At 45.5% G+C, this 72,089-nt stretch overlaps 1 protein-coding gene across 1 annotated transcript; it reads right to left on the bottom strand.

The window, feature by feature from the left end:
• Positions 1–22,545: 22,545 nt before the first annotated feature.
• STC2 (stanniocalcin 2) lies at positions 22,546–57,176 on the bottom strand. The gene is made up of 4 exons (XM_066591275.1): positions 56,923–57,176; positions 33,424–33,566; positions 29,868–30,079; positions 22,546–28,536 (listed from the first exon to the last, which is right to left on the bottom strand). The coding sequence occupies exons 1-4, from the start codon at positions 57,074–57,076 to the stop codon at positions 28,134–28,136; spliced, it is 912 nt and encodes a 303-aa protein (XP_066447372.1). The 5' UTR covers positions 57,077–57,176; the 3' UTR covers positions 22,546–28,133.
• Positions 57,177–72,089: the final 14,913 nt, after the last annotated feature.

Below are 72,089 nucleotides of genomic sequence, written 5' to 3'. Positions count from 1 at the left end.
TTTCATTGGAGAGCAAAAACTGCTGCTGCCACTGGGAACACCTACCTTCTGCTAACGTAAGTGTGGCCGGCCACAGTCACTACAGCCATTGAGGGATGTGTAGTTTTTAAGACTGGTGGACAGTTTTAGTGGCCCTGGGCACCTGAGGAACCTTGGACCCCAGAGAATGGCACAAAGTATCCATATGATAATCCATAATAGGCCTCAGAATGTCATTACAATTGCATTCAGGGGAACTGGATTGGGAATCCCTTCCCTCTCTGGTTCCCTCAACTGGCTATTGCTTTAGTAACTCTTTCGGGAGAAGCGGAGAGAACCAGACGGATCCCACTCCTGCCTATAGCTAATAAGCGAGGTGGAGCTTAAAGTATTTTTTTGGACCTCAGTACATATGTGATAGCAGAACTAATCATCTAATAGGCAGTATCTTTATAGTCCATTTTGATTACATCTTGCTATATACTGTAATCTCTATATACAATATATTATGAGGCTTTTTTATGGTGTGATATTTCTGCATAGCATCCCTTTGTATTTGTCATGGTGAATTGCCACCATATATTCAGGACCCCCAGAACGTCTTACCTATTAATTGGCAACCTTACAGCCACTATAGACAAACTGTTTTAGAATCTTTTGACAATGCCAAGCATCAAATTATTAACAGCACTTAAAAATGCGAATCCTCAGCATCAGTCCAAGGGTGAGCCTCAAATCTCATTGTGACCTCTGCAGAGCATTTTTACAACAGGGAATGCGATACCACTCCTGCGCCCGTGCTGCGGCGAGGTGCACTCAGCGGATGTAACAGTTTGGCTGGTAGACTGTTAAGCAGGTCTGCATTTGGGTTGTGCTCATTGTATTTCAGTAATGCTAATCTGCAGAAACAGTGAAAATAATGAACATGTTAGGATTTTAACTAGAGATGAGCGAACGTACTCGTCCGAGCTTAATACTCGTTCGAGTATTAGCGTGTTCGAGATGCTCATTACTAGAGGCGAGCACCACGCGATGTTCGAGTTACTTTCACTTTCATCTCTGAGACGTTAGCGCGCTTTTCTGGCCAATAGAAAGACAGGGAAGGCATTACAACTTCCCCCTGCGACGTTCAAGCCCTATACCACCCCCCTGCAGTGAGTGGCTGGCGAGATCAGGTGTCACCCGAGTATATAAATCGGCCCCTCCCGCGGCTTGCCACAGATGCATTCTGACATAGATCAGGGAAAGTGCTGCTGATGCTGGAGCTGCTATAGGGAGAACGTTAGGAGTTATTTTAGGCTTCAAGAACCCCAACGGTCCTTCTTAGGGCCACATCTGACCGTGTGCAGTACTGTTGAGGCTGCTTTTAGCAGTGTTGCACATTTTTTTTTTTTTTCGTATATCGGCCGTGTAGAGCATTGCGTCCTCAGTCTGCAGTAATTTTACATAGTATAGGGCCAGTAGTGGTGAGGCAGGGACAGTGGGAAAGGTGAAAGAGATATACTGTCTATATAGGCAGTGGGCTTTTTCAAAAAATTTGGGAAAATTTTTTTTTATTTGGGCTGCCTGTGACCGTCCTCAGTGTACTGCGTCTCTGCTGGGGGTAGTAGTCCTAATTAATACGCAGCTAAGTGTTACAGCAGGCTTGTGCAAAGTGTTTCCTGGCTCTGCGTTGCCCGTTACATCACCGCCGTCATCCTGTCCAGAGGGAAACAGTCTGCAGTAATTTTACATAGTATAGGGCCAGTAGTGGTGAGGCAGGGACAGTGGGAAAGGTGAAAGAGATATACTGTCTATATAGGCAGTGGGCTTTTTCAAAAAAATTTGGGAAAAAAAAAATATTTGGGCTGCCTGTGACCGTCCTCAGTGTACTGCGTGTCTGCTGGGGGTAGTAGTCCTAATTAATACGCAGCTAAGTGTTACAGCAGGCTTGCGCAAAAGTGTTTTTCTGGCTCTGCGTTGCCCGTTACATCACCGCCGTCATCCTGTCCAGAGGGAAACAGTCTGCAGTAATTTTACATAGTATAGGGCCAGTACTGGTGAGGCAGGGACAGTGGGAAAGGTGAAAAAGATATACTGTCTATATAGGCAGTGGGCTTTTTCAAAAAAATTTGGGAAAAATACTATCTTTGGGCTGCCTGTGACCGTCTTGAGTGTACTGAGTCTCTGCTGGGGGTAGTAGTCCTAATTAATACGCAGCTAAGTGTTACAGCAGGCTTGCGCAAAAGTGTTTCCTGGCTCTGCGTTGCCCGTTAAATCACCGCCGTCATCCCGTCCAGAGGGAAACAGTCTGCAGTAATTTTACATAGTACAGGGCCAGTAGTGGTGAGGCAGGGACAGTGGGAAAGGTGAAAGAGATATACTGTCTATATAGGCAGTGGGCTTTTTCAAAAAAATTTGGAGAAAAAAAATATATTTGGGATGCCTGTGACCGTCCTCAGTGCACTGCGTGTCTGCTGGGGGTAGTAGTCCTAATTAATACGCAGCTAAGTGTTACAGCAGGCTTGCGCAAAATTCTTTCCTGGCTCTGCGTTGCCCGTTACATCACCGCCGTCATCCCGTCCAGAGGGAAACAGTATACATATATACGCTGCCTACAGTATCTGTCTGCTGTCTCAGCTCAGCCTTTAAAAAAATAGAAGCAAAACACTTAAGGCCTACTAGTGGCCTTTGGACACTTGACTGCTTCTGCGCCGTGAATTCCACTAGCTCAGTCATACGCACCTACATCTCACTACAGGCTTGCGCAAAATTCTTTCCTGGCTCTGCTGTGCATTCCGTAAGTGAAGTCAGCCTCCAACCACAGGCCAATAAGCGGCACATTTAATTACAGCGTTCTGTTTCTGCACTACTGGTAATACACCATGCTGAGGGGTAGGGGTAGGCCCAGAGGACGTGGACGCAGGTGAGGACGCGGAGGCCCAAGTCAGGGTGTGGGCACAGGCCGAGCTCCTGACCCAGGTGTATCACAGCCGACTGCTGCGGGATTAGGAGAGAGGCACGTTTCTGGCGTCCCAAGATTAATCTCACAATTAATGGGTCCACGCGGTAGACCTTTATTAGAAAATGAGCAGTGTGAGCAGGTCCTGTCGTGGATGGCAGAAACTGCATCCAGCAATCTATCGACCACCCAGAGTTCTGCGCCGTCCACTGCTGCAACTCTGAATCCTCTGGCTGCTGCTCCTTCCTCCCAGCCTCCTCACTCCATTACAATGACACATTCTGAGGAGCAGGCAGACTCCCAGGAACTGTTCTCGGGCCCCTGCCCAGAATGGGCAGCAATGGTTCCTATCCCACCGGAGGAGTTTGTCGTGACCGATGCCCAACCTTTGGAAAGTTCCCGGGGTCTGGGGGATGAGGCTGGGGACTTCAGGCAACTGTCTCAAGAGCTTTCAGTGGGTGAGGAGGACGACGACGATGAAACACAGTTGTCTATCACTCAGGTAGTAGTAATTGCAGTAAGTCCGAGGGAGGAGCGCACAGAGGATTCGGAGGAAGAGCAGCAGGACGATGAGGTGACTGACCCCACCTGGTTTGCTAAGCCTACTGAGGACAGGTCTTCAGAGGGGGAGGCAAGTGCAGCAGCAGGGCAGGTTGGAAGAGGCAGTGCGGTGGCCAGGGGTAGAGGCAGGGCCAGACCGAATAATCCACCAACTGTTTCCCAAAGCGCCCCCTCGCGCCATGCCACCCTGCAGAGGCCGAGGTGCTCAAAGGTCTGGCAATTTTTCACTGAGAGTGCAGACGACCGACGAACAGTGGTGTGCAACCTTTGTCGCGCCAAGATCAGCCGGGGAGCCACCACCACCAGCCTCACCACCACCAGCAAGCGCAGACATATGATGGCCAAACACCCCACAAGGTGGGACGCAGGCCGTTCAGCACCTCCGGTTTGCACCACTGCCTCTCCCCCTGTGCCCTAACCTGCCACTGAGATCCAACACCCCTCTCAGGACACAGGCACTACCGTCTCCTGGCCTGCACCCACACCCTCACCTCCGCTGTCCTCTGCCCCATCCAGCAATGTCTCTCAGCGCACCGTCCAGCCGTCGCTAGCGCAAGTGTTTGAGCGCAAGTACGCCGCCACGCACCCGCACGCTCAAGCGTTAAACGTGCAAATAGCCAAATTGATCAGCCTGGAGATGCTGCCGTATAGGCTTGTGGAAACGGAGGCTTTCAAAAGCATGATGGCGGTGGCGGCCCCGCGCTACTCGGTTCCCAGTCGCCACTACTTTTCCCGATGTGCCGTCCCAGCCCTGCACGACCACGTCTCCCGCAACATTGTACGCGCCCTCACCAACGCGGTTACTGGCAAGGTCCACTTAACAACGGACACGTGGACAAGCACAGGCGGGCAGGGCCACTATATCTCCCTGACGGCACATTGGGTGAATTTAGTGGAGGCTGGGACCGAGTCAGAGCCTGGGACCGCTCACGTCCTACCCACCCCCAGAATTGCGGGCCCCAGCTCGGTGGTGGTATCTGCGGCGGTGTATGCTTCCTCCACTAAACCACCCTCCTCCTCCTTCTCCTACGCAACCTCTGTCTCGCAATCAAGATGTGTCAGCAGCAGCACGTCGCCAGCAGTCGGTGTCGTGCGGCGTGGCAGCACAGCGGTGGGCAAGCGTCAGCAGGCCGTGCTGAAACTACTCAGCTTAGGAGAGAAGAGGCACACGGCCCACGAACTGCTGCAGGGTCTGACAGAGCAGACCGATCGCTGGCTTGCGCCGCTGAGCCTCCAACCGGGCATGGTCGTGTGTAACAACGGCCGTAACCTGGTGGCGGTTCTGCAGCTCGGCAGCCTCACGCACGTGCCATGCCTGGCCCACGTCTTTAATTTGGTGGTTCAGCGCTTTCTGAAAAGCTACCCACGCTTGTCAGACCTGCTCGGAAAGGTGCGCCGGCTCAGCGCACATTTCCGCAAGTCCCACATGGATGCTGCCACCCTGCGCACCCTGGCGGGGGAAGACAGTATGTCGTTGGATAGTCAGAGCACCCTCATGTCTATATCTCAGCGCGTTGAGGAGGAAGAGGAGGAGGTGGAGGAGCATGAGGAGGAGGGGGAAGAGACAGCTTGGCCCACTGCTGAGGGTACCCATGCTGCTTGCCTGTCATCCTTTCAGCGTGTATGGCCTGAGGAGGAGGAGGAGGATCCTGAAAGTAATCTTCCTAGTGAGGACAGCCATGTGTTGCGTACAGGTACCCTGGCACACATGGCTGACTTCATGTTAGGATGCCTTTCTCGTGACCCTCGCGTTACACGCATTCTGGCCACTACGGATTACTGGGTGTACACACTGCTCGACCCACGGTATAAGGAGAACCTTTCCACTCTCATACCCGAAGAGGAAAGGGGTTAGAGAGTGATGCTATACTACAGGAACCTGGCGGACAAGTTGATGGTAAAATTCCCATCCGACAGCGCTAGTGGCAGAAGGCGCAGTTCTGAGGGCCAGGTAGCAGGGGAGGTGCGGAGATCAGGCAGCATGTACAGCACAGGCAGGGGAACACTCTCTAAGGCCTTTGACAGCTTTCTGGCTCCCCAGCAAGACTGTGTCACCGCTCCCCAGTCAAGGCTGAGTCGGTGGGAGCACTGTAAAAGGATGGTGAGGGAGTACGTAGCCGATCGCACGACCGTCCTCCGTGATGCCTCTGCCCCCTACAACTACTGGGTGTCGAAGCTGGACACGTGGCCTGAACTCGCGTTCTATGCCCTGGAGGTGCTTGCTTGTCCTGCGGCTAGCGTCTTGTCAGAGAGGGTGTTTAGTGCGGCTGGGGGAATCATCACGGATAAACGTACCCGCCTGTCAACCGACAGTGCCGACAGGCTTACACTCATAAAGATGAACAAAGCCTGGATTTCCCCAGACTTCTCTTCTCCACCAGCGGACAGCAGCGGTGCCTAAACAATACGTAGGCTGCACCCGCGGATGGAAGGATCGTTTCATCAATCTGTGTATTATATTCATCCTCCTCCGCCTGCTCCTCCTCCTGAAACCTCACGCAATCACGCCGAACGGGCAATTTTTCTTAGGCCCACAAGGCTCAGTCATATGACTTTTGTAAACAATGTTTATATGTTTCAATTCTCATTAAAGCGTTGAAACTTGCACCTGAACCAATTTTTATTTTAACTGGGCTGCCTAATGGCCTAGTTACAACTTAAGCCACATTAACCAAAGCGATTAATGGGTTTCACCTGCCCTCTTGGTTGGGCATGGGCAATTTTTCTGAGGTACATTAGTACTGTTGGTACACCAATTTTTTGGGGCCCTCGCCTACAGTGTAATCCAATTAATTTTTTGCCCACCTGCACTAAACCTGACATTACCTCAGCTGTGCTGGGCACTGCAATGGGATATATTTATGTACCGCCGGTGGCTTCCTGGCACCCACCCATGCTGTCGGTCCACACGGAGTTGTAACTGCATGTGTCCACTTTTAAAGAACCCCAGTCTGACTGCGGCATGCAGTGTGGGCCGAAGCCCACCTGCATTAAACATGACATTAGCTCAGCTGTGCTAGTCACTGCAATGGGATATATTTATGTACTGCCGGTGGCTTCCTGGCACCCACCCATGCTGTGGGTCCACAGGGACTTCACAATAGGGAGTTGTACCTGCCTGTGTCTATGAATTAAAAACCCCGGTCAGGTTGGGGCATGCAGTGTGGGCCGAAGCCCACCTGCATTTAATCTGACGTTAGCTCTGCTGTCCAAGGCACTGCAATGGGATACATTTATGTACAGCCGGTGGGTTCCAGGGAGCCACCCATGCTGTGGGTGCACACGGAATTCCCATTGCGGAGTTGTACCTGCCTGTGACTATTTATAAAAAACCGCAGTCTGACTGGGTCATGCAGACACCTTGACAGAATGAATAGTGTGTGGCACATAGGTTCCCCATTGCTATGCCCACGTGTGCAGCTCCTGATGGAGGTGGCACAAGTTTTATATTTCTCATTGCTTCTGTACAGCATTGTGGGCTATCGCCCCACCCCTTTTAAAGAGGGTCGCTGCCTAGCCGTGCCAACCCTCTGCAGTGTGTGCCTGCGGTTCCTCCTCATGGCAGACGCACTTATAAATAGACATGAGGGTGGTGTGGCATGAGGGCAGCTGAAGGCTGCGCAGGGACAATGTGGTGTGCGCTGTGGACACTGGGTCGTGCAGGGGGGGGGGGGGGGGTTGGGCAGCATGTAACCCAGGAGAAGTGGCAGCGGAGTGTCATGCAGGCAGTGATTGTGCTTTGTTGGAGGTAGTGTGGTGCTTAGCTAAGGTATGCCTTGCTAATGAGGGCTTTTTAGAAGTAAAAATTGTTGGGAGGGGGGTGCTCTTGCCGCTATTGTGGCTTAATAGTGGGACCTGGGAACTTGAGATGCAGCCCAACATGTAGCCCCTCGCCTGCCCTATCCATTTCTGTGTCGTTCTTATCACTTTCTTGAATTGCCCAGATTTTCACACAAGGAAACCTTAGCGAGCATCGGCGAGATACAAAAATGCTCGAGTCGCCCATTGACTTCAATGGGGTTCGTTACTCGAAACGAACCCTCGAGCATCGCAAAATTTTCGTCCCGAGTAACGAGCACCCGAGCATTTTGGTGCTCGCTCATCTCTAATTTTAACCCCTTAAGGACACGGCCTATTTTGGAGTTGAGGGCGCAACAATTTTTGGGATATTTTCATTGCCACTTTCCAAAGGCATGACTTTTTAAAAATTTTTTTGTTGACATGGCCAAATAAGGGCTTGTTTTTTTATGTAGCGAGCTGTAGTTTTTATTGGTTCCATTTTTTGGTACATATAACATATGGTAATTCATTTAGAAATTTTTTTTGGAGGGAAGGGGGAGAAAACACATTAATTCTTGCCATTGTTTTTATTTACAGCATTAGTCATGCAGCATAGATGACATGATAAGTTTTCTTCTGCCGGCTGGTACGATTACGACAATACCAAAATTATAATTATTATTTTAATTTTTTCCACTTTTGCACAATTAAACCCTTTTTATGGAAAATTATTTTTTTTCAGCATTGTTGCACTCAAAGTCCCATAACTTTTTACATTTCCATTAGTGGAGTTCTGTGAGGGCTTGTTTTTTGTGTTTCAAAAGGTTTTATTGAATTTAAACTTGCAGTTGGCAACGCTCTGCCTCGGAGTCCCCGCGCAGGGGGCTAAGGATATTTTGCAGTACAGAGCTCTCACAATTCAGACGAATGTGCATTATTAATATTGGGAAGGTGTTAGGGTGGAGAGGGGGGTGGGGGAAAGGTTGAGGTTTCTTGATAGTATAGCGATCTTGTCAGCAGGGGAGGGGGGGGGGGGGGTGGTAAGGCTGGGAAAGGGAGGAAGGGGAAACAATAAACATTAACAAAACGAAATATATACAGGGTACAGTTTTTAGGTATATGCTCATGTTTAGAGCCATCTCATTTTGCCTTGTTTTTAGAGAGGGGCGGGGGGAGCTGACCTCGATGTCATCCACCTATTGTTGTGTTGTGTCTTAATGGCTGAATAGGTGTGCGGGGTGGGACTGGGGTCTATTTTGTTGTTTTTGGGTTGCGACCTTTCCATTTTTCATTGACAATCTTACCACGTAGGTTAAGTTTGGTATGTTAATATGTGTTGAGGGCTTGTTTTTTGTGTGATGAGCTGTAGGTTTTTATTGGTACAATATTGGCGTACATATGGCTTTTCTGTTCACTTTTATTGCGGTTTTTGAGAGGCAAAAGGAACAAAATAAGCATTTTTCCTCTTTTTTATACGTTTTTTCCAATGCAGAATAAATAGTGTTTTCAATTTATTGTTCATGACGTTACAGATATGATGACACCAAATATGTAGGATTTTTAAAATGTTTACACTTTTTCTGGTTTTGTTTAAACTAATGGGAAAGTGCACAAAAAAGGCTTTGTTTTTTTTAACCTTTTTTTATACTATTTTTATATTTTATGTCTCCGTAGGAAACTTGAACTATAAAAGCTCTGATCACTATGAGGCCTCAGTCACACGGGCGCATCGGCACCCATACACTGGCGCCGATGCGCCCGTGTGACTGCAGGAAGGAGACGGACGTACCTGCAGACGGCCGTCTCTCTGCAGCGCCGGAGGAAAGAATACATGACCGGCAATGAAGCCGGTCACATGTTCTTTCCTCCAGCGCTGCAGAGAGACGGCCGTCTGCAGGTACGTCCGTCTGCTGGTGTCAGTCACACGGGCGCATCGGCAGCGGTGTACGGGTGTCGATGCGCCCGTGTGACTGAGGCCTGATAATGCATTGCAGTATTTCTGCCTTACCACTCACAATAGTGCTTATAGGCAATGGCAGGCCTGAACACCAGTATCTGACGTCCGATTGCAATGGCCACCCATTGGCCTTCCATGATTACAGTACGAAGGGCTGATGACATCACTGGCATATAGGGGGTTAACAACAATTCCCACTATTGCAGCAGGAGGCCGTCTGTCAGTCACAGCGGGTTCCTACAGCGTGATGGCGCAGACTCATTTCTGAGCCCCCACCATCTATAGGACGTAAGTTTACGTCCTGTCGTGTTAAGTGCGCTCCAACCAGGACGTAAATTTATGTCCTGTGGCATTAAAGGGTTAAAATGATTATTACACGTGGATTTTTCCCACAGCTGGGGACTGGAGCATAAAGTACCTTATTCTCATCTACTGCCAGCAGAATAGTAGCTGATCCTGGGCTACAGGGCGTCCTTAGCACTGGGCATCCAGGGTGTAAGCTGCAGATTTTTGGCCTAGTGCCCTGGAACATCCGAGTAAGTCCCACGCTCAAATGTATCTGCGTCCTCAAGAAGGGTCCAGAATCAAGAGTACATATACATTGAATCGTGACAGATTCATCAATGAGTGAACATGGCCAATAAGTAAAAGTAAAAAAATACAGATCCAGAAAATGGTCAGTTTTATATTTTCAATAAGAAAGGTGCATTTCTCATAAATCATATGCTTTCTTTATTGAACATGTTGATGAGATATAAGCTTCCATGATATATGCATCTATATATAGCTAAATACATCCCGTGTCCATGGATAGATGGCCACCAGACAATAACAACAGCATCATGATACATGAATGAGAACTGGTAGAAAAAGTGTCCTTAGTGTTCATAGAAACAAACGAAAAATTCTCTAGTTCTCCAAAGTGCCCCACTAAAATAATATATAGTTCTTGATTGGTTGCAAAGGGAAACAAGGCCATTCTTTTTCTGAGCTTTGATACACAATGCCTTTTGTTGTTCCTACAAAAACCACAAGATGGCAGTAGAGAACAAGTCCCTATTTATATAATCTATTCTAGAACACTGTTACAGGGAAACCAAGGGACATATATATCCTCCAGTGATTTCTTGTATGATGTGACTGTAATTAGGCTGGTTGTGGCAAAAAGCTGTATGATTTCTAAAGCACGCAGCCTTTAACCCCTTCTTGACATGCGCCATACATGTGTGGCGCCCATCAGATATCTGTGTATGGATTATAACCGGGAGCCGAGCTACATACATGGGAAGTCTCCACTATTTTTGACAGCTGATCCTTATCTGCAACAACCATGATCGGAGATGATCATGGCTGTTAACCCTTTAAATGTCACTGGCAATGAAAAGGCATTAAATTACATGGGTAAATTTAATAAGGGCTGTGCGCCATAGAGAAAATAAATTACGACACATGCCACAGATGTACAATATTTTGGGATATTTTTTTGCCCTTTTGGGTTTCTATTGCCACTTTTACAAAGCATTGAGAAAATTGGGCAGTCCTTAGCTGGCGATAGGTAAACCCCATGGTCCAATACATTTATGATAATCTACAAAAGGAACTGGTGTAAATTATACCGCAAATCCATGCTAGCTCATTGTTGGTGTAGATTTGCTTTTCTAGTGCGTGAACAGCGAAAGATATACCAAAGTTATTTTAGAGCTGTGACCAGTCTTTAGTAAATTTCCTCCAATATATCTGGCATTCTTGTGCCATTTCTCTTTTACTGATTTCCATAGGATCAAGTGCATCATTTGCAGATTCCAACAGGCGTAATTTTATGGAAATGCAAAACTAATGAATACAAAACATTAGGGTTTTGTCCAATATTTTTTGGATGCTGTGGGCAGGGGGGGCATTCTCTGCTACACTTGTATATTTGAAAATAGTCAGACGCTTTAATAGCTTCTTTTTTTTTACACACTTTTTGTCATTTGATTTATGAAGGATATGTTTAATTTTAATAATGTAGCTGTCTAATTTTCTCCAAGAGCAGTTTCACTTTTGTTAACCCTTTGCAATCCGATTTTGGATTCAGGGTTTCCTAGGGGGCTTTCACTTTCTGCTATTAAACAATGGCGCTATCTGCTGTCTAGAGCTAGTGCTGTGGTAGTGGACATGCTGGAGAGGCCCCCTAACAATAGAGCGGCCACTAATATACAGTACGAATACCCTGCCGGGCGTCTTCCGCCATTGGAGCTGTACAGCCTTCAATCAGAATGTCAGACAGTGGATTGGAAAGGGTTAATACAGCTCTGAACTACAGTAGACAAAAGCGGCCATATTATCCATAGCAATACTACATGATCCAGAGCCACAAACAAAGTAGATATCTGCAAACCACTAGGCAGCTAGGACAATAGAGTGAAAGGGATATTCCAGTTGTGACAAGCTATCCTCTATATATAAGTTATCCTCTTAGGATAGGAGATAGCTAGTTGATCGGTGGGAGTCCAATCACTGAGGCAACCACTGATCCAGAGAATGGGGGTCCTGTTTCTCCCATCCTCCTCACTACGGTATTGATGCTGCCCTTGCAGTGAGGAGAAGATTGAGTGGAGTGCCGGTCGCACAAGTACAATGCTGTTCCATCCATTTACTGTCATTAGAACTGCCGGAGATAGTCGAGTACAAAGTGCTGAGCTATTCCTGACAGCCCTATTGAAATGGATGTCTGGGGATATTTAGTGATCCTGCACTGAGCAGGGGGTTGGACCCGATGACCCTGGAGGTCCCTTCTAACTCTACCATTCTATGATTCTATGAATGGAGCAGGGGCCATGCAATCGTGACTTGCATTTAATTCAATAACATCCCTCCTAGTGGACAAGCCACGTGAGGAGGAATGGGGAAATGGGTCCCGCCGTTCTCGGGATCGGTGGGGGTCCTAGCTGTCAGCCCCCACTGATCTACCAGTTTTCATCCATCAAGTGAATAGCCTTTTAAGTACCAAGTTACAATTTAGTCTAAGTCAAAGTGATTTGCATTTTGGAGAATAGTTGGAAGAAACAATCTTGTAAAGAACTGATAGTGGCCAGTGCTATCTTCCTTTATTTTGCTGGGTGCTCATCCAATGAATGAAATCCCGACAGTAATAATACAGTAGAGCTTGAACCATGGATTTTTTTCTCCTTTATAGACTATCCACAATATAGAGGCTGGCTGATTGCTCATCAATGGAATGGATGGAATACTGGACACGCATTAGTGATGATACTATCTACAAAAGCATTTCCCAATGATTCCAAGCCAAGTATCTCTTACGCAAACAAATTACATCAAAGTACAAAAAGGCTAAGATCATACACTAAGCACAGCATGAGCTCAGTGTGAGTACTCCTTAGAAACATGGCATGTACCACGTAAGTACACATACCACAGGGCGAGAACGTAGGATCTAGAAGAATCAGAAGTTCATATTAACAGACATTTTTGTGAGTAGAGCTGTGGAGGATCTTGTAATTCTTATAAGATTCCTCAAGAAACTCTGGAAGCACGGTACTCCGTGTGCTTATCTTTACTTTAGGTCTAATAAGGGTAAGTTCTTGGTAACTGACATAACATTTTAAGTCCCTTTTCAAGCTACTTTTCAATGCTACTATGTAGTACTAATACTAAGCAAACGTTATGTCCAACATGTACTTCCACCTTCCTGCTATTATGCACTAGGGAAAATTATTTAAGTACCTGTCAGAACTGTAAAAAGGTCAATGATCTTGGTGCATTATAGGTAAACCTTATTGAAATATCACACTGGAGATTAAATGATACCACACAGGTGAAACCTGATCTTTGTTGCAATCAGTAATATCTGTTTGTATACTAAAATTTCAGAAAATTATGGTGAATAATGTACCCGTAAGGAATATCAGTGACGTTGTACAATAAAACTAAGCCACTACTTTGAAATGCTTCGAAAATTAATGACCTGTGAATGCGAGGTGTTTTTTATGAAAAAAACGCATCACAGCACTTCTGTGAAATTCACAGCCTGTGGCGCTTGTTTCACGCATGTCGGAGGATCTGCAAGTGTCTCCCATTGATTTCAATAGTTAACAACACATCACACTCGCGGGCTCATCACACAGCATGCAATGTGTTTGACTGTTCTGTTTAAAAGAATGGGAAATGCGTTCCGAGGGACGTGAAAAGAATAGGACATGCACCGATTTTTTTACCTTGTAACATTGCTGTGAGAGACAATATTGCCCATGTGTATGACTACATTCCACGTGAGATTCACGCTCGTGTGAATGTAGCCTCAGAAGACATTGTTCACACCAGGTGTCTGCACCTACAGATAAAGGTAAATCCCACCCAGAACCTCATGCATGCATACAAACACCAAAACAGACATAGTTTAAACATCAACACCCACACACGTAAGGGGCAGAGCGTCAAACATCCCCCAATCGACGGAGTAGGGACTATGGTGTCAGACCAGAGGCGTAACTTGAAGCTTCTGGGCCCCAATGCAAAACCTGTAACAGGGCCCCCAGCTATAATGCTTTATTCATAGTACTGGGCTCCTTATATGGAGAAGAGAGGCCTTATGGGCCCCCTAAGGCTCCTGGGCCCGGGTGCAACTGCATCCCCTGCATCCTCTATAGTTACGCCCCTGTGTCATACATCACCCATCTGACAGCGTAAAGGATATCCGATGCCTTGAATCACTCCTGACAGAAGGAAGCAGGGGCATGTAGAACATGCGAAGAGGGAAATCAGGTGTCCAGACCATCTTCAGGAGAGTGTGAGAGAACGACTCAAACTAGCCTTACAGCATGCATGACCCCAAACACCAAAGTTCTGAGGGAAGAATGAGATATGGATAATGAACAGCACCATTTCGTAAGAGGGGCTGGCATTTATATATATATATATATATATATATATATATATATATATATATATATATATATACACACAGGGGCGTAACTAAAGACTCAGGGGCCCTGATGCAAAAGGTGAGCTGGGGCCCCCCTCTATCTGTATCTGTACCCGTACCCATACCTAAACCATGCTGCACAGAGGCATAACTTGAAGCTTCTGGGCCCCAATGCAAAACCTGTAACAGGGCCCCCAACTATAATGCTTTATTCATAGTACTGGGCTCCCTATATGGAGAAGAGAGGCCTTATGGGCCCCCTAAGGCTCCTGGGCCCGGGTGCAACTGCATCCCCTGCACCCTCTATAGTTACGCCCCTGTATATACAAATAAGGGAGATGGAACAATACCTCTGCAGCACCACCTATTGGAAGGCAGCATTCCTGCAAGTCAATGTAGCATATTACCCAGAGGAGCATGAATGGCCTTATAAGTCCCCTCACTCACTCACTCTATAAATAGAGAAGTCCTGCAGCACCACTTTCAATACCCAAACATGGGGAAGAATTCTCTGCACAGCCGATCAATAAAGGTGAACCAACCTTTGTATATTGCAAACTTGATAAGTGAAGGAGATCCGCAGCAGACAAGGAGATGATGTAAAAAGATGTTCTTTTATTCCAGATCCATAAAAGCAAACGGTACAGACAGCGACGTTTCGACCATTGCTGGTCTTTCTCACTCACTCACTCTAGGTGCTCTCCCTAAGGAGAAAATATAGCGTTCCTGACCTATATATATGCATATACATGCATGGTAATCAGCTGGTTTCAGAACTCCACACCATCAGCCAAATCAACCCAACCTGCAGCAGTGTGATCCTGGTAACCCATAGAACTACAGATCCCAGGAGCACAACGTGACACCAGTGGTACTTATTGCAGCTCAGAAAACTCCAAATGTGTCTGAATACACCTTATAGTATCCTTCCTTTTATACAGCCTTCATCTCATCATTTGTAGACGGCCAGCATTACTGACCACAACAGCTATGCAAAACACTGACCGAATATTCTTCACCACCGTTTATTTGAGTAACAATTTTTGGATATAACGGTTCTCGTATTTGATGATAACATACATGTCAGGTGAATCTCTTCAGAGGTGCGACTCCTCTGAATCCAGATCATGGTCATCTGAATCTAGATTAGCATTCTATGGCAGGGGCGTAACTATAGAGGATGCAGTGGATGCGGTTGCACCCGGGCCCAGGAGCCTTGGGGGGCCCATAAGGCCTCTCTTCTTCATATAGGGAGCCCAGTACTATGAATAAGGAATTATAGTTGGGGGCCCCGTTCCAGTTTTTGCATTGGGGCCCAGGAGCTTCAAGTTACGCCTCTGTTTTACGGGTATGTCATAAGAGCGCCCTGACACGGGTGGATAAAATCGCACGATTTTCGGACTATATAAGAGTGAGTAAAAAAAAAGCAGAATTATGAAACCAATGATTTTCAATGGTTTCCTTCACATTAGCGATGTTTTCACTGATGCGATCTTGTGATAAAAAACGTTGTGACATGCTTTATCTATCAACAACGTGTGATTATTTTATCACCTATGTTTTGCTATGGAGCCTCCTTTTTATTGCATCGCAGTGCAAGAAATTGGCTATTTTCATGCGATACAATACGTTTTTAACATTAGAAAGTCCTATTGACTTTTGCAATAAAAAACCTGCGATTTTATTGCGGGTGACAGGAATGTGACGCGAGATTATTCTCAAGAAAAAGCATCGCTGACTCAAAAATCGCCGGAACACGGGACTTTGCAGCAGTTTTCTTGCGGCAAAATCGAGATCGCCCGTGTGAAACTAGCCTTACAAACAAATTGAAGATATTCCTCACATGTGCTGTTTTACCACAAGCGTGAGCGTAAGGAAGCTTGAGTGTGTTGGGAATTCCAAGTGGTGGATTTTCTCTCCGTCTTTCTTCTAAAGACTGTTAGTCAGCAGACACTTGTGATGATGGCAAATACAGAAAGAGGGCTCAGTCACACAGGCGCATCGGCACCCGTACACCGGCGCCGATGCGCCCGTGTGACTGAGCCGTTACTGCAGGTAGCAGGCGGCCGTACCTGAAGATGGCCGTCTCTCTGCAGCGCTGATGAAAGAACACATAACCGGCAATGAAGCCGGTCACATGTTCTTTCCTCCGGCGCTGCAGAGAGACGTCTGTCTTCAGGTACGGCCGCCTGCTACCTGCAGTAACACGGGTGCCGATGCGCCCGTGTGACTGAGCCCTGACTATGTTGGACATGCCTGAAGAGCAGTATCAAAGAACTCCCCGACATTATTTATTCTAACCTGTCCTCACAAGATTCTGCACATTTAATTGTCCTTCCAATGCCATCAATTATACCAACTGATGTTATTATGATTACTTCCATAGTAAGGCTACACCAAACATCAGCAGGATATGGCCATTGATAACAACAGTGTATTGTTTCAATGCAAGATCACTTGAATTTACAGACATCTCAAAAGTAACTGATTAAACAAGAGAAAGTGTTACATCACTTACCATGTCTGCGTTATGTCAGTTACAATATATACTTCTCAATTACTCGGTGTTGAACCGTTACAATCTGCTAAATATGTGTCTCAGTGTGTCAGAAGACATTTCTGAAGTAAACTATGGAAGTATAAATATGGCACAGCTGTGAATCAAGAAAGTTTGAAAAATTGGTAACCGATATAATAAAGGAAACATGTAGTTCAGTTGCCTCATTTTCTCAACTGCGGTAATTTTGGAGGAATTACTGTTACTGCATTTTAAAGTAGATAAGACTGGATCCAGGGTGGCGTCTCTACATCATACTGGTCCACATGACTGTGCCTTGAGTGCTGTTGAATGCCTGTCTCTGCAGAAGGTGTCATCTGTCAGCAATCCTTCTGGGTCTCCTGTCATTGCAGAGGTTCTCTTGAAAGTTGTCTATTGGAATCCCTCAGTGTTTTATATTCCCCTCTTCTATTCTTCGCTTCAATATCTACTGTGGTGTGTGTACTGATTGGCTGACAGAGAGGTGTTTCCCCTAGCTGACCAATCAAACATAACTGGTGTTTATTTATTCTGGTCCCGCCTTCACATATATGCCAGTTATTTTGGTGTAGTTTATGTTAGGTCTAAGCCCTGTCTTGTCTGTCTGAGCCACCAATCTGATGGTGATCGGATGTTTGAGTTCTAGTTCTGTTTCCTATTACTAATGGTGGTTGGATGTTTGAGTTACATTCCTTGTCTGAATCCCTTTTTTCCTTTGGTGTGTGGACATCTGAATCCCCTCTGTCCGTTGGTGTGTGAATGCCTAAACCATGTCCTGTATGCTGTGTCTGGTGTGGCTATGGTTTCCTGTCTGTTATGTGGCTTTTTCTAGCCCTGTTAGCACCTCCATCTGCTACATGTATATTATTTCCTATCTTCCATCCAGGGACAGGCTATGTTTCCTAGGCTCCTGACCTGGGGCCGTCCATATCAGGACGATCACCCTTTTAGGCAGGGACCTCCAAGCCAATGTTGGTTAGGGATCGCATTTCCATTCTTATCTTTTAGTGTTGTGATATATGTATATGTGGGTCTATTATGGACATTATTACGTCATTGTTTCATATGTTGGTAATGTTTGTGGACGATATTGCAGTTGTACCCTGCACAAACATAGTATTGTTAACCTAACAAATTGCAGATTGCTTTACTCTGTAAAATCTCCAAACAAAAGTATACTTATTTATCACGTGACAGCCACAAGCCACCATCTTGTTACCAGAGGCAGAGGTATAAAATGGAGCATTTATTTTATAAAATTAAACAATAATTGCATCATTTAGCATGCTTATTGTTTTAAATTAATGAAAAAAATCTATTTAGGAGTTTAGACGTGTTTTACACGAACCTGCACATAGAAAAAGTACCAAAGTAGCCGCATTGAAATTGGCAACAATCATCCCTGATTAAAGGTGAAAAAAAATTTAAAACATTGCATTCTGATTTTATGTGAATCTGCAACCTATAGAATTGATTCTTACATCTTACTTGGCGTCTTTCTGTCACTGTAGCTGGATGGATGATAGTTGGGTTGGTTTACAGATTTCTGGAACTTCCAAAGAAGAAAATGATGACAAACAGTTATGAGAGAGCAAAGGCACTTTGACACTAGGGCTACAACTTTATTTAGGTTATGTTTTATGCTTCGTTTTAGTATCAAACTTATTGGGTTTCTAGAGATTTTGATTTGCGGAATGTCATTTGTGCAGATGATACGTTAGTCTTAGTGGCTTTAATGAAAGCCAAAGACCTTTATAACAGGTCATACCCTTGAAGGAGCGCCGTCTGCGTTATAAACACTTCTGCTGGCTGTAGTTACAGTATGTACGAGATATCTTCCCTAAGGAGGAGAGGTTGCTTTCCAGCAATTTGTAACGTCATTCTCTTCTGACTTGCCAAATTGTGAATCATGTACTGAGGTATCTATTGCATCATGAGGATATGTTTCTCAAATGCTGTTCCAGGCATAGTTATTCCTTCTATAGTTCCAGCATTTCAGTTACAGTATGATGATACATTACTTAAAGGTTATCGATTGTTTAATTCACATTTATAATCATTAAACAATGAGGGAAATATGCATTAGTGTAGGCAGAAATGCAGTGATATAGGCATTCAAATATATTAAAGGGATTATCTGGTTTAGAAAACTAATTTACCATTTTTCAAATACACTATAAGGGAGTCCCATGTGTAGCGAGCGGGAGTTGGGTTTACGGTGGCGATTTATGGACTCTAGGTCCTCCCATGAGCATAGAGCTGAGGGGCTAGACAGGAGTCTAGTCTGGCCATTGGTTGGGACTTGATGGTTCCTCAAATCATGAACTCTATTCTTGCAAATGAATTATTAAAGTGACATGACCATATTAATAAACTATGTACATTATTAAAGGAAGCATAAAAATTTTAATAAACTATATACAGTAGTATTGTAGTGACAACTCTGGGTCACCACTACACATGTTGAAGACCCTAAATTAGTAGTTGGGGTAGAGAGTGACCACAAAGCAAATACAAAGAGTATCTCAATCTGGAGACCCCAAATGGCCAAAAATTACAGGGACAGCCCCCTAATTTAAATGAGAATCTGTCAGGATGCTGCAAACCAAATGTACTGTATATAATGCTGGCCATAGACGTTAGTTTTTCCACTCACCAATTGTGACAGAATCTACAAACAATCTAATGTCTATGGAAGCTTACTGGTGAATCCCTGATACGTTGGATTTTTATAAGTGCCATCCTATTGTTTTTGCCAAGACAAGCACTGACACAGATGTCTGGCAGCCACTTGCTTTCTTCTCCTAGTTACATAACAATACCTGTTAAGGTACCTTTACATGAGGTAACATAGTAAAATAGTATGTAAGGCTGCAAAAAGACATATGTCCATCCAGTTCAGCCTATTAACCCCCAATGTTGATCCAGAGGAAGGCAAAAAAACCCCCAATGAGGTAGAAGACAATTTTCCCCATTTAAGGGAAAAAATGTCTTTCCTGACTCCAATCTGGCAATCAGAATAATCCCTTGATCACCGCCCCTTCTGAAGTGATCAGTAATTATAACATGTAATATTGTATTGCTCAAGAAAGGCATCCAGACCCCTCTTGTACTCTTTTATTAAATTTGCCATCACCGTGTGCTCAGGTAGAGAGTTCCGTAGTTTCTATGTCGGTGTAGAAACCTTCTTTCCTCTAGATGTAGAGGGCGCCCCCTTGTTACAGTCACAGTCCTGGGTATTAATAGATGATGGGAGGGATCTCAATATTGTCCCCTGATATATTATACATAGTTATTAGGTCGCCCCTCATCCATCTTTTTTCTAAACTAAATAACCCCAATTTTGATAACCTCTCTGGGTATTGTAGTCCGTCCATTGCATTTAATACTTTAGTTTTTGTCTTTGAACCCGCCTGTTTGCAGTGAATGAGGTAGGCAACCAGAAGAAATTCCCCATGCACTCTGTTCCAATTCTCTGGACAACTATCTCTCCTCTGCGAAAGCACAAGATTCATATTGGCTTGTACAGCTTTCAGGCGCTTACGTGCCTGACAGTCGTCCTGTGTAAAGGTGCCTGCATGCGGAATGTGATTGAGGGAGAAGGGTTGATAGTCATTGCATGTTTAACATTCTTTTCACATTGCATTTTTAGTGTACATCTGAGGTTTAGTACGCAGTATGTGTATACTAAACATACTAAAGACACAATGTGAAAAGAGGCTAGCCCAGCAAAAAGCACATGGACTGGCATGCAAAGACTCTCAGTTTTTCATCAATTTCCCCTTTCCACCCTTTCACCGAGTTATCATAGACTAGATTAAAAATGGCCTCATACAGTGTATAAAAACTACTGCTGACAAGAACTAAGTTCTTATGAAAACTATCTAGATACTATCTTTATGATTTCCTTCGGAATTTGTTCGGTTTATGAACTACAGATAGAGCAGGTTTTGCTGTTAAGTCTTGCCCAATCTGATTACTGCTTTCACTTCATAGTTTGCATGCCACTTTAACTACTTGTCTTCTATGGCCTCTTCTAGAAGCCGTAACTGTATCGCGTACACTTAATTGGTCTCTTGGACCACATCAGATGGCTTCCAACTTACATTTTATAATTCATATTAGTGCTGTGAAATTTCCCAATACATGATGTGACCAACTGCCGAGAATCACCTTTAGACCTTGCTCACACGAGCGGTTTTCGCGCATTAGAAGCGCGTGAAAAGAGCGCGTCTACAAGAACCAATGGTTTCCGATAGAATCATTCACATGAAGGAATTTCAGATGCGCTAAATACTTGCACCAATCAAAGACAGGATATGTGACTGCAATACTCGCATCTAAAGTCCGTGGTCCAAGAAAAGATAGGACCTGACCTATCTCTGGTGTGTAATGTGCTGGAGTTTCCATAGATTCCTATGGGAGCAGGAGTCAATAGAAACTCCTGAGCAGGAAAAGGAAATTTCAAATCTCATTAGGAGGATTGGTTCTAAATTTATACTGCAGCAGGACAACGACCCCAAACATAAGAATTATCTTCAACGTAAAGAAGAACAAGGAGTCCTGGAAGTGATGATATGGCCCCTACACAGCCCTAATCTCAACATAATCAAATCTATCTGGGATTACATGAAGAAACAGAAGGATTTGGAGAGACCTACATTCACAGAAGATCTGTAGGTCGTTCCCCGAGATGTTTAGAACAATCTCTCTGCCCAGTTCCTTCTAAGGGTGCCTACCCACTTGCGTTGCCGATTTTCGCGCGTGAAAAACGTGGCGTTTTCGCGCGTTTTTTGCACGTTTTCTGCGCGTTTTTTGCAGCCCTCCATTGACAATCATGGGTGCATTAAAGGGGTTGTCTCGCGAAAGCAAGTGGGGTTCAGCACTTCTGTATGGCCATATTAATGCACTTTGTAATATACATCGTGCATTAAATATGAGCCATACAGAAGTTATTCACTTACCTTCCCTGCGCTGGCGTCCCCGTCTCCATGGCTCCGTCTAACTTCAGCGTCTAATCGCCCGATTAGACGCGCTTGCGCAGAAGGGTCTTCTGCTTTCGGGTCTGTCCGGCAGCAACGGCGTTCTGGCTCCGCCCCCTTCTACGCATCATAGCGTAGCTCCGCTGCGTCACGTATGCCGATTCCAGCCAATCAGGAGGCTGGAATCGGTACACGTAACGGGGCGGATCTACGCGATGACGCGTAGAAGGGGGTGGAGCCAGAACGCCGCTGCTGCCGGACAGACCCGAAGGCAGAAGACCCTTCTGCGCAAGCGCGTCTAATTGGGCGATTAGACGCTGAAGTTAGACAGAGCCATGGAGACGGGGACGCCAGCGCAGGGAAGGTAAGTGAATAACTTCTGTATGGCTCATATTTAATGCACGATGTATATTACAAAGTGCATTAATATGGCCATACAGAAGTGCTTAACTCCACTTGCTTTTGCGAGACAACCCCTTTATTAACAAACATGATGCATACCACTGTGCAGTTGCCTAAATCTGGTACCTATGCTTTGGAATTCTCATCAAAGGTGACTGTTAGAGATGAGCGAGCATACTCGCTAAGGCAAACTACTCGAGCGAGAAGTGCCTTATGCAAGTACCTGCCTGCTCGTCTCAAAATATTCGGGTGCCGACGGGGGGCGGCGGGGGAGAGCGGGGAGGAACGGGGGGAGAGCTCTCTCTCACTCTCTCCCCCCCGCTCCTCCATACTCACATAAGGCACTACTCGCTTGAGTAATTTGCCTTAGCGAGTACGCTCGCTCATCTCCAATGCCTGTCAAATATAATTCCTGAATGTGGAATGTACCAATTTCTGGACAGTGTCAAAAAATAAGCAAAACAGAAGGTACATACACACAAGTCGGATTAAACATAAAATGTTTATTAATAATAAAATAATTATAGCAATAAATAATGTGTTATGACATTAATAACATTACAGATCTGCATAAAATTATATTAAGTTGCTTAACAAAATATACTACTAGTGGCGTAAAATATGTACAACACAAGGTGGGAAAGATGTTGAAAGTTAAATTAGCTGATCCAGAGACAGTGGGGGAAAGTTATCAAAACTGTTGTGAAGGAAAACTGAAGCAGATGCCCATAACAATCAATCTGATTGATTCTTTCATCTTGCAAATGGTTTTGAAAAAGTGAGAGCCGTGATCTGATTGGTTGCTATGTACACGTTCAGCAAAGTTGAACAGTACGGTGATAACTTGCTGCAAAAAGTAATCGCAACACAAAAAAGCCATGAAAAAGATATTGAAAAGGTAAATAAACTACGGCACAGAACTTTTTCTTAACGCAATAAGTGTCAAGTTAACCCTTTCCAATCCAATTTGTATCGTGGTTTTCCTAGGGGGCTGATTCTTTTTCTGCCGTTATACAACAGCACTATCTGCTGGCTAAAGCCAGTACTGCATGAGGTGACACATTGGATAGGCTCCGACAGCAGAGAGGCTGGCAATATATAGTAAGAGAACCCCGACGGATGTCTTCCAACATCGGAGCTGTACAACTTTAAATCATAATGTCTTCAGAGGTCAGACAGTGGGTTGGAAAGAGGTAAAACTCCTCAGTTTTCCTTTGCATCAGTTTTAATACATTTCTCCCAGTGTACCTGTGTTTGTACATGTGTATAGTAAGAAATGTGTGTGCACAACGTCCATGTATATCGATATATGTATGCATTATTGTGTTCATAAAGAAAAACAATACAATAAATAGAAGCAAGAAATATATACAGTTTGAAAGACTGAACCAGTAGATATACATGTAAACAAACATTTAACTTCTTCCAAACCTTCATCCAATCCTAGTTATTCTAATGTGTGAGTTTAAAGACATATATAAGCTCACATTTACATATACATGTATACACACATACACACACAAACACACGCATACACATACCATGGCAGCAATATTCATTATATAAAGATAAGGAAATATATCCTTGTAATATGAAATAATAATTTTATATGATGCATGCTGAGGTGATCTGTTGAACAAGACATTCAATGCTTTGCATGGACTCTTGGATGTGTGATATGCCCATACCTTTCTAATTATACTGGAGATAATTACCCACTGACAACTGCTTATTAGACTCGTTACTCAAGGTATTTGGTTAAAAGGGTTATCCCAGATTAAAGGCCCATTTACACAGGATGAATGTCGGGCAAACGATGCCCCGTTCGTCCTGTGTAAATGGGCCTTTAGAAACTGATGATGTATCCTTAGAATAGGTCATTAATATCAGATTGGTGGGGGTCCGACTCCCGACACCCTTACTGAGTAGGTTGAAAGGGTGGCCTCTTCATTGTACAGTAGGCACAGCACTGTATTTTCCAGAGTGGTGGTGCTTGGTATTGCAGTTTAACCCCTTCAGGCTTCTTTCACATTGGCATTAAGGTTTTCGGCCGGCCACAGTGTGGCCAAAAATCGCGTGAACGGGCGTTAAAACACCCGTTTTAATGCCTTTCAGACGGCCAAGTGCGGCGATTATATGCCGCACCCAGAATACTGTCAGGCGGCAGGAGACAGTTGAGCTCTGCTAAACTGCCTCCCCATCTCCGCCCTCTCGCCGGCTGTCGGCAAGGGGAAGGGGCAGGACAGGGCAAGAGATAGTGTGCTAAACTCCCATAGACGGAGTTTAGTACGCTAGCTCCTGCCCCGTCCCACCAACTCCCATTGCACACAACCGGCAGGGGGTGGAGAGGAGGAAGAAAGGGGTTGGGAGTTTTGCAGACACGCTGCTAAGCTCCGTCCCACCTACCTTTTCCCCGGCAGCTCCCACAGGAGTCTATGGGATGACCTGCGTATTCTGGCTGGAAAGTTAGTTCCAGAACTATCTTTCCCAGCCGGCGTAAAAACGTTCAGCGGGAATGCGCACCGCATGCACTATCTTTGCTGGACAGCCGTTTTTACGCATCAGGAATAAGCCCATATGAACTGATGCCAATGCATCAGATGGGGAGTGTATATCAGACTTCCATGAAAACGCGGCCGATATACGTTCGTGTGAAAGAGCCCTCAGGATCACAGATTTTTTGCTTTTCAGTAATACAGTAAATGGCACCATATGCGGATGTAAATAGTGCAAAAAAGTTCTTTATTGCCCCATCATAAGCTTGAGGAAGGCCATCACGGCCGAAACGTCGGTTTTCATGTGATGGAGCAATAAAGGACTTTTTCGCACTATTTACATCCACATATGCTGCCATTTACTCTATTACTGGATTACGATTTTGGAGCCCTTCTGGTTTGGTCTCCTATTTTGGCGCTGCATCTCTCTAGCCTGACCCATAACTGGGGCGACCTCTGTGCTGCGGGTGAGAACCTTACTTTTCAAGATTTTTCGCTTTTTCATTTTGTTTTTTCATCCTGCCTTCTAAGAGATATCATTTTCTTATTTTCCACTGACTTAACCATATGAAGGCTTGCTTTTTCTGAGATGAGTTGTATGTTTTAATGTGGAGAAAACGTTGAAAAACATGCAATTGCACCACTTGGGGGGGGGGGAGGGGGTCGTTTTTACAGTGTACGCAGTACAATAAAAATGATTTCTGAACTTTGTTCTATGGTTCAGCACGATTACCATACCAAATGCATATAGTCTTTTTTATGTTTTTCTGTTCTTAAACAGCTTTAGGGCTTCAGTCCATGGACGATGATTTGCCGGCGATTCACGCTGTCTGAAGCTTTCCATAGCGTTGCTATGAAAAAAGCGCAGCGCCAGCATCCATGAGCGGAGAATCATAGCGATTCTCCGCTTGCAGGATTTAAATCACTGCATGCCGCGATTAACCGCTGTGAGCCTATCTATTAGATAGGCTCATCACAGAGACCTGACAGCTCTCCCCCCTGATCCCCCGCGGCGGAATATCGCTAGCGATATTCCGCCTCGGCCGTGAACAGGGGGCTTTATTCTTTTTTATTTTCTTTTGGGAAAAATACATCTCTGATCCATTTTCATTCAAATTTTTTGGGAGCCAGTATAATAAAAAAAACTTAATTCTAACATTTCATTTTTTTTTATGGCCTTACCCGTGGGGGATAAATATGATATTTTAATAGTTTGGACTTTTATGAACACAACAATACCAAGTATGTGGGATTTTAAATGTTTTCATATTTTTTGTGGGAAAAGAAGGGTGTATTGAAATTATTATTATTTTTTTTTTCTTACTGTTAAAAAAACTTTGTTAAACTTTTTTTTTTACACTTTTATTTAGTCCCCACAGGGCATTTGAATTTGCAATTATTGGATTACTTGAACTATGTACTGCAATACTGTAGTATTGTCGTATATAGTTATTTTGAATGTTGCCTATGAAGCCATGTTACGTCTACAGCTCAGTTCCATTCCCAGTGAATGGCATTAACCCCTTTCTAAACGCCCAACCCAGGGAGCCAAGCCCAGGAACCCTTCAGTAGGCGTCGGGCTAACATGATAACCCACTTGATCATGTCACGGGGCTGCCAATGAGGCATGTGAGACGTCACCCCTCATGCCGCTGACTGTTTAGACACACAGTCAGTTTACACTCTAAAGAGTTAACTGCCAAGATCATAGCGGCTGTCAGCTGTCAGAAACTCCTGAGTCTGCTCCATTCACCCCTCATGACTGCATGAACTAGAGTTACGTTGAGCACTTGGGAAGGGGTAAATTCCATTCACGGGGAATGGATCTGAGCTGCAGACTGAAAAAGAGAGGACTGTGGACCGTTCAGACAGCTAACCAGCAACAGTGTCAGAAATTGGACAGACAATCTGATACTGATGTTCTATCCTATGGACAGGTTCCTTTAACCTCTAGACCAAAACTGAAAATCCAACATTTTTAGGATATCACCTAATAACCCTCTGCCAAGATCTTAATTTCAAGGGAGCCAGCTTCAAGGGTACTGTAGTTAGAGAGAGAAGAGAGAAGGCTGGTCTGGTCCCTGCAGATAAGGCAATGGTCCCAGTGTTATGAGCAGGGCACAATAAACTGGGGGCCCATCTCTCATTGTGGATATAAGACAACTGGTAAAGAGTTGGGGTATAGTTGTAAGGGCGAATCGTCATAAAAAATGGAGCTTTCTGTTCACTACTATTGGTAAAATTACAGTATGTAATAGAATATAGTATGTAGTTGGCCACTAGGAATCATATTAATTATGACAATGAAGTAATGATTGGAACCTCTGCACACGGACATATTTGCACGGCGGACGTCTGCCTCTGGACTCCACAGCAAATACTGCCCTTGGCATTCAATGGCAAAACTCCATTTCATCTCCACGAGCCGAAATCGATTGCGATTTTCCCCTCGTGGAGAAAAAAATTACAGCATGCTGCAATTTTGTGCAGGCTACCTACGGCTGGCTTCCATTGAAGTCAATGGAAGCGCTCCGTCCTGCGGCACTTCCGCAGTAAGTCCTGTGGAAATATTGCGGAATATGCGTCACCCCCCCCCCCCAGCGCTATTGTGCATGTGCGATGAAGTTCCGGCGGGCACATCTGCGGCAGTCTCAGAAGACGCCAGACAGGTACGCAGGGGTCAGTGGCCGGGCACGGGGTCAAACTCTGCTGTGGGAATCCCACATGCACGGTCTGACCCGCCAGTGTGCAGGAGGCCTAAATTATATGGGCTAATGTCCGCGGACAGATTATCGCTGCGGAAATCGCGGTCAGACGCCCTCCGTAAATTCCGCAGAAATGTCCATCCATAGACAGGCGATGTGAAATGATTCTCCCCTGCACACGAGCGGAAATCAACTATGATTTTCCGCTTGCAGGGGAGAATCGCAGCATGTTTTATTCTGTGCGGAAAAATGCACGGACGGCTTCCATTGCAGTCAATGGAAACCGAACGTCCGGTGATGTTTCCGCTGTGGACACAGTGGAAGTATTGCGGGAATCTGGGTCACTCCAGCTCGCCGGACAAGACACCTGCGGCGGATCTGGAGAGGTGAGTATAGGGTCTCTGGGGGGCACTGGGTCTGATTCTGCTGCGATATTTTGCAGACTGAATATGACCCGGTCGTGGGCATGAGGCTTATGATATGTTTATTTATGAGCTATAACTCCAATAATAACCTTACTTTACGTCAAAGGGCTCTTAAAGGCAAAATTATTTAATGTAGCTTAAAAACTGAACATATTTCTATTACTGAGACCATAGCTGTAAATGACTATTTGAGCTGTTTGATGAATGGTACATATATTCTTATATAACACCATCAATCCCTGCAAGTGAAATGAGCTAAAGGAGGATACAGTTCTGAATGTCTGCTCCATCTTCTCCATAGGTGCTTGGAGTAATGCAGAATTTGAGAATGAAATGCAGGCAAAGCATTGCCCTCTTGTATTATAAATGCCTTGGAATGTCCGTAGTAGGAGATATGATAAACTTCTCAATGAAGGTGAATGGAGAAAGGTTGGAATAAGACAATTTCACCTCCGAACATCTGTTAAACCAAGCGGTTTATCGGAGCTCTCCGTGGCACTAAAGAGCATTTTGTTGAAGCTCGTCTTTCCACGATTGCTTGGTTGTAACTTGTTAACTTTTTCACTTTTGGCGGCTTTCGCATCTCTTTCCAGATCAGACTGAGAAGAAGAATCACTATGGCTGCGAGAGGATTTCCCTATGTCTCCTTTCACTAAATCTCCTTGTTTTCTGGCTGGGCTGGCACTGGACCCTACTGCAGCATCTCCTTGTATAGCAGTCGTGCAGAAGCTAAGAATATAACAAAGGCTTCCCCAATTCTGCGCACACTGGGCTTGCACACTACGGGTAATTGCTTCTTTAACCTCATCCCCACAGGTCAGTAGAATGTTGACCAAGTCAACATAGGGCCTGTAGGAAGAAAGATTTAATGTCAGTGAATGATTTATATGATCTAAAAAGATTATTATTGCACATCACATCACATCCCTTTGTTTTGCTAGAATTAAGGTTCAATATAACTGACTGTGCTAGAATTTGTGCTGGATTGGTTTAATGTGACAATGTCAACCTTAGACCAGAAAAAAAAAGTGCATTCCTGCTTTAAAGTATTCTAAAGGCATGCACTTCAAATATTTATCAAGATGAATAGCTCAGTTTTTCCTATTTCCAAAAGAAGTAGGAAAGAAAAGCATCTTGGAAAAGACTTGGAGCATCTCAAATGACTGTCCAAGCCCAGTGCATGGGCATGATGATAATTTAGATGGGTATTCTAGGCTTTTACTGTTGAATACTCAGAATAGATCATCAATAGTTGATGGTTGGGGATCCACCGCTTGGGATCCCCATTGATCAGCTGATCCTCTGGCCCACTGTCAGTGCAGCGGGGCAGAAAGACACCATTGGTGGTCAGGGCTGGAAGTGTAATAGATGGTCACTGCAGTCACAGTTGGACATGAAATAGGAGGCAGCGCTCCCATTGGATTCAATTGGAGTGAAGCCATCTATTACACTTCTGAACCTGACCACCGGTGACGACTGTCTGGCTCAGCTGCACTGACACTGGGCTGCAGGAATAGCTGATCGATGGGGTCCCAGGTGGCAGACCCCTGCCAATCAACTACTGATGATCTATCCTGAGGAAAGTTATCAATAGTAAAAGCCAAGAATACTGTTTAATACTCATTCTGGGGTTATATATCCCCAGGTGACAAAGCATTTTAAACACCAACTTCTTATATAAAGTACCAATTATTATTTTAATTGAAGATAGGCCAATCCTTATTAAATTAATGGGTTCAAGTGACTTTGCTCTAATGTTTATGTATATTATCTAAAATGCTATATGGAAATATGTACATAGACAAATTCTTCACAAAGCATTCTCCCCATTTCTAGCTCAGGGACTGAACTGCAGCTTACAGAACCCCTTAAAACTGTTTAGTGTTGCGAAATGTGTTGGAGTAAACCTAATGAAAACAATGCTAATCATACATTATGTTCAGCAAATGATGTGTGACTGGTTCAAGGTTCTTTGGTTTCAAGACAAAAAAAAAATAACCCAATATTCTTGACTATTCAACTATCATTAATAAAAGTGTCAGTTCTGTGTATAACTTGTATTACAAATTTCAGTGTTATGCTAACTACTAGCTACAATCTTTAAAAGAAGGAATTCCAGAACTAATGGACATAAAATGCCCCTGGCAGAGCTGCAATGTTTCCTGACCATCATCACTTACTCATGTAACAGGAGGTCTTTGAAGTGAATCATCTCTACAATCACTTGGACATTTTCCTTGGCAGCAGAGCAGAGGTCATGCTTGGCATAGCATTCCTTTTGGAGCTGGTACACCATCTCTTTAATGGCAGGGCACTTACGACTGATACAGCTGAATTTATGCCTCAGTCCATGAGCTTTGCATTTAAGGGCATCCTTGATAAATGATTTTCCCTGAAATGCAAATAAAACGGATTTGCAAATGTCTCATTTACAACTGTGTAATACAATATGAAATATCTGAATAGTTAGGGTTTGAAACTTATTTTCATCCAGTGCCATACTCTGCAAAATGAAAAATGGCCACATGCATCTTCTGAAGCAATGTCCTCTCGTCCCAAGGTGCTAATGCTGCAGTCATTACAGCTACAGCATTATCTGGTATTGATGTCCTTGCAGTCCTAGCCTAATAAAAATGCTTTGGCATTGACGCACTTTCTTCTACTGCGTAGAAATACCGAGAACTGCACAGATTAGAAGAAGGAAGGGAAATCCTAATACTGGTCATTTATTTTAATCAGCAGTTGTAACAGGCGGGTGGTACGTGCCCCTGTTCTGGGTTATAAGATGGCACAGGGGTGATAGAACAGAGGCAGCACATCTTTTTTTAATCAAATATAACTCCGGAACAATATAAATGACATTTTGCTTCTTACGAGGGTTTTGGTACTTAAACTTTGCCTAAAACGGCAAACAAAATTATACTACTATGGAATACTCAGGGAGCATCTCCATTATAGGCCTTTCCAGCCGGGCCGCAAAAAGTCACTTGACACTTTCAGACAACTACTGCACATGTCTGGCACCAGGAAAGATGTTGCAGTGCTTGAGGGGGTTCAAAGAAGGGCAACTAAACTAATACATGGAATGAAGGGACTGTAATACCCAGTGAGGCTATCCAAATTGGGATTACTTACTGTAGAAAAAAGACAGCTAAGGGGTGATCAAAAAACTATGTATAAATACGTGAGGGGACAATACAAGGATCTTTTCCATGATCTGTTTATACCCAGGACTGCGACGGTAACAAGAGGGCATCCGCTACGTCTAGAAGAAAGCAGGTTTCATCACCAACACAGCAAAAGGGTTCTTTACTGTAAGAGCAGTGAGACTGTGGAACTCTCTGCCTGAGGATGTGGTGATGGCAAAATCCATAGAGGAGTTTAAAAGGGGACTTGATGTCTTTCTAGAGCAGAAGGATATTACAGAATATAAATCTTAGGTTAATTGTTAATCCGGGTATACAGGCAGGTAGGAACTATTAGGGGTTGATCCAGGGATTAGTCTGATTGCCATTAGGGAGTCGGGAAGGAATTTTTCCCCCAAAAAGGCTAATTGGCTCCTGCCTCTTGGTTTTTTTTGCCTTCCTCTGGATCACCAACACAGGAGGATAAACAGGCTGGACTAGATGGACATTCTCTTCATTCGGCCTTACATGCTATCTTACTATGTTACCAACTTTTTTACCAGTAGACTAGACCTTTACCCCCCCCCCCCGATAGGGCTGCTTCTTCTCCACACAAGACACCTTGTCTTGTTACAATTTATCAATTTACATCAGGTCTCTCCCCAGTAGGTATACTTCCTCACACATATAACTATTAGCACATCAAATTCAGAAATTCCTTCACTTACAGTAGCTGCAAGACTTCTGTTCTTGGGCCTTTACAACCTGCACCCAGTATTTTCATCACTTTTGGTACTCGACCTCTTCCAGCATAATGACCTCTTACGCCTGGTAGCAGCCACATGCCTACACTAGGACGCACAATGTCATGGAACTAACACTACTGCTCAGGGTCTCACAAACTGTATTTTACTACTCTATCTTTTCATATCCAGTGTCTTGTTGCAACATAACATTTCTCATGCATCATTACCATAACTATAGTGCCTATATTCTCTATGCATTACACCACCGGCTATAAGGGGTTAAACATCGCTCATAAGGAACACTTTGCTCCCCACATTACAATATGTCTCAGCAGGCCTGCTAACTCAGTAGTGTCCCATTATGGTTTTTATCAAGGTTGAGCTTTACTCACACGTTATTGCGGCACGTGTGGCATCCCTCACAGGCCAACAAAAGTGCAGGTGAACATTACGTAATTGGGTCCACAACAATGCTCATCATTTCCTTTGGTCTCGGGTCATCAAGGCCCTTTCGCCTTTGGCCCCATGGTCATCAGGGCCCTTGCACTCTCTCTTCAACTCTAGGTCATCAGGTTCTCTCGCTGTCTGGGTGCAGCCCTGGTCAACAGGCCACTGTCTGTCTCTCCTCTTTTAACTTGTTCCCCAGCATGGGGACTGCAAGACACCTTGCATCCTCCTGCCTCTGCCATTTCATCAGTCTCTCCTGCTGGCTTCTCCTTTGAGCTGTATCACACTAAAAGACTGCAGATCTCTGCACAGACCTGGTAAACCAGACCTGCATCCCTGCCTACAAGGGCACACACTGTTCCACCCACTGCATAAAAATCTCTGACTTAGTCCCAAAAAGGCCGCTGACCCTTCCCCACAGTGTCACATGGGATCATACAACCAATTAGAGCCCTGTTTTGAAAGTTTCTAGTATATCTCAATTGAGTTTTATTAGCAGCCAGTTCTTTTAAGAGCTTTTGCCTCTCTCTTGTGGCCAGCTTTAAGGGTGCAGTTTGTATGACTGTAGCTTAGTCCTAGATGCCACAAAGTGGCTTATAGAGGTAGTGGATGGGACTTTGCTGTAGAGCTGCTGTACTCTGTAACAGCAGAACCAGGCACAGCTCACTCCTCCTCCACAGTTACCAACCTTTGTTCCTATAAGCAACTCTGGCATTAGTGTACAGAGGTCAGAAAGGTTTCCACAATATAGATGCAGAATTTCACCATGTGGAGAAGGTTTCAAAAATCTCTTTTACATGGAGTAGAAAATTTTATGCTACAGATTTTAACACTTGAAATACATAGTTCAAAATCCATGGAAAATCTGCATGTGAATCCATTTAGATGGGGATTTAGTCATTGGAGATTTGCGCCATATTTGCTGAAAATTTTCTGTTGTGGAAAGCCCACAATGAATACACAATATGTGAAGCCAGCCTTAAAGAGTGGTTTTGACACCTAGAACCAATGGGCCTGGAGTTGGTTTCCCCTTTCACACCCTTTCTATCAATTTTTAGGAATTTCAACTCCCACGCTTGACAAAAATGCAGTTCCTCCAGAAAAGGGAGTCCTGTCCACGTTCTAGTAGTAAAGAATGTGGAATGAACCAGACCTGTATCCCTGCCTACAAGGGTCCCATGGCAGTAGCATGGTCTGCCTCTATGGAATATGTGAATCTCTAGTGCATGTTTAATAGCACATCAGTAGAAATCAAATATCTCAGGACTAACTGCCTTGTCCCAAGAGTGGACATCTCATTGTATCCAGGAGCCCTCGTGAACATAAGACTATAAGCAGGTCTAACTAGAAATGACAGAAATATCAGCAAAATTGATCATGAAATAAAAGTGAGTAATTCAATAGATGTTTTACAATACCTGTGCATCAAATCTACCGGCATTGTGTAGGAAGGTCTTGCAGATTTCATGTAGACCTCGGATCTCACAGGAATTGTTCTCAAAGCATTCAAAGACTCCACATCCAACATCTCCAGCATTGACTAGACAATGTTGAATTTCAGCTGAAATCATATGGTAAAAAGTCAGATGGTATTGTTATACATTTGGATAAAACGGCATAAAGAAAGTGTCATACAAATCAGTTCAATGACCTGAAAACAAAGTGTTGTCTGGATACATTAGTTCATATGTCCCCAAACTTTTGTGCCTTGTGAGACAAATTCAACTTTTAGTCATGGCTGGGAACCATAAAAAATGGAGGGAAGGCATATTCAATTTGAAAAACTAGAAAATATGACAAGGGACATGTACTAAAGCTATATGAAGTAAGGTTTAACCATCCTCATGATTGATCCAGGGTTTATTCCGATTGCCAGAATAGAGTCAGGCAGGAATTTATTCCCTTAAATGAGGAAACTTGGTTTCTACCTCATTGTTTTTTTTGCCTTCCTTTTGATCAACATTGGGGGTTAATAGGCTGAACTAGATGGACATATGTCTTTTTTCGGCCTTACATACTATGTTACAATGCATGTTACTCATATATGGGGATTCTTTGCTGTAAGAGCAGTGAGACTATGAAATGCTTTGTCATACAAGGTAGTGAAGGTGGATTCACAGAAACAAATAGAGGAGCAGAAGTATTACAGGTAAGTGCTATATAAAGCAAACATGAGTGTGTGAGCTGAGTGTAGTTGTATTCTAAGTGTGTTGTATTCTAAAGTGTGCTGTTTCTTAAGTGTGTGACTTAGGATTAGTGACTTTAGATTCAGGGACTTTGGAAGATTCACTTGTATTTATTTATTGTTTATCTATTTGAATATATTACTTTTATTTAATTTTACTGTAGGCCCTCCTTTTGCTTGTATTGCAGTGACAACACGTCGAGGCAGACTTTCCACAAGTTCTCTGTAAGTCTGGGCAGGAATAGCTCGCCATTCCTCCTGCAAGGCTGTGAGAAGAGATTGTTGTGAAGATTGGCGTGGGTGATGGTGTCATACCCGTCGCTCCAGTTCGTCCCACAAGGGCTCGATTGGATGAATGAATAGTTATTACAAAATTAGCAGCTTTTTATTTTACCCATGCCCTTCCCAGCATATCGTTCATCAAACTCAGTATTTGCATATTTGCTGATTTTCTACCATGTCCAAATACTTTTGTCCATTTAGTGTAAATAATGTAGGAAAAATTGTAGAGGGTGATGAGGAGAAAGCAAGTCTATAAAATTGTTTTTTCTCCAGTGTTTTCACAGAAGAAAATGAAATGCCAGATGAGCTGCAGAGTTATAAAGTAAACTCTCCACCAAATGTCACCAGTTTAACCCAGGAAGAAGTGCAGAGCCACCTTGAAAAGATTAAAATAGACAAATGTCCCAATGGCATACACCCATGGGTTCTAATTGAATTAAGTAATGGGATAGACAGATTGTTGTTTCTTATATTTAAGGACTTAATAGTGATGGGGTCTATTTCACTGGATTGGCTCATAGCCAATATAGTGCCAATATTCAAAAAGGGATCTTAAAGTGAACCTGGAAACTACAGACCGGTAATTCTTACTTCCATTGTGGGTAAAATGTTTGAAGGGTTTCTAAGAGATGCTATTCTGGAGTACCTCAAGGAAAATAGCTGTGTAACTCCATATCAACATGGGTTTGTGAGAGATCACTCCTGTGAGCTTTTACGGGGAGTTAAGTTCTAGACTGGACCAAGGAGAGTCATTGGATCCTGTATATCCGGACTTTTCCAAAGTGTTTGATACTGTGCTGCATAAAAGGTTGGTATATAATATGTGAATGCTTGGTCTGGGTGAGAATGTGTGTAAGTGGGTAAGAAACTGGTCAGTGATAGAAAGCAGAGGGTGGTTTTAAATGGTACATCCTCTGATTGGGTCACCGTGGGTATCTCAGGGATCAGTATTAGACCCTATTCTTTTTAATATATTTATTAATGACCTGGTAGAGGGATTGCACAGTAAAATATCAATATTTGCAAATGATACAAAACTATGTAAAGTAATTAACACAAGAGAGGACAGAATGCAGTTGCAAATCTACATAGGTTGGGGGCTTGAGCAGAAAACTGGCAAATGAGGTTTAACACTGATAAATGTAAGGTTATGCATACATGTAGGGGAAGTACATACACCATTACACAGTAAATGGGAAACAATGGAGCAAAACTGAAAAAGGAATTAGGGATTTTATTTAATTAAACCTAACTGGAGTAACCAGTATCAGGCAGCTGCTGCCAAATACATTGATCAGACCACACATGGAATATTGTGGGGACTGGTACTCAAGAAGGACATATCAGAGCTTGAGTGGCTTCAAAGCTGGGCAACTAAAGTAATAAATGGAATGGGAGGACTACAATACCCAGAAGGGTTATCAAAATTGGGGTTACTTAATTTACAAAAAAGATGGCCGAGGGGCGACTTAATAACTATGTATAGATATGTCAGGGGTCAATACAGAAATCTCTCACACAATCTATTTATATCCAGACCTGCAACTGTAATAAGGGGGCATCATCTATGTCTAGAGGAAAGAAGGTTTCTACACCAACATAGAAGGGGGTTCTTTACTGTAAGAGGAGTGAGACAATGGAACTCTCTGGCCGAGGATGTGGTGATGGAGAATTCGATAAAAAAGTTTAAGAGGGGCCTGGATGCCTTTCTAGAGTGAAACAATATTAAAGGTTATAGCCACTAATTACTTCAAGAAGGGTCAGTGATTCAGGGATTATTCCAATTGCCAAACTTGGAGTGCACTCTTGCCCCGGGTTCTGTCATGTATAAAATCCCTGGCCCTCATGTGGGTCTTCAACCTACAAGGACTAACCGCAAGGGTTAAAGCTATTGTATGGTGTCAAATGTGGTGCCAGTTTAGTGCAAGAATTTGCCTAGTAAGGTAACAAGATGATGCAATATTTATTTGTTTATTGTGATTATTAGGATGCTACAAGGTACCAATTGTGCAACGAAAGTAAAGACTGTTAGTGAGCAGCAGTGCAGATGTTGAAATATACTCATTTTCTGAAGATGTTCTGACATTTGGTTCTGAGAAGTGTGGGCTGATTAAGTAAAGTGAAGAAAGTTGTGAGCAGCATATATTTTAGTGAAGGCTTCCATGCATTTATTGTGTGCTGACTGTGCGTAGTTAACCATCTTCCACACAACATGGGCAGAAGGAAGCTGGATGTAGAATCCCAGCAGCTGCCCGTGTAAGTAGAGTACCTGAATTTATAGTTACAGCCCTCTATGTATATTGATTGAAACTATTGAGAAGGATGTTACTAAATTCTAGCTAGATTGGGCATGTATGGGAAAGGCCTGAGTTAACATGTGCCAAGTTAGAGATACTGAAAAGTGTTGTATAGATTGATGTGTTACCCATTATAAATAACAGTTTGGATTTCAGTGAATGTTTAGTTGCTATCACTTAAAGATGATGCTATAGATATGTAATGTTATGATGCAACGTTCAAGTACTTTCACCCTCCTATGCAGTGTTATGTAAATAATATCTATGTTTCAGTGTTTATTGCTGCAACAACTCTCCAACTGTCATCTGCTCAATCCACCTGTTACAAATGTACAGTAGCATGCAAAAGATGTGAATGAGTCTCTTTTTGTCCTATTGCTTGATATTGTCATTTTTATGTGTATTGCTTGCCCTGTTAGCAGAATATACTGATACTATACAAATAACACGTAGTATTATTACTGTTATTCCAATATTTGGCTCCAGTTTCATGACTATAAATTATCTTTCCTCTTGCCTCTGGAGTCTTGTGACAACAAATTCCTCTGCCCTTGAAAGCCTGGAGTAACATGAAACACATTTACCTTCTCATATTCCACTTCTTCCCTCTCTCTCGGTCCAACTGCCTCACTAAACATCACAATGATGTCAGACATCAGGAGATATATTACTAAAGATGGCTGGAGGCTCAAGTGATCAGCGGTAGGACTCAAAATACAGTGTATTGTATAGAGCCTGAGTTGTGTGAATCAGAGCTTCACATCTCCAATAATCACCAAATCATAAAACTTAACAATTAGATTATGATACCTGCACTAATTCTTCTGAGGTGTGGCATATGCCGTAACGTACTGTAATCCCTTGATGCATTCATTCTTATAGATGAGGATTATAGATTGTACTACAGCAATGTATTCTACAGTACAAGCAATGTAGATGAAATTTTAAGAAATCTTATTCCCACACTGTGGAAGAAATGCACAGCATAAATTGACCTGCGGTGTGGATTTTAAGTCAGCAGCATTTTAATTAACCCTTTCCAATACACTGTCTGACCTCTGAAGACATTATGATTTAAAGGGGTTGTCTCGCGGCAGCAAGTGGGGTTATACACTTCTGTATGGCCATATTAATGCACTTTGTAATATACATCGTGCATTAAATATGAGCCATACAGAAGGTATTCACTTACCTGCTCCGTTGCTGGCGTCCCTGTCTCTATGGCTCCGTCTAATTCCGATGTCTTCTGGCGTTTTTAGACGCGCTTGCGCAGTCCGTGCATCTGGCTGGTGAATGGGGCCGCTCGTGCCGGAGAGCTGGTCACTGCGTCGTCATCGTAGCTCCGTCCCATCACGTGTGCCGATTCCAGCCAATCAGGAGGCTGGAATCGGCAATGGACCGCACAGAGCCCACGGTGCACCATGGGAGAAGACCCGCGGTGCACCATGGGAGAAAACCGCAGTGCATCCCTGGGAAAGGACCGGCGGCCATCTTGGGAGAAGAATTTTATATGTTCATATTTCATCACATCGGTGAGTAGCAAGCCGTTTAAAAACAGCTTTAAAATGCTATTTTATGCCGGGGGGGGGGGGGGGGGGGGTGACAGGGGAAATGGGCTAATGTAAAATTTTGATGTTTTGCCTCGGGACAACCCCTTTAAGGCTGTTCAGCTCCGATGTATAAAGACGCCCGTCGGGGCTCTCTTACAGTATATTGCCAGCCTCTCTACTGTCGGAGCCTATCCAAAGTGTCACCTCATCCAGTACTGGTAGAGATGAGCGAATGTGCTCGGCCACGCCCCTTTTTCGCCCGAATACCGCGATTTTCGAGTACTTCACTACTCGGGTGAAAAGTACTCGGGTGCGCCGGGGGGCGGGGAGAGGCGTGGCGGCGTGGGGGGTAGCAGCAGGGAACAGGGGGGAGCCCTCTCTCTCTCCCTCTCCCCCCCACTCCCTGCTGCAACCCCGCGCGCCGCCACGGCGACCCCCAAATTTTTTCGCCCGAGTACGGAAGTACTCGAAAATCGCGGTATTCGGGCGAAAAAGGGGCGTGGCCGAGCACGTTCGCTCATCTCTAAGTACTGGCTTTAGCCAGCAGATAGCGCTGTTGTATAACAGCAGAAAAAGAGTAAGCCCCCTAGGAAAACCAGGATACAAATTGGATTGGAAGGGGTTAAGGGAGTGAAATCCATGACGAATCCTCATGTAATCATGCTGATTTAGATGCGGATTTTGCACCAAAATCCACTCTCCCGAAATGACTTTATTCGTGGTCATACCCTAAGTATTAGGATACCTTCCCACACAGCATATTCGCTGCAGGCATTCCAGAATGGAACCCCCCCAGCAACTACGCTGCAAAACCATAGTAACGAAATAAACACCCAAAAGGTGTGGATTTGGCCATAGTTTTTGAAGCGGAATGTACCCTTTGCACTTCCAGAGTTGAATTTAGCAGCATAAGTTCTCAGCATACAAAGACATGCTGTGGAATTAGAATCGCTGGCCGTTTTCAAAAACACTGCGGATTTGTTGCAAAAATTTTGCAGCATTTTCGCTGCGCCTAATGATGGCGTTATGGAAATGGCTGCAGCGGGCATTAGTTTAGTTTTTTCAAGTATCCAGGACCCATCCTTGAGCCAAAAAGTCCTAGAATTAGATGAAAAAAATACATTCCAGCTTCATCTGCTACTAGAGGAGATTTTACTAATAAATTTATTTTTACAAATAGATTTACATGCTAATATTTAGTTCAAGTCAGGCTGTATCATTACAAATACAATGAGTGCTCCTAGTGCTAGCTGCTGTCAGACTGATTTTTATGATTTATGGCTATGGGAGGGAAGCCAAGGATTTTGAAATTATATGTATCCTTTAGTTCTTTACTGCCCTAAACCACAGAAATGGCTATTCCCATTTTGGCCAATCACGATCGAGATGAAATATATCCCTCTGTACGCCCCGGTAAGGATGGCTGGAATTATGGAACAGGTTGCCACAGGAGGGGGTGAGTTCTCCTTCAATGGAAGTGTTTAAACAAAGGCTGGAAAAAAATATCTGTCTGGGGTGTTTAGTGATCCTGCATTGAGCAGGGGGTTGGACCCAATGACCCTGGAGGTCGCGTCCAACTCTACCATTCTATGAATCTATGGAAGGAGCTGAGCGGACTATGCTACACTATTTCCATTACTCCCATAAGCTGCTTCGGTAACTCAGGAGCTATGGTAACAGTGCTATTCTGTTTCTGAAATTCCCAGGAATTACAGAAACAGCATAAAACAAGGTACTTGACTGTTTGCATAGTCCCCACCACTCTTGGCCACCATGTACAGGCAGGCTGGGGGATGTGGAAGACAGAACTTGAGATTGGTGCAGGTCCCATAGATGGGACACACATCTATACAATCCATCCAAAACTAGCAGAATTATTTGGTGTTAAAGGGGTTGTCTGGGTTTTAACTTTTTTTTAATACATCCAAATCTGTTAAAATAATAAAAGTACTTACCCGTCCTAACCTCCGGCGATCCAGCACTGCAGTCCTTCTAGTGTTTGTTTTCAAAAACATACAACTTGAACCTGAGGTGTAACTTGAAGCTTCTGGGCCCCAATGCAAAACCGGTAACAGGGCCCCCAACTAGGGTTGCCACCTTTGTCACGAAAAAATACCGGCCATGGTAAAAAGTGGTGTGGCTTGGGAAGGGGCTTGAGGCGTGGCTTATCGAAGCATTTTTTTTCTCCTTTATCTCCTGGATCCCGTCCAGCGGCTCTCCGCAGGCACGGGATCCAGGCTAGCGTGTTCTCGCGAGTAGATGACGTTTAGTTTGAATCACACTAAACGTCATGTACTCGCGAGAACCTGCTGCAGTCTGTAGACGCTCGCATCGCATACAATCTACATGCAGGCGCGTGTGACATGCCCCAGAGAGGCCCTAGTGGTAATAGTGACATCCCACAGCAGCCCCAGTGGTAATAGTGACATCTCACAGTGGCCCCCAGTAGTAACAGTGACACCCCACAAGAGAGCGGCCGCAGCGTTAATAGTGACATCCCACAGTGGCCCCCAGTAGTAATGGTGACATCCCACACAGGCTGGCCAAACACCAATACTCACTTACCGCAGGCATTCCGGGTCCCTGTCACTCCTGCAGGCTGCTGCGATGTCTTCGTTGCCGGCGGAGCATTTCTTTCTGGAAGCGGGGCTTGAATTCCCCGCCTCCAGCAAAGATAATGCTCTGATTGGCTAGCCAGCGCCGGCGTCAGTCAATGAAAGCCGGCGCTGGGTTAAACAATCAAAGCCATTCAATTACGTCATTGAATGGCTGTGATTGGTTAAGCCAGTGCCAGCCTCTAATTGGCTGAAGCCGGCGCTGGCTAGCTAATCAGAGCATTATCTTTGCTGGAGGTGGGGAATTCAAGCCCCGCTTCCAGAAAGAAATGCAAAAATACAGGCCTTTAATATGGCCGGTAAAAAAAATAAAAATACCGTCCAGGTCGGTGAATTACTGGCTGGGTGGCAACCCTACCCCCAACTAAGGTGCTTTATTCATAGTACTGTGTTCCTTATATGGAGAAGAGAGGTCTTATGGGCTGTTGGGCCCGGGTGCAACCGCATCCTCTGCATTCCCTATAGTTACGCCAGTGACTTGAACGCTGCAGCCAGTCAGAGACCGCAGCGGTCAGGTGCCATTCTTCGGGCATCATGGCTCCCTGGATCTGAGGGGTGATTCCAGGAAAATGGCAGCTGATCATTGCAGCTCCAATTTGGGGGTGAAGATGGGCAAGTACCGCTGCTTTTGTTATTTTTACAGATGTGGGTCTATTTTCAAGACAACCCCTTTAACATTCCAGACCTCCAGGAATATTAGGTATAAATGCCTAAGGCCGCCTTCTCACATGATGGAATTGCTGCAGGCATTTTGCAACAGAATGCTCGCAACAATTCCACAAGAATTCTGTGATGGCCAAATCTGCACTTAAAAGGTGAGGATTTGGCCACGTTTTCACTTGCAGAACAGCTATGGAATTCAACCCTTGTATTTCAAGGCCTGAATTCGTAACACTATTCTGCAGCTAGATAGACACTCTGCAGATTCGTCCCGGAAATTCTCTGTATCGTGTACTGTAAATGCTGCGGAATTCCCGCTACAATTCCGCTAGTGGAAATTCCGCAACAGATGCGGCTTGTTCATAGGCGGCCTATAGCCATATTCACATGGGCAAGTGTGATTGTGGTCAGTAATAAACTGGCCAATTTCACTACAAGTGTATGTGCAGCTTATATCAGTGTTTGTTCAGTGTTAGCAATTTTCAACATGCAAGCGTCATGCGAGTTTTATCCGATTTCACAAAAATGGAGGGTGGCCCAACTGATGTAATTTAAAACTCCCATTGAAGTCAATGGATGTGTTTAAAAAAAGGATCATGTACACGGGCCATGAGAGTGCAATGTTTTGGGTTTTTTTTGCACCCATTGACTTAACCCTTTCCAATCCACTGTCTGACCTCTGAAGACATTATGATTTAGGACTGTACAGCTCCGATGTTGGAAGACGTCCGTCGGGGTTCTCTTACTGTATATTGCCAGCCTCTCTGCTGTCGGAGCCTATCCAACGTGTCACCTCATGCAGTACTGGCTTTAGCCAGCATATAGTGCTGTTGTATAACGGCAGAAAAAGAGTAAGCCCCCTAGGAAAACAAGGATACAAATTGGATTGGAAAGGGTTAAATGAGTGAGGGCTTATTCAGACGACCATAGGCGCAATTGTGCAAGTTTCAGCACAATGCATTAGTGCTGTGAACAAGGTAGATCAGTGCACATATCGGCACATGATACTGTACTTTTTGCCCAAGCAGGGCCTGTTCACATGCGCACACGGCACAACTCCGCCTAATGAGGTCCAGATGTGCACTTTTTAAAAACACAATTGCACAGCATACTGCACATCTGCTTGCGTATTTTTCTAGGACCTTTGCTGCGCAAATATGCAGAAAGATAGAGCAGCTGCTATTTTTTTGTGCACGAACGAAATGCTTGCCCAAAAAAAGTTACTGAGAATGAACCCATTGACATCAATGAGAAATGCAAACCAGAAACAAGCTCCTCTGCAAACGCTCCCATGCAGGGGCGTAACTATAGAGGATGCAGGGGATGCGGTTGCACCCGGGCCCAGGAGCCTTAGGGGGCCCATAAGGCCTCTCTTCTCCATATAAGGAGCCCAGTACTATGAATAAAGCATTATAGTTGGGGGCCCTGTTATAAGTTTTGCATCGGGGCCCGGGAGCTTCAAGTTACGCCTCTGCTCCCACGCATGGACTGGCTGGCAACTTTTATTCTATCTTTCTGTGCATTGACATCAATGGGTTCTATTCTCTACTTATGGTGCTCGTATTTTTTGTGTGTGTAAAAACATATGCAAATACGTCAGTTTGAAGAAGCCCTAATTTTGGTCCAAGAATTGCACTAGAATAGGCGATTCATATGTGCGATTTTTCATGAGGCCATAAAAAAAAAAAAATCGCACATATGAATAGAAACATTGATTTTAATGGGTATGGGTTTCGTCAGTTTCAAACTCGGACATTAAAATTACCCGTGTGAATACACTAAAATACACTACAATGAGAGGTCATTTTCGATTTAGCTGTATGTTTCAGAATTTCTGCGAAACTTCTTCAATCCACATGCCTTAAATTGTTCCGGTTTCCAAAATATAAAAGTAAAAGCTGCAAAAGCAGAAGTAATATTTCCAGCGTTCTGGCTGAAAGTATGAGCCAACCAATGATCAGGAACATCTCGTATGATAACGATTCCATGGATATAGGAATAATAGACTTTTACTATGATACAATTATCAAAATAGTATACATTGACTTGAACCATTATGTTCATTCCTATGATTGGATTACAATAGTTATTTTTACGTATTGACCTAGTTTTCATTTGGTCTTGAATTGTCCATGCTGCTGAAGTGCGTGCCAGTTCATTCTTCATTCACATCACATGAATGAATGAACATCTCAGTAACTTGGTAACATAAATATTTCTGAAAACGTCCCTCTTACCCCCCCATGCATGGTTATTTAGCGCACTACGAGTTGTAAACTGAGGATATCAAATACTCCACGAAATGCTGACCCTATGACCTATGGGAGCAGTGTATGTTTTAAACATCTGCTGGAGCAGCCAGGAAGTGTGACCCTACTTGTACTTCACTTGGCTTTTATACTTAGCAAACATTTCTTTACTAAGAAAAACTATACTGCTGAGAATTGACTGTTCTCACAAGGTACTGGGCCATGTTCTACTATGCAAAATATGCTGCTTTGTCTGGACTGGGACGTAAGCCTCAGTCTGCTTCTGCAAGAGTGTAAGCCTAGAACTTTACAAAGGCGAAATGTTTTAGTCAATATTGCTCAATGGAATAAAAGTTTTTTTTAACCACCTGGTATTAACACAATGCATACTGCAAGGTGAACTTTGAAAAGACAGAGATCCAACAGGTAAGGAGCGACGACAGGAGTACAAACAGCAAACCAGCTGAATATTATATGGAGCTTTCAAAGTAAATGGAGTTGCATTTCAAGTGTGAGACCTGCATTGCGTTAGTATGTCTGTGTGGATGTCTTCCCAGCAGCTCCATAGATACCCCGTTTCCCTGAAAATAAGACCTACCCTGAAAGTAAGCCCTACCCCGATTTTCCAAGATTTTTCGGAGTCTTGAAATATAAGCCCTACCCTGAAAATAAGCCCTAGCTGCATTACATTAAAAAAAGGAATACATTACCTAGCAGGTTCAACTCAGGTCCCTCCCGCTGCTCTCAAGAGCTCCGACGCATTTCTTGCACTCCTCGGCGGCCCACAGAAGGTCACTTTCTAGTTACAGGATTCATAAATCCCGCCTCCAGGAGGAGATGGCTCTGATTGGTTCTCGAGCGCTGCTCAGCTAATCAATGCAGCACTTGATGAACCAATGCGATGGCTGTGATTCGTTCATCGAGCGCTGCATTGGTTGACTGAGCAGCGCTCGAAGAAACAATCACAGCCATTGCATTGCTTCATCGAGTGCTGCATTTCTTGGCTGAGCAGCGCTCGAGAACCAATCAGAGCCATCACTTCCTGGAGGTGGGATTTATGAATCCCTTAGCCAGGAAGTGATCTTCTGTGGGCGGCCGAGGACTGCAAGAAGCACGTCGGAGCTCTGGGGAGCAGCATGAAGGATCAGAACTTAGCCTGCTAGCTAAGTATAATAAGACATCCCCCGAAAATAAGACCTAGTGCCTCTTTGGGGGGTAAAAATTAATATAAGGCAGGGTCTTATTTTCAGGGAAACAGGGTATGCGTTATAAACTTGTCATTGGGAATCCAATAGCAAAGCCTAGTATGGGTGCTAGTAAACGTCCACATGCAAAGAAAAAAATAGACGAATTGGTGAAGGGTCCCCAGGAAACCCTTAGGGCGGCTTGAAACTGGAGTCTTTGTGTGCACAATACGTACAGAATAGAACTCATTGATCTCAATGAGTTTGTTCACATACACATATCGTGCGGGGAAAAAAACGCATCAAGCTCTACTTTTGTGGCATTTGCGCACCAAAGGTCCCCATAGACGTCCGGCAAAAAATCCAATCTCTGTTGAGCAGATAGAATCCTACAACAGAGAAGAATGGGATAACATTCCTCTCCCAAAACTCCAGAAATGGGTCTCCTCACTTCACAAACATTTACAGATTGTTGTAAGAAGAGAAGATGCTACACAATGGTAGACATGGCCCTGGCCCAACTTTTGAGATGTGTTGCTGCCATTAATTTCTAGATGAGTTGATTTTTTAAATAAAATGGAAAAATATCTCACTTTCACCTTCTGAAATGTGATCTATTGTCAATAAAATATGGTTATATGAGATTTCCAAAGCATTACATTCTTTTTTTTTTTTTACATTTATATACATTTTACACAGTGTCCTAACTTTTTTAGATTTAGGGTTGTATATGATCTTCTAAGTGTATTACTTCTGTCTCCAGATATTGTGGCAGGTTTGGGGGTTTATGAGGACTATTTCCAGTCAAACCAATCTGATTAGCTTCTATGAGGAGGTAAGCTCTAGACTGGACCGTGGAGAGTCATAGAATCTTGTGTATCTGGACTTTTCCAAAGTGTTTGATACTGTGCCGCATAAAAGGTTGGTATATAAGATGAGGATGCTTGGTCTAGGTGAGAATGTGTGGAAGTGGGTAAGTAACTGGTCAGTGATAGAAAGCAAAGGGTGGTTATAAATAGAGATGAGCGAGCACCAAAATGCTCGGGTGCTCGTTACTCAGGACGAAATTTTCGCGATGCTCGAGGGTTCGTTTCGAGTAACGAACCACATTGAAGTCAACGGGCGACCCGAGCATTTTTGTATATCGCCGATGCTCGCTAAGGTTTCCATTTGTGAAAATCTGGGCAATTTAAGAAAGTGATGGGAACGACACAGCAACGGATAGGGCAGGCGAGGGGCTACATGTTGGGCTGCATCTCAAGTTCCCAGGTCCCACTATTAAGCCCCAATAGCGGGAAGTGTGCCCCCCCCCCCTCCCAACAACTTTTACTTCTGAAACGCCCTCATTAGCATGGCATACCTTAGCTAAGCACCACACTACCTCCAACAAAGCACAATCACTGCCTGCATGACACTCTGCTGCCACTTCTCCAGGGTTACATGCTGCCCAACCCCCCCCCTGCACAACCCAGTGTCCAGAGCGCACACCAAATTGTCCCTGTGCAGCCTTCAGCTGCCCTCATGCCACACCACCCTCATGTCTATTTATAAGTGCGTCTGCCATGAGGAGGAACCGCAGGCACACACTGCAGAGGGTTGGCACGGCTAGGCAGCGACCCTCTTTAAAAGGGGCGAGGCGATAACCCACAATACTGTACAGAAGCAATGAGAAATATAATCCTGTGCCACCGCCATCAGGAGCTGCACACGTGGGCATAGCAATGGGGAACCTATGTGCCACACACTATTCATTCTGTCAAGGTGTCTGCATGCCCCAGTCAGACCGCGTTTTTTTATAAATAGTCACAGGCAGGTACAACTTCGCAATGGGAATTCCGTGTTCACCCACAGCATGGGTGGCTCCCTGGAACCCACCGGCGGTACATAAATGTATCCCATTGCAGTGCCCATCACAGCTGAGGTAACGTCCGATTTAATGCAGGTGGGCTTCGGCCCACACTGCATGCCCCAGTCAGACTGGGGTTCTTTAGAAGTGGACACATGCAGTTACAACTCCTTGTGGACCGACAGCATGGGTGGGTGCCAGGAAGCCACCGGCGGTACATAAATATATCCCATTGCATTGCCCATCACAGCTGAGGTAATGTCATGTTTGATGTAGGTGGGCTTCGGCCCACACTGCATGCCCCAGTCAGACTGGGGTTCTTTAGAAGTGGACACATGCAGTTACAACTCCGTGTGGACCGACAGCATGGGTGGCTCCCTGGAACCCACCGGCTGTACATAAATGTATCCCATTGCAGTGCCCATCACAGCTGAGGTAACGTCAGCTTTAATGCAGGTGGGCAAAAAATTAATTGGATTACACTGTAGGCGAGGGCCCCAAAAAATTGGTGTACCAACAGTACTAATGTACCTCAGAAAAATTGCCCATGCCCAACCAAGAGGGCAGGTGAAACCCATTAATCGCTTTGGTTAATGTGGCTTAATTTGTAACTAGGCCTGGAGGCAGCCCAGTTAAAATAAAAATTGGTTCAGGTGCAAGTTTCAACGCTTTAATGAGCATTGTAAAAATTGTTTACAAAAATTATATGACTGAGCCTTGTGGGCCTAAGAAAAATTGCCTGTTCGGCGTGATTACGTCAAGTTTCAGGAGGAGGAGCAGGAGGAGGAGGATGAATATAATACACAGATTGATGAAGCTAAAAGGTCCCTGTTTTTGATGGTGATAGAGAACAATGCTTCCATCCGCCGGTGCAGCCTACGTATTGTTTAGGTATCGCTGCTGTCCACTGGTGGAGAAGAGAAGTCTAGGGAAATCCAGGCTTTGTTCATCTTGATGAGTGTAAGCCTGTCGGCACTGTCGGTTGACAGGCGGGTACGCTTATCTGTGATGATTCCCCCAGCCGCACTAAACACCCTCTCTGACAAGACGCTAGCCGCAGGACAAGCAAGCACCTCCAGGGCATACAGCGCGAGTTCAGGCCACGTGTCCAGCTTCGACACCCAGTAGTTGTAGGGGGCAGAGGCGTCACGGAGGACGGTCGTGCGATCGGCTACATACTCCCTCACCATCCTTTTACAGTGCTCCCGCCGACTCAGCCTTGACTGGGGAGCGGTGACACAGTCTTGCTGGGGAGCCAGAAAGCTGTCAAAGGCCTTAGAGAGTGTTCCCCTGCCTGTGCTGTACATGCTGCCTGATCTCTGCGCCTCCCCTGCTACCTGGGCCTCGGAACTGCGCCTTCGGCCACTAGCGCTGTCGGATGGGAATTTTACCATCAGTTTGTCCGCCAGGGTCCTGTGGTATAGCATCACTCTCGAACCCCTTTCCTCTTCGGGTATGAGAGTGGAAAGGTTCTCCTTATACCGTGGGTCGAGCAGTGTGTACACCCAGTAATCCGTAGTGGCCGGAATGCGTGTAACGCGAGGGTCACGAGAAAGGCATCCTAACATGAAGTCAGCCATGTGTGCCAGGGTACCTGTACGCAACACATGGCTGTCCTCACTAGGAAGATCACTTTCAGGATCCTCCTCCTCCTCAGGCCATACACACTGAAAGGATGACAGGCAAGCAGCATGGGTACCCTCAGCAGTGGGCCAAGCTGTCTCTTCCCCCTCCTCCTCATCCTCCTCATGCTCCTCATGCTCCTCCTCCTCCTCCTCAACGCGCTGAGATATAGACAGGATGGTGCTCTGACTATCCAGCGACATACTGTCTTCCCCTGCCTCTGTTTCCGAGCGCAAAGCGTCTGCCTTTATGCTTTGCAGGGAACTTCTCAAGAGGCATAGCAGAGGAATGGTGACGCTAATGATTGCAGCATCGCCACTCACCATCTGGGTAAACTCTTCAAAGCTTCCAAAGACCTGGCAGATGTCTGCCAACGAGGCCCACTCTTCTGTAAAGAATTGAGGAGGCTGACTCCCACTGCGCCGCCCATGTTGGAGTTGGTATTCCACTATAGCTCTACGCTGCTCATAGAGCCTGGCCAACATGTGGAGCGTAGAGTTCCACCGTGTGGGCACGTCGCACAGCAGTCGGTGCACTGGCAGATGAAACCGATGTTGCAGGGTGGCAGCGTCCGTGTGGGACTTGTGGAAATGTGCGCAGAGCCGGCGCACCTTTCCGAGCAGGTCTGACAAGTGTGGGTAGCTTTTCAGAAAGCGCTGAACCACCAAATTAAAGACGTGGGCCAGGCATGGCACGTGCGTGAGGCTGCCGAGCTGCAGAGCCGCCACCAGGTTACGGCCGTTGTCACACACGACCATGCCCGGTTGGAGGCTCAGCGGCGCAAGCCAGCGGTCGGTCTGCTGTGTCAGACCCTGCAGCAGTTCGTGGGCCGTGTGCCTCTTCTCTCCTAAGCTGAGTAGTTTCAGCACGGCCTGCTGACGCTTGCCCACTGCTGTGCTGCCACGACGCGCGACACCGACTGCTGGCGATGTGCTGCTGCTGACACATCTTGATTGCGAGACAGAGGTTGCGTAGGAGGAGGAGGAGGAGGAGGGTGGTTTAGTGGAGGAAGCATACACCGCCGCAGATACCACCACCGAGCTGGGGCCCGCAATTCTGGGGGTGGGTAGGATGTGGGCGGTCCCAGGCTCTGACTCGGTCCCAGCCTCCACTAAATTCACCCAATGTGCCGTCAGGGAGATATAGTGGCCCTGCCCGCCTGTGCTTGTCCACGTGACCGTTGTTAAGTGGACCTTGCCAGTAACCGCGTTGGTGAGGGCGCGTACAATGTTGCGGGAGACGTGGTCGTGCAGGGCGGGGACGGCACATCGGGAAAAGTAGTGGAGACTGGGAACTGAGTAGCGCGGGGCCGCCGCCACCGCCATCATACCTTTGAAAGCCTCCGTTTCCACAACTCTATACGGCAGCATCTCCAGGCTGATAAATTTGGCTATGTGCACGTTTAACGCTTGAGCGTGCGGGTGCGTGGCGGCGTACTTGCGCTTGCGCTCCAACACTTGCGCTAGCGACGGCTGGACGGTGCGCTGAGAGACATTGGTGGATGGGGCCGAGCACAGCGGAGGTGAGGGTGTGGGTGCAGGCCAGGAGACGGTAGTGCCTGTGTCCTGAGAGGGGGGTTGGATCTCAGTGGCAGGTTGGGGCACAGGGGGAGAGGCAGCAGTGCAAACCGGAGGCGGTGAACGGCCTTTGTCCCACCTTGTGGGGTGCTTGGCCATCATATGTCTGCGCATGCTGGTGGTGGTGAGGCTGGTGGTGGTGGCTCCCCGGCTGATCTTGGCGCGACAAAGGTTGCACACCACTGTTCGTCGGTCGTCTGCACTCTCAGTGAAAAACTGCCAGACCTTTGAGCACCTCGGCCTCTGCAGGGTGGCATGGCGCGAGGGGGCTCTTTGGGAAACAGTTGGTGGATTATTCGGTCTGGCCCTGCCTCTACCCCTGGCCACCGCACTGCCTCTTCCAACCTGCCCTGCTGCTGCACTTGCCTCCCCCTCTGAAGACCTGTCCTCAGTAGGCGTAGCAAACCAGGTGGGGTCAGTCACCTCATCGTCCTGCTGCTCTTCCTCCGAATCCTCTGTGCCCTCCTCCCTCGGCCTTACTCCAATTACTACTACCTGAGTGATAGACAACTGTGTCTCATCGTCATCGTCCTCCTCACCCACTGAAAGCTCTTAAGACAGTTGCCGGAAGTCCCCAGCCTCATCCCCCGGACCCCGGGAACTTTCCAAAGGTTGGGCATCGGTCACGACAAACTCCTCCAGTGGGAGAGGATTCGGAACCATTGCTGCCCATTCTGGGCAGGGGCCCGAGAACAGTTCCTGGGAGTCTGCCTGCTCCTCAGAATGTGTCATTGTAATGGAGTGAGGAGGCTGGGAGGAAGGAGGAGCAGCAGCCAGAGGATTCAGAGTTCCAGCAGTGGACGGCGCAGAATTCTGGGTGGTCGATAGATTGCTGGATGCACTTTCTGCCATCCACGACAGGACCTGCTCACACTGCTCATTTTCTAATAAAGGTCTACTGCGTGGACCCATTAATTGTGAGATGAATGTGGGGATGCCAGAAACGTGCCTCTCTCCTAATCCCGCAGCAGTCGGCTGTGATACACCTGGATCAGGAGCTCGGCCTGTGCCCACACCCTGACTTGGGCCTCCGCGTCCTCGCCCGCGTCCTCTAGGCCTACCTCTACCCCTCAGCATGCTGTATTACCAGTAGTGCAGAAACAGAACGCTGTAATTAAATGTGCCGCTTATTGGCTTGTGGTTGGAGGCTGACTTCCCTTACGGAACGCACAGCAGATCCAGGAAACAATTTTGCGCCAGCCTGCTGTAACGCTTAGCTGCGTATTAATTAGGACTACTACCCCCAGCAGATAGATACTGTAGGCAGCGTATAATATTATGTATACTGTTTCCCTCTGGCGGGATGACGGCGCTGATGTAACAGAGACAGCAGATCCAGGAAACAATTTTGCGCCAGCCTGCTGTAACGCTTAGCTGCCTATTAATTAAGACTACTACCCCCAGCACATACATACTGTAGGCAGCGTATAATATTATGTATACTGTTTCCCTCTGGCGGGATGACGGCACTGATGTAACAGAGACAGCAGATCCAGGAAACAATTTTGCGCAAGCCTGCTGTAACGCTTAGCTGCGTATTAATTAGGACTACTACCCCCAGCAGATAGATACTGTAGGCAGCGTATAATATTATGTATACTGTTTCCCTCTGGCGGGATGACGGCGCTGATGTCACAGAGACAGCAGATCCAGGAAACAATTTTGCGCCAGCCTGCTGTTACGCTTAGCTGCGTGTTAATTAGGACTATTACCCCCAGCAGATAGATACTGTAGGCAGCGTATAATATTATGTATACTGTTTCCCTCTGGCGGGATGATGGCGCTGATGTCACAGAGACAGCAGATCCAGGAAACAATTTTGCGCAAGCCTGCTGTAACGCTTAGCTGCGTATTAATTAGGACTACTACTCCCAGCAGACACGCAGTAAACTGAAGACGGTCACAGGCAGCCCAAATATAGTATTTTTCCCCAATTTTTTGGAAAAAGCCCACTGCCTATATAGCCTGAATATCTCTTTCCCTGCCTCACCAGTACTGGCCCTATACTCTGTACAATGACTGCAGACTGAGGCTGCAATGCTCTGCACGGCCGATATAGAAAAAAAAAAAAAAAGTGCAACACTGCAAAAAGCAGCCTCAACAGTACTGCACACGGTCAGATGTGGCCCTAAGAAGGACCGTTGGGGTTCTTGAAGCCTAAAATCACTCCTAACGCTCTCCCTATAGCAGCTCTTTCCCTGATCTCTGTCAGAATGCATCTGTGGCGAGCCGCGGGAGGGGCCGATTTATATACTCGGGTGACACCTGATCTCGCCAGCCACTCACTGCAGGGGGGTGGTATAGGGCTTGAACGTCGCAGGGGGAAGTTGTAATGCCTTCCCCGTCTTTCTATTGGCCAGAAAAGCGCGCTAACGTCTCAGAGATGAAAGTGAAAGTAACTCGAACATCGCGTGGTGCTCGCCTCTAGTAACGAGCATCTCGAACACGCTAATACTCGAACGAGTATCAAGCTCGGACGAGTACGTTCGCTCATCTCTAGTTATAAATGATACATACTATGATTGGGTCACCGTTACTACTGGGGTACCACAGGGGGCGGTACTGGGTCCTATTCTTTTTAATATATTTATTAATGACCAGGTAGAAGGATTGTACAGTAAAATATCAATATTTGCAGATGATATAAAACTATGTAAAGTAATTAACACACGAGAGGACGGTATACAGCTGCAGGAGGAGATAGATAAGTTGAGGGCTTGAGCAAAATATACGCAAATGAGATTTAACAATGATAAATGTAAGGTTATGCATATGGGTAGGGAAAATACATGCCACCATTACATGCTAAATGGGAATATGCAAATGAGAAGATAGAACAATACCTCTGCAGCGGCACCTTTTGAAAGACAGCATACCTGAAAGTCAATGTCAGATTTTTTAAGCAAGCCTTATAACAATGATTGGGAATTGTAAGTCAAAGCCAGAATAACCATACACATACAGCTGTTTTGGGTTATTGTCCCTTATCAGTGTGCAGTAGGTTTCTGGCTTGGCTGGTGAGAGGCCTATAGATGTGGGCCAGGAAGGGTATCATTTCTCCTTAAGGAGAGCACCTTGAAAGTGTGTGAGGAGACTTATAAGGCCATCCATGCTCCTCTAGGAAATATGTAAATGGAAAGATGGAACAATACCTCTACAGCACCACCTATTGGAAGGCAGCATTCCTGCAAGTCAATGTCAGACTTTTTAAACAAGCCTTATCACTATGTTAGTCAGCTTCTGCCAAGGTAAATAGGATCATGAGGTACAACAAAAGAGGTCAATGGGCACATTTCCTCTTCACAAATCACTGGTCAGACCACACATAGAATATTGTGGACAGTTTGGGGCCACCGGTACTCAAGAAGGATATATCAGAGCTTGAGAGGGTATAAAGGTGGGCAACTAAATCAATAAATAGAATAGATGGGCTACAATAACCAGAGGGATTATCAAAATTGGGTTATTAAAAGATGACAAAGGGTGAACTAATAACTATGTATAACTATATCATGGGACAATACAGAGCTCTCTCCCATGATCTATTTATACCCAGGACTGTGACTGTAACAAGGGGGCGCCCTTTACTTCTAGAGGAAAGAAGGTTTTTACACCGACATAGAAGGGGGTTCTTTACTGTAAGAGCAGTGAGGCTATGGAACTTTCTGCCCAGGGGTGTGGTGATGGTGAACTCGCTAAAAGAGTTTGAGAGGCCTGGATGCCTTTCTTGATTGTAACAATATAATATGTTATATTCACTGATTACTTCAGAAGGGTCGGTGATCCGGGGATTATTCTGATTACCAGACTAGGAGTCAGGTTGGAATTTTTTATCTAAAATTAGGAAAATTGGCTTGTGCCTCATTGGGGTTATATTACCACCTTTCTCACTAAAGTGATCCTCCTATATGTACGTACAGGTAGGAGACTGGCTTGTAAGAGCAGTGACTTAATTTACATAATAATATAAGATAAGTAATATTATAGATCTTTGCAGTGCTATGTACAAATACTGCTTATCCTATATTCACTATGCCATAGCAACCTCCTAGACTGAGGTATGCCAAGTATAATTAATAGTTATCTAAGAGTTCTCTGACCACACTGAGATGATGTCCTGTTCTCTTCTTTAAAACAGATTATGCTTCTACCCAAGATTCCCACACTCCGATGAGGAAAGCACTAATCTGTCACATTTTTTCTTATAAACACACCGTTTTGTGTTTTATTCTAGGGAGACTGGAGCTCTGATGTCCCTCCTACAAATTCGACAAGTAATAACCCTGCATGCAGAGAAATCTTGTATCTACTGTAACTCTGGTGCGCAGTGTATAACCAATAAATGAACAAGTAGAGTTCACCTGTCAACTTTTTTGTATATGTTTTAATAAGTAAATTGGCCAGTAGTCCTTCTCACCACCCTAGATTAGAAATGATGCTTTGTTGATCTTGTGTTATATTTCTGTATGTACTGACTGGGAGAACACTAGAGAAGAAGTGAGCTAGATGTATAATAATACTTAAGAGCCTGTCCATTTGCAACTTATTAAAAAATAACGGTCAACAGTTGGATCGATGGAGAGAGAGAGAGAGAGAGAGAGAGAGAGAGAGAGAGAGATAGCTATACATCAGAGGTCCCCAACCTTTCATACCTTGTGAGCCACATTCAACGTTGAGTGATGGTTTGGAGCCACATTCAACTCAAATGATAGAAAGGAATTATTAGGCTAGAGCTACACAACATCTATGGGCACAATACTTGTCATGTGGCCAAAGATTGCACCATGGCCTTGCCACATTGCAACCTATGATCATGTCATGACTAGTAGTTTGCTGAGACCTGACAATTGCAAGACTTTCAAACCTGATGACCACATTCATTTACATTAAGATGCAATTTAGCAGGGCTTATAGTGCAATCTTTGGCCACGTGACACATCATGCCGAAAGTTGCCATATAGACTTAATGTACATGTCTAGAAAGTATTACATCTAGTACTATGCCATCCAAATAGACATTATTTAGTGGTTAGGATATGTCTGCAATAATGTCAATTGCCAGTGCATATGGTTTCAGCTCAAGACTCCCATGGCGAATCACACATCAAGGGGTTGTGAGCCACATGTGGCTGGTAGTGAACCACTATCTATAGATAGATAAGTGGACAGATACGTTTTGCGAAATATATAGATTAAAAACTATTATTACACTATCCTGTCATGGATTATTTGTAAATCATACTTGATTCTCCATTTGTTAACTATTTTGAAAGAAATGAGAAATGATTGTCAGCTCTGTGGAGAAGGAACAGGAACTTTCGCACTCAGTGCTATCCACTTGGCACAGTGTAAGCCAATGGCTTGTAAACAGAATAAATCATTATCAAGCCCAGCTTGCTAGGAATGTAACTATGCCTGACAGAGGCACAATCAGGCTTGGTTTTATAGACCACAGAGGTAATGCAATGTTCCCCTAAGGGAAAACTGCAAAGAAATGCATAGTGTAAAGCGAGAATGAAAAGCACATTACATGTTTAAAGCCGTGTTTTTAATCCTTAAAAAATGGGTTATGTAAATATGCAAATTATAATTCTGAAAATCAGCACATACCATTACACTCAGAATAGTCTTTACAGTACAAGCTTTCTGTGTAGAATGGTTTCTTGGGCATCTCCCAATCACCTCAAAGTACTAGTGTTACCCAAATTGGCAAACTGGATTTCTCTGACATGTTTGCTAAGCATCAGACAGGGCATTTCTTGTAAAAGATCTCAGCCTTCGTCTTTTCAGACAAAACACCCAGCTATTTACTACTGCAGCCTGTCTGGGGATGTGTGTTTTTTCATCCTCTGGGTTGAAGACATTAACTCTGCAATCCCCATGTGACTGGAGTAACATTCCAGCTCTGCTATGCACTCTTAGCACGTGGTTTTACACAAGCATTGAAGAGAGTATCTGGTGCTGGCACACTACAAATCACAGTACTTGTCATCAGCCCCATTTTATTACTATAAATGTCTTATTCAAACTGCACTTCTTTTACAGGATTCCTGAAATATGTGCTATATCCCATTAAACTGACAAAGTGCTCTCTATGCTGTCTCCTAGGGACAACATACAACTGTGGGACTCATGATAATAAGATATCTTGTTGGAAGATGATACAGAGCTGTTCCTTGTATACATAATGACAATTCACATCATGACACTTGGCAATATCTGGGCACTTATTGCAAATGACAAACTCAGCATAGTTACATTCGAAACCCCAGCCCTGCTACATTTGTATATTCTAGGGGATCCAGCAAATATACAAAAATGACAAATATGGCAAATTTAGTCTCCTGTAACTCAGATGTCCAACATGCTTGTCCCAGCTGTGTGATGCTCTCATAGACTGGGACAACCCATATTCTACACAGTCCTGGCTTCAACATTGCAGCCAAGTTGTAGTTAACTGTAACTTGCCCTGTGACACAGTCAGATAAAGTCTGATACATTCTGCATCTCAATGTATTTTCATGAATTACACCATTGACATGTGATGGCAGCTCTGTATCTCTAAGCCTTGCAGCATGTAACCTAAAGGATATAATTTGTTTCTAGAATTTCATGAAAAGTTCATAAAAAAGAATGCATCCTATCAAAATCCCTTTAGAGAGTGGAGTTTGTCATTTGGCACAAATTATTAATGTGATGGCAGTGGTTTCACATAGGACTGCAGGTAAAGCAGCTGCTTTGTTTTATCTGAGTTATCAAAATATGTAAAGAAAAGTAACTGCAAGAAGTTAATTGACACATTTGTGTAATTTAGCTCTGCTACAGTATATCTGCAAGTGCCATAAATACCTGTGTTCTGCAAGGAGAGCCTTCCTTTCTGATTACCCGGCGTTTCTCTATCCAGGTTTCTTTCAGGCAGGTCAGTAGCATCTGTCCCATAAACTGCATCAAGGCTTGCAAACACCAGCCCCAGTGTAACTAGCCTGCTGAGTTCTCTGCACATGGTCCTGTCTTACTGAAGTGAGAGGCTGAGAAGAGAGATCAGCCTACTGTGCTCTATCCTTAGCCAGCCCCTTCCACTGTCAGTACAACTGGAGCTGGGAATGATGAGGATCTGGGAGAGATGGTGCCTCAAATATCCCCTGGAAGCTCTGGTGTCACTTGAATGAAGGAGTCAAGCAGGTGTTGTCTTCAGTGGGAACCAATAGCTGCATGCAGGCACTTTGACAACACACTCAGTGGGAGGGAGATCCAGCCCACATACTACTACTGAGGGGAACATGCATGTAGTGTCAACTTGTCCCATCACTCACTACTTGCTTCACTGCTCTCAACAGGCTCAAGGTCTTATTCATCCAGTTTTTTTAATAAACTGCTTCAGGTCTACATTCATCCATTATCTCTCTATCTATCTATCTATCTATCTATCTATCTATCTATCTATCTATCTATCTTTCTGTATCTGTACATCTATCTACCTATATCTATCTGTCTACATCTATCTACCTATATCTATCTGCCCGTATCTATCTATCTATCTATCTATCTATCTATCTATCTATCTATCTCATATCTATCTATCTATCTATCTATCTATCTATCTATCTATCTATCTATCTATCTATCTATCTATCTATCTATCTATCTATCTATCCCTACTCATATCTTTCTTTCTTTCCTTCTTTCTTTTTCTTTCTTACTTTCTTTTCTTTCCTTATATCTTTATCTATCTATCTATCTATCTATCTATCTATCTATCTATCTATCTATCTATCTATCTATCTATCTATAACATATTTGTCTATCTATCAATGAAACAGAGAGAAAGTGAAATTGAGTTGTTAGTAAAGTTTTGAACACCCCAGCTGGGTGTAGAGGATGCACAAAAATAGTTTTCTTTTACATGAAAACAACTAACTGATATTCAGTAAATACACAAGATAAAAATGTAACTGTCATTTTTTCTTCAATGTAAAGAATAGGCGATTCTAAGCATTTTTGCTATATGTTTTATCAGCATTTTCTGTACATTTCTCCTTCTGCTATGCAATCAGGTAAAAAGCTGTTGCTAGGACATTGGTAGAGAAATCCGTATTCACCTAACTACACCAGAAGAGGGTGCTTTGGCTGCGCTTGCACTGTTCTCTCTAATGCAGCTGTAGACATAGCTGTTCCCACTATAACACTATAGCCTGCTTCCTATATTTTATTCAGTTGTACAAACATAATACTTTCTTCCTTGCCCCACATCATTCCCCACACTGTTTTTAGTAATTAACTTATGTCTCCTTTTCTCTGGCAGCAAGCTGTGTAGGGAGAAGCTGTTCTATGCTGCAGAAGGCTTCTCTCCTTCACAGCACCTGCTTCCCGCCAGTCCAATGCGCAGTCTGTGTCTAACTGCATCGGCTGTACAGTATTTTACGTCACCACCTGAGAGATACTTCACATGGCTGGAAAAAGATCAATGTTCATCATGTTTCAACCAGGGTTTCAGCAATGGCACAATGAATAACATGCATTTATTCCTTCATCTGTAACCACTTCATTACACTGGTCTGAACCCACTTTTGACACAGAAGAAAACAATTACACCTTAGAACAACAATAAGATGTTATTTACGCTGTGAAATAGATTTTTATAACTTTTACTCATTATTGAGATTGAATATTTAATGTGAAGTCACAGACCTTAAAATCCTGCTTCTTCATCTGACCAACTTCTCATGTCTCCCAGCACCCAGCTACCCCATGAATGCTCATTCCTTTGCAGACTGTATGGGTGTGAATTTATGATGTTAAATGCACCAGTTTTCCAAATTTTGCCACAACCCATATTTGTTCAAGAATTTGCAATTATTCAATTTTTTTTGTCACCCTCGCCATTTTTGTAAAGAGGGGTGGTACTGCCAGCCGCCCAACAGATTTACTAAAATTTACACCAATTTGTGGTACATGGCTGGCCCAAGATGCGCCAAATGTATTGAGAGATTTGTGACTCTTTGGTACATCTTCCTGCAGATTAGCATCACTGGAGGTTTATACAGTGTTGCACTGTGTTTGTTGTTTCCACACCCTGTATAGTATATTGTACCTTTAACAAGGGGTGGGAACGGAGGAGCAGGTTTGAGCATGAAAGCAAATAGGAAGTGAGTCAGAGAGAGAGAGGAAGAGACAGGTGTGGCAGAAAGGAGTCTCTCCTACAAGCAAAGCTTTGTGCTGCTGAGCAGTTGGTCCTGTGGATCAGAGCCCCATCGCAAAGGAAGCGGCAAGCCAAAACTGTGTGAATGGTATTTCCCGGTGAAATCAAAGGGTAGCATGACAACCGGACCCTCCGTTCCCCTCCTCTTTTGATACTACCTGTACACACAGGCATAAAGGTAGAGACTGTATCTTTCTTGTCGTTAAAAATGAAGCCAGTTCAACATTTTCCTGCAATGGCATCACATCCTGGTTATGTGAGTTATCCCCGGACCGTCCACTGTACCCCGAGTAGCTGGGCATATTTCCTGACACAGTGACCATTAGAACCAGTATAGCCAGAACCTGAGCCCGAGTTGCATTTGGCCCCCTTGCTCATCAAGCAGACACCTCCGATTGCTGAAGGTAAAAACGAAATTGAGACTACTAGCCGTACTGTCCCTGGGAGTTTGTTTCTAGCACCCACTTTCCTTGGCCCTCTAACTAAAAGCTTCCCTAAATTCTGACACCTGTATGCATTGCATGTGAGATACAGAAACTTTTAGAGGAGGAATCTGCCACTGTGTATGTTACAAATGGAATTCATAGCCACTTGTCACACAAAGTGTAGGCTCCTTATAAGATTGAGGGTGCTGTCACATGTGCTGATGCAATTCAGGTTTTTTTAATGCAGTTTTTGAAGCCAAACCAGGAGTAGATCCAAAAAAGAGAAGTGATATCTGTTCTTTATACCTTCTTTTGTTTTAGGAACCATACATGATTGGGGATTGAAAATCGGCACCAAAAACTCTGAACAAAACCTATGAGCAGGTGTAGTATGTTATGTTTTTTGTTTTTTTGTATCTAACTATGAGGCTGTATACACATAGCCTCCTCACCCAGCTTCTAAGTGCTCTCCTCAATGAGAGACAATACCCTCCTGACTTACTGTTACAATGGGTACAGGTTACAATGTCTTTTTAAGGTAAATAACTTTGCAGTTACAGTCTCTAATGGGCACATTCAGCTTCATAGCCACAGGGCAACTTACTTAAAGAGAACTCAAACAGGTCAACTATTTTACAACCAAAAAGTCTCAGGTCACTTAGCAGTGTTTTCAGGGCTTGCTAAGCCCACAGTACTGCATCTCCAAGTAACAGGACTTTAACCACCAAATTATCCAGAAAGGTTTCAGATAGGAGTTTATCTCGGGACAAGCAGTTTCAAGCAAGTTTACGGTCAAGTTGGTTGTGTTTCAATCACAGGATTCCAGAATATATGGCTTTAAGCAAGATTCACTTGTTAAGGCCAATTTAGACACAACGATTATCGCTCAAAATTCGCTCAAAAGCCATCTTTTGAGTGATTTCAGTTCGGCTTGAAATCTGTCCTTCAGCAGAACAGCTGATAAGAAGGACTGCACACTGTGTTCTGATAGTGCTGATAACAGCTGATTACATTGTCTCAGCTGTAATCAGCGCGGCAGAACAAAGAGAATTTATTCAGAAAACAGTGGTGGTCCTCTGAATAAATAAGTAGCTGCTAACAAGCTACTAATTGGTACTAATAGGCATTAGTACCAATTAGTAGATTATGCAAAATGATCGCTCAAAAGTAGAAATGAGCGAGCCTACTTGGTAAGGCAGTTACCCGAGCGAGCGTCACTCTTCTCGAGTAACTGCTTAGTGATCCAAGCAAGCTCGGGTGGGCTGCGGTGGGTAGCGGAGCGGGAGGAATAGTGAGAGAGATCTCTCTCTATATTACCCCCACTTTGCTCCACCCCGCTCACCCCCGCAGCCCATCTGAACCTGCTTGGATCACTAAGCAGTTACTTGAGAAGAGCGATGCTTGCTCGGGTAACTGCCTTACCGAGTTGGCTCGCTCATCTCTACTCAAAAGCCATTTTTGAGCAATTGTCTTTGTGTCTAAATGCACCTTAAGACCTAATGCTCCTTTTTGACAGCAAGATTGTCATTTGCACAAGCTGGTGATAACTAGCTTTTTCGCTCTGGTGCTGTCTGCTTAGACAGGCAGATTCAGCGTTGACTAATTGTAAGAGAATCGCTCACTTGTCATTCAGTGTTTCACATTCACTGTGTGATAGATACATTGAATGATGAGTGTTTAAACATTGAATGACAAGTGAACCAGCCAGGTATGAGTTTTATGCCTGGAGAAGCTGAACAACGAACTAGAAGCGAACAATTCTCGTTCATCATTCAGTTGTTGGCCTGTGCTCTGAATGATTTGTCCTGCAATATACAAGAGACATACTTTTCCTCTGCTGGACTCAGCTGATAAAGCACGTTTGCTTTACTGGTTTCACTAAAAAGAGGTGCCCCTAAAATAGATCACCCAGATTTAGGCCTCCTTCCCACGGACGGATTTCCGCCGTGTAATACGCGGCGAAAATCCGCCGCGTTGCCCGCAGCTATTAGGTTCTATTAAACCTAATAGCTCAATGCTCACGGTGCAGAATTCCATCGCGGAATTCCGCTCCGTGAAATCTCCCATCCTCACCTGCGGCATGCTCTACTTGCCGTAGGTATACGCGCGGCCGGCTTCCATTGCAGTCAATGGAAGCCGTCCGTTCATGCTATCTTCCGCTGTAGCACAGCGGAAGATAGCGTGAAATTGCCTCTCCGCCTACCGCCGCCGCATCATATGACGCGGCTGGCGCGTCATATGACACGGCCGGCCGCATCATGTGATGCTGTGGGCGTGTCTTGTGACATGGCCGGCGTGTCACATGACTCTGCGGCGTTTCACGCCGAAGCGTCATGCGGGACCCAGGACGCTGGATCCGCTGGTAAGTATGGGGTCTCTGGGGGGCGCCATGACGGGCTTTGCCGCGGAATAATTTTACTTCTAAACATTAACAATTTCTAGAATTGTAGTCTAGTCAGCTGTATGCGATACACATGAATGTGATTTCAAAGTGGTTCTGTGGGACTTTTACTATTGATGATCAATTCTCAGGATAGGTCATCAGTAGTTGATCAGCAGGGGTCTACACTCAGGATCCCCATCGATCAGCTGATCCCAGGTCCTCTGACAGTACTGACAATGCTGGAAATAGATAGCACTGTCTGTATGACAACTGCCAGTTTGGTACTGCAGGCACAGTTCCCATTGAATTCAATGGTAGCTTACCTGTAGTACCAAACCGGGACACTGAAAGTTGACAGCACTCTGCTTCCAGTACTGTCCACACTGACAGCAGACCTGGGCTTCATAAGAATGGTAGGTGGTAGTGTTTGGACCTTGCTGATCAACTATTAATGATTAGAGATGAGCGAACGCGTTCGTCCGAGCTTGATATTCGTGCGAATATTAGGGTGTTCGGGATGTTCGTTATTCGTAACGAACACCATGCGGTGTTCTGGTTACTTTCACTTCCTTCCCTGAGACGTTAGCGCGCTTTTCTGGCCAATTGAAAGACAGGGAAGGCATTACAACTTCCCCCTGCAACGTTTAAGCCCTATACCACCCCCCTGCTGTGAGTGGCTGGCGAGATCAGGTGTTCGCCTAATATAAAAGTCGGCCCCTCCCGCGGCTCGCCTCAGATGCCTGGTGAGTTAGATGAGGGACAGTGCTGTTTGTACCGGAGCTGCTGTAGGGAAAGAATTGGTAGTTAGTGTAGGCTTCAAGACCCCCCAAAGGTCCTTATTAGGGCCACTGATAGCTGTGTGTTGGCTGCTGTTAGCAGTGGCAATTATTTTTTCCTCAAAATCGGCTCTGCAGAGCGTTGCACCTGGCATTAGGGACAGAAGTGCTGCATAGGCAGGGAGAGTGTTAGGAGTGAGTGTAGCCTTCAAGAACCTCAACGGTCCTTTCTAGGGCCATATTTATCCGTGTGCAGTACTGTCCAGGCTGCTGTTAGCTGTGCTGCATTTTTTTTGGGCTTCTCAAAATCGCCTCTGCAGAGCATTCCACCCTCCATTGATACTGCAGGGAAAGAATTGTATAGGCAGGGCCACAACACAGTTATTATTCATAGAATATACGCAGTGCTGCCTTTTGGTGGAAAAACAAGTGAAAACAAATCTATTTGTCCAGCCTCTGTCCGTCCTTACGGGCGGTGGACACGTGTGAGCTGCGTGAAAAACATTGCTAAATCATACGCACCCAGCTACGCTTTACTGCTGGCTTCGCCATTTGCTTTCCTTAATTGGGAAAAAAAATACCTGCTCTGCCAGAGTTATAATAACTCTGCTACCCTCACGTTCTGTGACACATTAGCAGGGACACAGCACAGTTATTAAACTTCTCATGTTCATTGAATATACGCAGTGCTGCCTTTTGGTGGAAAAACAAGTGAAAACAAATCTATTTGTCCAGCCTCTGTCCGTCCTTACGGGCGGTGGACACGTGTGAGCTGCGTGAAAAACATTGCTAAATCATACGCACCCAGCTACGCTTTACTGCTGGCTTCGCCATTTGCTTTCCTTAATTGGGAAAAAAAATACCTGCTCTGCCAGAGTTATAATAACTCTGCTACCCTCACGTTCTGTGACACATTAGCAGGGACACAGCACAGTTATTAAACTTCTCATGTTCATTGAATATACGCAGTGCTGCCTTTTGGTGGAAAAACAAGTGAAAACAAATCTATTTGTCCAGCCTCTGTCCGTCCTTACGGGCGGTGGACACGTGTGAGCTGCGTGAAAAACATTGCTAAATCATACGCACCCAGCTACGCTTTACTGCTGGCTTCGCCATTTGCTTTCCTTAATTGGGAAAAAAAATACCTGCTCTGCCAGAGTTATAATAACTCTGCTACCCTCACGTTCTGTGACACATTAGCAGGGACACAGCACAGTTATTAAACTTAGATTATTCATTCACTAGAGGCAGTGGGGCCTTTCGTTTTCCAAAAAGGGAAAAAATTATATTTGGCCTGCAGTCTTGCGCCAATTTATTTCCTGCCTGTGAAATCAAATCACTGGTAATACAGCATGCTGAGGGGTAGGGGTAGGCCTAGAGGACGTGGACGCGGCCGAGGACGCGGAGGGCCAAGTCAGGGTGTGGGCACAGGCCGAGCTCCTGATCCCGGTGTGTCGCAGCCGACTGCTGCGCGATTAGGAGAGAGGCACGTTTCTGGCGTCCCCACATTCATCGCCCAATTAATGGGTCCACGCGGGAGACGGTTATTAGAAAATGAGCAGTGTGAGCAGGTCCTGTCGTGGATGGCAGAAAGTGCTTCAAGCAACCTATCGTCAACACGCAGTTCTGCGCCGTCCACTGCTGCAAATCCGAATCCTCTGTCTGCTGCTCCTCCTTCCTCCCAGCCTCCTCACTCCACTACAATGACACCTGCTCAGGAGCGGGAACACTCCCAGGAACTGTTCTCGGGCCCCTGCTTAGATTGGGCAGCAGCGGTTCCTCTCCCACCAGAGGAGTTTATCGTCACTGATGCCCAACCATTCGAAAGTTCCCGGGGTCCGAGGGAAGAGGCTGGGGACTTCCGCCAACTGTCTCAACAACTTTCTGTGGGTGAGGAGGACGATGACGATCAGACACAGTTGTCTTGCAGTGAGGTAGTAGTAAGGGCAGTAAGTCCAAGGGAGCAGCGCACAGAGGATTCGGAGGAAGAGCAGCAGGACGATGAGGTGACTGACCCCACCTGGTGTGCAACGCTTATTCAGGAGGACAGGTCTTCAGAGGGGGAGTCAAGGGCATCAGCAGGGCAGGTTGCAAGAGGCAGTGCGGGGGCCAGGGCCAGGGGTAGAGGCAGGGCCAGACCGAATAATCCACCAAGTGTTTCCCAAAGCGCCCCCTCGCGCCATGCCACCCTGCAGAGGCCGAGGTGCTCTAAGGTCTGGCAGTTTTTCACAGAGACGCCTGACGACCGACGAACAGTCGTGTGCAACCTTTGTTGCGCAAAGCTCAGCCGGGGAGCCAACACCAACAGCCTCACCACCACCACCATGCGCAGACATATGATGGCCAAGCACCCCACAAGGTGGGACGAAGGCCGTTCACCGCCTCCGGTTTGCACCCCTGCCTCTCCCCCTGTGCCCCAACCTGCCACTGAGATGCAACCCCCCTCTCAGGACACAGGCACTACCGCCTCATGGCCTGCACCCACACCCTCATCTCCGCTGTCCTCGGCCCCATCCAGCAGTGTAGTTCAGCGCACCGTTCAGCCGTCGCTTGCGCAAGTGTTCGAGCGCAAGCGCAAGTACGCCGCCACGCACCCGCACGCTCAAACGTTAACCGCCCGCATAGCAAAATTCATCAGCCTTGAGATGCTGCCGTATAGGGTTGTGGAAACTGAGTCCTTCAAAAGTATCATGGAGGCGGTGGCCCCGCGCTACTCAGTTCCCAGTCGCCACTACTTTTCCCGATGTGCCGTCCCAGCCCTGCACGACCACGTCTCCCGCAACATTGTGCGCGCCCTCACCAACGCGGTTACTGCCACGGTCCACTTAACTACGGACACGTGGACAAGCACAGGCGGGCAGGGCCACTACATCTCCCTGACGGCACATTGGGTGAATTTAGTGGAGGCTGGGACAGAGTCAGAGCCTGGGACCGCTCACGTCCTACCCACCCCCAGAATTGCGGGCCCCAGCTCGGTGCTGGTATCTGCGGAGGTGTATGCTTCCTCCACTAAAGCACCCTCCTCCTCCTCCTCCTCCTCTGTCTCGCAATCAAGATGTGTTAGCAGCAGCATGTCGCCAGCAGTCGGTGTCGCGCGGTGTGGCAGCACAGCGGTGGGCAAGCGTCAGCAGGCCGTGCTGAAACTACTCAGCTTAGGCGATAAGAGGCACACGGCCCACGAACTGCTGCAGGGTCTGACAGAGCAGACCGACCGCTGGCTTGCGCCGCTGAGCCTCCAACCGGGCATGGTCGTGTGTGACAACGGGCGTAACCTGGTGGCGGCTCTGCAGCTTGGCAGCCTCACGCACGTGCCATGCCTGGCCCACGTCTTTAATTTGGTGGTTCAGCGGTTTCTGAAAAGCTACCCACGCTTGTCAGACCTGCTCGTAAAGGCGCGCCGGCTCTGCGCACATTTCCGCAAGTCCCACACGGACGCTGCCACCCTGCGCACCCTGCAACATCACTTTAAGCTGCCAGTGCACCGACTGCTGTGCGACGTGCCCACACGGTGGAACTCTACGCTCCACATGTTGGCCAGGCTCTATGAACAACGTAGAGCTATAGTCGAATACCAACTCCAACATGGGCGGCGCAGTGGGAGTCAGCCTCCTCAATTCCTTTCAGAAGAGTGGGCCTGGTTGTCAGACATCTGCCATGTCCTTGGTGATTTTGAGGAGTCTACCCAGGTGGTGAGCGGCGATGCTACAATCATTAGCGTCACCATTCCTCTGCTATGCATCTTGAGAAATTCCCTGCAAACCATAAAGGCAGCTGCTTTGCGCTCGGAAACGGGGGCGGGGGAAGACAGTATGCCGCTGGATAGTCAGGGCACCCTCCTGTCTATTTCTCAGCGCGTACAGGAGGAGGAGGAGGAGCATGAGGAGGATGAGGAGGAGGGGGAAGAGACAGCTTGGGCCGCTGCTGACGGTACACCGGCTGATTGCCTGTCATCCTTTCAGCGTGTATGGCCTGAGGAGGAGGAGGAGGAGGAGGATCCTGAAAGTGATCTTCCTAGTGAAGACAGCCATGTGTTGCGTACAGGTACCCTGGCACACATGGCTGACTTCATGTTAGGATGCCTTTCTCGTGACCCTCGCGTTGCACGCATTCTGGCCACTACGGATTACTGGGTGTACACACTGCTCGATCCACGGTATAAGGAGAACCTGCCCACTCTGATTCCCGAAGAGGAAAGGGGTTCGAGAGTGTTGCTATACCACAGGACCCTTGCGGACAAGCTGATGGTAAAATTCCCAGCCGACAGCGCTAGTGGCAGAAGGCGCAGTACCGAGGGCAAGGTAGCAGGGGATGTGCGTAGATCGAGCAGCATGTACATCCCAGGCAGTGCAACAGTCTTTAAGGGCCTGGCCAGCTTTATGGCTCCCCACCAAGACTGTGTCACCGCTCCCCAGTCACGGCTGAGTCGGCGGGAGCACTGTAAAAGGATGGTGAGGGAGTACGTAGCGGATCGCACGACCATCCTTGGTGACGCCTCTGCCCCCTACAACTACTGGGTGTCGAAGCTGGACATGTGGCCTGAACTAGCCCTGTATGCCCTGGAGGTGCTTGCTTGTCCTGCGGCTAGCGTCTTGTCGGAGAGGGTGTTTAGTGCGGCTGGGGGAATCATCACAGATAAGCGTAGCCGCTTGTCAACCGACAGTGCCGACAGGCTAACACTCATCAAGATGAACAAAGGCTGGATTTCCCCAGACTTCTGTTCTCCACCAGCGGACAGCAGCGATACGTAAGCAATACGTAGGCTGCACCCGCGGATGGAAGCTACGTTCTCTCTCACCATCCAAAACGGGGACATTTCTGCTTCATCAATCTGTGTCTAATATTCCTCCTCCTCCTCCTCCTGCTCCTCCTCCTGAAACCTCACGTAATCACGCTGAACGGGCAATTTTTCTTAGGGCCACAAGGCTCACTCAAATAATTTTTCAGAACAATTTTTATAAGTTTCAATGCGCTTAAAAGCATTGGAACTTTAACTTGAACCAATTTTTCGTTACACTGGGCTGCCTCCAGGCCTAGTTACCACTTAAGCCACATTAACCAAAGCGATTAATGGGTTTCACCTGCCCTCTTGGCTGGCCATGGCCAATTTTTGGGATGTACATTAGTACTGTTGATACAGCAATTTTTGTGGGCCCTCGCCTACAGTGTAATCAAATTAATTTTTAGGCCACCTGCATTACAGCTGACGTTACCTCAGCTGTGTTGGGCAATGCAATGGGATATTTTTATGTACCGCCGGTGGGTTCCAGGGAGCCACCCATGCTGTAGGTGCACACTGAGTTTTTAATACATCTGTACACTTCTAAAGAACCCGTCTGACTGGGGCATGCAGTGTGGGCCGAAGCCCACCTGTATTACGCACGACATTACTACCTCAGCTGTGTTGGGCAATGCAATGGGATATTTCTATGTACCGCCGGTGGCTTCCTGGCACCCACCCAGGCAGTGGGTCCACAGGGAGTTTAACCTACATGTGTCCACTTGTAAAGAACCCCAGTCTGACTGGGGCATGCAGTGTGGGCCGGAGCCCACCTGCATTAAGCACGACATTACTACCTCAGCTGTGTTGGGCAATGCAATGGGATATTTTTGTGTACCGCCGGTGGGTTCCAGGGAGCCACCCATGCTGTAGGTGCACACTGAGTTTTTAATACATCTGTACACTTCTAAAGAACCCGTCTGACTGGGGCATGCAGTGTGGGCCGAAGCCCACCTGTATTACGCACAACATTACTACCTCAGCTGTGTTGGGCAATGCACTGGGATATTTCTATGTACCGCCGGTGGCTTCCTGGCACCCACCCAGGCAGTGGTTCCACAGGGAGTTTAACCTACATGTGTCCACTTGTAAAGAACCCCGGTCTGACTGGGGCATGCAGTGTGGGCCGAAACCCACCTGCATTAACCCTTTCCAGTCCACTGTGTGACCTGTGAAGACATTAGGGTTTAAGGCTGTACAGCTCCGTTGTTGGTAGACGTCCGTCGGGGTTCTCTTACTGTATATTGCCAGCCTCTCTGCTGTCGGAGCCTATCCTACGTGTCAGCTCATGCAGTACTGGCTTTAGCCAGCATATAGCGCCGTTGTATAACAGCAGAAAAAGAGTAAGCCCCCTAGGAAAACCATATACAAATTGGATTGGAAAGGGTTAAGCACAACATTACTACCTCAGCTGTGTTGGGCAATGCAATGGGATATTTCTATGTACCGCCGGTGGCTTCCTGGCACCCACCCATGCTGTAGGTGCACACGGAGTTTTTACTACATCTGTACACTTATAAAGAACCCCAGTCAGACTGGGGCATGCAGTGTGGGCCGAAGCCCACCTGCATTAAGCACGACATTACTACCTCAGCTGTGTTGGGCAATGCAATGGGATATTTCTGTGTACCGCCGGTGGGTTCCAGGGAGCCACCCATGCTGTGGGTCGACAGGTACTTCACAATAGGGAGTTGTACCTGCCTGTGTCTATGAATTAAAAAGCCCGGTCTGACTGGGGCATGCAGACACCTTGACAGAATGAATAGTGTGTGGCACATAGGTTCCCCATTGCTATGCCCACGTGTGCAGCTCCTGATGGCGGTGGCACAGGATTCTATTTCTCATTGCTTCTGTACAGCATTGTGGGCTATCGCTCCGCCACTTTTAAAGAGGGTCGCTGCCTAGCCGTGCCAACCTCTGCAGTGTGTGCCTGCGGTCCCTCGTCATGGCAGACGCAATTCTAAATAGACATGAGCGTGGTGTGGCATGAGGGCAGCTGAAGGCTGCCCAGGGACACTTTGGTGTGCGCTGTGGGGGCGGGAGGGGGGGCGGTTGGGCAGCATGTAACCCAGGAGAAGTGTCAGTGGAGTGTCATGCAGGCAGTGATTGTGCTTTGTTGGAGGTAGTGTGGTGCTTAGCAAAGGTATGCCATGCTAATGAGGGCTTTTCAGAAGTAAAAGTTGTTGGGAGGGGGGGGGGCCACTCTTGCCGGTATTGTGGCTTAATAGTGGGACCTGTGAACTTGAGATGCAGCCCAACACGTAGCCCCTCGCCTGCCCTATCCGTCACTGTGTCATTCCCATCACTTTCCTGAATTGCCCAGATTTTCACACATGAAAACCTTAGCGAGCATCGGCGAAATACAAAAATGTTCTGGTCGCCCATTGACTTCAATGGGGTTCGTTGTTCGAAACGAACCCTCGAGCATCACGGGAAGTTCGTTCCGAATAACTAACACCCGAACATTTTGGTGTTCGCTCATCTCTATTAATGATCTATCCTGAGGATCGGTCATCAACAGGAAAAGTTTCAAAGAACCCTTTTAAGATAAAAACATTTGACCATTGAAGGGGAATTCTGGTTCTAACAAGTAATCCCTTATCTACTGGATAGGGAATAACTAGCTGAGTGGTGGGGGTTCGATCACTGATACCCTCACTGATCACGAGCTTTGATACCAGGTTGGTACCTGAATGAAGGAAGCCCAGGTTGGGCAGGGTTGAAAGCACAGGTCGGGCAGGCTGAGTGCACTCCATTCATTTCAATGAGAGCAATTAAAATTCCCAAGTGCTTGACTTAGACTGGTGGGTTGGCCTGCATCTCAAAGTGAGCCACACTGGACCAACACCCCGAGCTCCCCTAGCATCCAAAGCCAGACTGCTTACTAAAAAAAACAACAACAACAATAAAAACGAGGTATTAGTTAATATTTGGGAAAATTGAGATGCAGGGCTGGATTAAATCATATGTGACATCATTAATAGGTTGTGCGCCTGTATGGTGCACTACACGTATTAGTGAAACCTGACATCCTTTGTATGCTTTATCTATGCGCAAGTATAATACTAAGCGGCCATTCCCCCTAATATATGGGGGGTATGTCAGAGGCTGTTCATCAGTATCTTGTACTTGTGCAATGCTCCTCCATATAGCAGTCTGCCTCTGCATTCTGCTGGGAAGTGGGGTTTGTATCTGTCCTTGTATTTCTTTGTATTAGTATATAGGTAAATATGGGCGCTAGCTCAAGGCCCGGCTATTTAACCCCGCAGATGACACTGTCCTTGCAGACACAATAATCTGTACTCCTCTCCTCCAAAAGGTGTAATAAATAGTAATCAAAAAGTTGTCTGTGCCGTAAAATGGTACCAATAAAAACATCAGTTCATTAGCAAAACATAAGCTGACATACAGGGCCATCTATGGAAAAAAAAAATGATGGCTCCCATGATATGGTGACACAAAATTTTAAGAAAATCAAACATACAAGACCTACGTGAGTTAGGTACTTCCGTAATTCTATCAACCCCCAAAGCTGCAAAATAAAATGAACATGTCATTCATATGCATGGTAAATGATGTAAAATAAAGATATAAAAAACAATTCTAGAGATACTAGAATAGCTATTCTTGTTAAACTGCGAACTAAAAACAGTATAAAAAAGGGTCAAAAACTCATACGCACCTCAAAATGGCACGAAAAAAAACATGAACTCATGCCTCAAAAACAGTTTCTCACAGAGGTCTGTAGATGGAAAACAAATAAATAGAGATGAGCAAATGTGCTCATTTAGAGCAATTACTCCATCGAGCATCGCTTTTTTCGAGTAACTGCCTAATCGGGCAAAAAGATTCGGGGGGCACCGGGGGTGAGCGGGGGGTTGCGGTGGTGAGTGGGGGGTTGGGAGAGAGCTCCCCCCTGTTCCCCCCAGCGCCCCCCGAATCTTTTCGCGCTAGTAGGCATTTACTCAAAAAAAGCGACGCTCGATCGTGTAATTGTCCTAAACGAGCACGTTCGCTCATCTCTACAAATAAACATTCTGGTCCCTGAATATTGCAATATAAAAAATTCTAAGTATAAAATATTTTTAAAAATATATAAAATTGGTATACAGTATAAGAAAAAACCCACAATGTTAGAACTGTTTTTCTTTGTACTCTGGTTTCCAAAAAATGTTATAAAAAGCATTCAAAAAGTCATCTGTGCCCAAAATGACATCAATAAAATCATGAGCTCATATTGCAAAAAAACAAGCTACCATAAAGCTCCATAGGTGGGGAAAAAATAAGTCTCTCCTAATATAGCAATACAAAAAAAAAAAGGTTTCTATGAACCATGATTTTATTGTGTAAAAGTAATAAAATATAAGAAAAACTCTGTAAGCCCTCATTCATACAAGCGTGTTTATGTGTGCAGATACATGCACACAAAACCGCACGTCTATTAGAACCATTGGTT

This window comes from Eleutherodactylus coqui, chromosome 2 (assembly GCF_035609145.1).
Source record: "Eleutherodactylus coqui strain aEleCoq1 chromosome 2, aEleCoq1.hap1, whole genome shotgun sequence".
In the NCBI taxonomy this organism is placed as follows: Eukaryota; Metazoa; Chordata; class Amphibia; order Anura; family Eleutherodactylidae; genus Eleutherodactylus; species Eleutherodactylus coqui.
The sequence above is the reverse complement of the archived record's forward strand: the minus strand, read 5'-3'. Positions and strand labels throughout refer to the sequence as shown.

What these genes read in the sequence shown, in the direction of transcription:
- STC2 (XM_066591275.1), bottom strand. Translation starts at nt 57,076, where the DNA reads ATGTGCAGAGAACTCAGCAGGCTAGTTACACTGGGGCTGGTGTTTGCA. An exon ending in CCGGTAGATTTGATGCACAG is followed by an intron (nt 30,080 to 33,423) that starts GTATTGTAAAAC and finishes TTTGCATTTCAG; the next exon opens with GGAAAATCATTTATCAAGGA. An exon ending in AAAGACCTCCTGTTACATGA is followed by an intron (nt 28,537 to 29,867) that starts GTAAGTGATGAT and finishes TTCTTCCTACAG; the next exon opens with GCCCTATGTTGACTTGGTCA.